The 72,089-nt window shown below is 42.7% G+C and overlaps 2 protein-coding genes across 5 annotated transcripts in view; one reads left to right on the top strand and one right to left on the bottom strand.

The window, feature by feature from the left end:
* Positions 1-1,700, bottom strand: part of LOC110525514 (L-lactate dehydrogenase A chain) — a 14,753-nt gene extending 13,053 nt beyond the window's left edge. Inside the window, exons 1-2 of the mRNA XM_021605689.3 lie at positions 1,600-1,700; positions 467-592 (exon numbers count right to left, since the gene is read on the bottom strand). Coding sequence (XP_021461364.1) covers positions 467-592 — 126 coding nt within the window. The 5' untranslated portion in view covers positions 1,600-1,700. The remainder of the gene's footprint in view (positions 1-466; positions 593-1,599) is intronic.
* Positions 1,701-15,702: 14,002 nt separating this feature from the next.
* On the top strand, positions 15,703-71,865 carry LOC110525505 (filamin-C). Of its 4 annotated transcripts, XM_090235020.1 has the most exons (44): positions 16,102-16,438; positions 23,449-23,697; positions 27,699-27,796; positions 31,360-31,516; positions 32,192-32,388; positions 32,941-33,103; positions 33,293-33,492; positions 33,710-33,845; positions 36,197-36,461; positions 36,708-36,844; positions 37,094-37,287; positions 37,436-37,693; positions 37,958-38,081; positions 38,488-38,648; positions 40,343-40,724; positions 40,967-41,229; positions 41,467-41,745; positions 41,947-42,265; positions 42,620-42,793; positions 44,452-44,614; positions 44,922-45,082; positions 47,896-48,063; positions 48,210-48,330; positions 48,603-48,759; positions 48,835-49,024; positions 49,106-49,374; positions 52,412-52,508; positions 52,799-52,939; positions 54,883-55,011; positions 55,225-55,398; positions 55,741-55,902; positions 56,202-56,405; positions 56,540-56,587; positions 56,687-56,839; positions 57,079-57,201; positions 62,734-62,991; positions 63,319-63,591; positions 63,812-63,949; positions 64,963-65,078; positions 65,634-65,760; positions 65,983-66,159; positions 69,989-70,207; positions 70,742-70,948; positions 71,051-71,865. In XM_090235020.1, exons 1-44 carry the CDS (start codon positions 16,147-16,149, stop codon positions 71,236-71,238), a joined length of 8,211 nt encoding a protein of 2,736 aa, XP_090091146.1. In that variant the 5' UTR covers positions 16,102-16,146; the 3' UTR covers positions 71,239-71,865. The 4 variants fall into 4 exon arrangements, 2 of the variants coding, with proteins under 2 accessions (XP_036836540.2, XP_090091146.1); XR_016496081.1 differs by lacking the exon at positions 33,710-33,845 and having other exon boundaries at positions 15,703-16,438; positions 33,293-33,493; positions 56,491-56,587; XM_036980645.2 differs by lacking the exon at positions 33,710-33,845 and having other exon boundaries at positions 15,703-16,438; positions 33,293-33,493.
* Positions 71,866-72,089: the final 224 nt, after the last annotated feature.

Here is a 72,089-nt window from a genome sequence, read left to right as displayed (position 1 = left end):
ATGGCTACTTTTAGTTTGACACTAGAGTTAGAACAATGGAGCTAATGGCCTGGGTCATGTTCATTAGGGCACGCAACAGATTTGTTTTTTGTATTTACATTTTTCAACAGAAAACAATGTCATATTGGACACGTACATGCAGTCCCTCTCTGTTTAGGTACGTATTCTTCCGTTTGGTGCCAAATGAACACGACCCTGGACATTGTGTCCTAGTCATGTCTGTCTAACTTCTTATGTTCATTCATTTTCATGCACTTTACCTAAACACCCCTTACCTCTGTCCTCTATCTCCCTCATTCCCACTACCCACTGCCGCCACAATTCACACTGTAACACCTAATACTCCTGTCACTCTGGTTAAAAGTCTTACACCCTTTCATTCCACCACTCCCCAAATCTCTTATTCTGACAACAGTTACTGCCGTTTTTTGTAAGGGGGTCCCCCCACCCCCTCCATTCGTCTCACCTTGAGTAGGACGCTGACTGCGGAGGCCATGCCAACCATGCCGACGCCAACAACTGTCACCTTGCTCCTGGAGCCAACAGGCTCACCAGCCAACACATGGGTGATCAGCTTCTCCTTGGTAGTCATCTGAAAGACAGACAGACAGAGACAGACAGAGACAGAGAGAGACAGAGAGAGACAGAGAGAGCCCAGCATAAAATCTTTATCTCCTATTTGACCGACAGCAACACTGGGTCTCCATAGCAATGCCTATCTCTCTCCCGCACCCTTCTGCTCCTGCTTCCAGTTGCCCTGCCTAACTGACCACAAACTATTATGGGGTGGCAATGGTGTCATGACATGGGCCCTATTTATACTTCCTGGTTCGGGGAGAACGATGGTAAAGGGCCTGTTTAGAATATGACATTAAATTGATGACACAGCTACAACAGCATTCAGCTATTTCAGGCTCCAAATTTCCACCCTGTTAGGATCTTGTATTCATTATTGGTTGTTCCACCACGTTTTCTTTTTGCTTAATACCCTGTTGTGCTTCAATTCCATCCTGTTAGATCAGTATCAGGATAATCAACGAGAGGCTATGCGTTCTCTGGAGAATAATGAACCATGACGCTCTAGCGAAGTGGAACTAACCTTCCACGGAGTTGCATTATTTTCCAGAGAACGTATATCCTCTCGTTGAATATCCCTTAATAAAGATTTGCTAGTTTAACTAACCAAACCATCAGTCTTAGCTTTCTATTATGAGCATCTAATTCAACAATGCCAATAATATTTTCAATTCGACTTTTGCTTTCAAAAGCAGTTGAATAGAACATGTAAGAATGAACTATAGCCATTGAATTCTACCATGCTGATATAGCGTGCATTATAGGGAAATAGAATGCCCTTCAAGCCAATCAGAATCAAGTATTCAACAATGCCTGGTATAATTAAGCAATAAGCCCACGGGATGTGGTATATGGCCAATATACCACAGCTAAGGACTGCCTGAGCTTGACCACTAAAAGTGCTAGAATACCCCCCAAAAATTAAACAGGTACATTCCTCCCCTAATGTTTTGAGGTCCAAAAAAGGCACGCAAAGTAGTAATGACCCATCCCATTACTTGATCACAAAATCTGATGTCTCACCTTGAAGGTTTAGTGAAAGTGATGTGGAAACAACACTGAGAAGCGAGTTGGAATGTCTTCGGCTGGCCTCTTCTCCCCTGGCTGGATGCAGCTTTTCTGCAGCAATGGAGCACATGGGGAGGTTCACGGTATTTAAATAGCTTAGGGGTGCCCGGTAGACATTGCGTGATTACATATGAATCATACCAGACCTGTCAGTGTTAAATGTCACGTCGATGCAGAGCAAACGTAATTGCTGTGCTCTTGGATATGGTAGTGCGCGCCACGCTCGGTTAATGTGTCTCTGCATAGACTTTTCTGTGCTATTGCCCAAGTGCATCATCAGAGGAATCCCTCCAGTAGCCCTTCTTTACTCTTGAACAGAAGCCTTTTTATATAGTGTGAGGATATCATTTTGGGTCCGTTCTATTTCATCACACTGAAACCCAGTCACATCACATAAACAGAAAAATGGCACCAAACAAGATATCCCAGGATGCCTCATACACATTATGTAGGCTACACATCTTGTGTTGTCCCTGTTGTCTTTAATGCATTGTGCTCCAGTGTTCTAACATGGCTGTTGCTGCTGTAAACATCTAACACTATAACATGATCAGGGTTGGGGTGTAACTGATTACAAGTAAATAATCAGTTTCATGTAATTGAATTTCACAAAAACTTTAACTGTTATCAGAGGCGTCATTGCCCATACGTACCCACTCAGATTTGTCCAGTTAAATGTATATATTTTTAAATCTTGTTGCTGTTTCTCTGTATTAATAATAGCCACCTAGCAAAATTAATGAAGTTGGTTTTAGCTAGCCCAGATTGGGAACCTATCTCTCAACCTCATTTCAAGATATCAATCAAGTTAGTGTAGCTAGCTTGTCTGACTGGCAAGCCTGCTGGCAAGTTTGGTAGACTTTAGAAACGCAAACAATATCTAAATGTACTGAATAAGATTCCCTTCGATCTTTTACCCAGATTTTAGCAGAGATGCAAAGAAGCATATTTAGTATCTTAAAAAAAAGTCAGAAGGATACAAACAGCTCAAGAGGTATGCTTACATATGCAGAAAAATGTACTTTTTTTTTTACTTAAAATTAAGCATAATGAATATGACTCTAGATTGCAGGATGTTAAAAAAATGCAAAAGTCTCCAACAGGCAGCCATGTAAATCAGTTATGTTACCAGCAAAAATATTGTAATCAGATTACAGATCTTGCAATACTTTTAAATTCATCAAGGATGTTTGCTGGGGAAAAAAACATGATTAATTTCTGTTTTCTCAATGACATTCAATTCAGTATGGATAAAGGCGGAAGTATAAGTTTGCTCCACCTGAGTGAGTCTGACCACAAGTCAGAGAGCACTATGATGACACATACAATGCGTTTGATGGATCGTTTTTGTATTCTTCTACATCCTCTTAAGCAGAAAGTAATAAGAGTACGTTACTGAGTTTGGGTAATCCAAATGTTAGGTTACTGATTCAAATTTAGGGCAGGTAACTAGTAATTGTAAAAGATGACATTTAGAAAGCCTAGTCTCCAACCCACTGCCCCACGTGATAAAATGGATAGAAAAGAGCAATAGCCGTGGCAGACTCCCAATAGTTATAATAACAACACTATACATGGAATGTGTTTTACTTCCTTCTCTCATGATATTGTTTGTATGGGGGCTAATGACATGAGAGGTTTAGGATAACTTACTGTGTGGGGGACACCTCATCTCCCACCTGTGATTCATAGCCTGAATCCTCCTTAAAGGGATGTGACTGAGTATAATCTAACTCAATGTCTCCCCCTTGTGACGTTTGCTTACAATTGTTATTTTATTTTTTATTTCACCTTTATTTAACCAGGTAGGCAAGTTGAGAACAAGTTCTCATTTACAATTGCGACCTGGCCAAGACAAAGCAAAGCAGTTCGACACATACAACGACACAGAGTTACACATGGAGTAAAACAAACATACAGTCAATAATACAGTATAAACAAGTCTATATACGATGTGAGCAAATGAGGTGAGATAAGGGAGGTAAAGGCAAAAAAAGGCCATGGTGGCAAAGTAAATACAATATAGCAAGTAAAACACTGGAATGGTAGATTTGCAGTGAAAGAATGTGCAAAGTAGAAATAAAAATAATGGGGTGCAAAGGAGCAAAATAAATAAAAATACAAAAATAAATACAGTAGGGAAAGAGGTCGTTGTTTGGGCTAAATTATAGGTGGGCTATGTACAGGTGCAGTAATCTGTGAGCTGCTCTGACAGTTGGTGCTTAAAGCTAGTGAGGGAGATAAGTGTTTCCAGTTTCAGAGATTTTTGTAGTTCGTTCCAGTCATTGGCAGCAGAGAACTGGAAGGAGAGGCGGCCAAAGAAATAATTGGTTTTGGGGGTGACCAGAGAGATATACATGCTGGAGCTCGTGCTACAGGTGGGTGATGCTATGGTGACCAGAGAGCTGAGATAAGGGGGAACTTTACCTAGCAGGGTCTTGTAGATGACATGGAGCCAGTGGGTTTGGCGATGAGTATGAAGCGAGGGCCAGCCAACGAGAGCGTACAGGTCGCAATGGTGGGTAGTATATGGGGCTTTGGGGACAAAACGGATTGCACTGTGATAGACTGCATCCAATTTGTTGATTAGGGTATTGGAGGCTATTTTGTAAATGTCATCGCCGAAGTCGAGGATTGGTAGGATGGTCAGTTTTACAAGGGTATGTTTGGCAGCATGAGTGAAGGATGCTTTGTTGCGAAATTGGAAGCCAATTCTAGATTTAACTTTGGATTGGAGATGTTTGATGTGGGTCTGGAAGGAGAGTTTACAGTCTAACCAGACACCTAGGTATTTGTAGTTGTCCACGTATTCTAAGTCAGAGCCGTCCAGAGTAGTGATGTTGGACAGGCGGGCAGGTGCAGGCAGCGATCGGTTGAAGAGCATGCATTTAGTTTTACTTGTATTTAAGAGCAATTGGAGGCCACGGAAGGAGAGTTGTATGGCATTGAAGCTTGCCTCGAGGGTTGTTAACACAGTGTCCAAATAAGGGCCAGAAGTATACAGAATGGCATGGCTGAGGTGCACCCATGACCAGCTCTGAAACCAGATTGCATAGCAGAGAAAGTATGGTGAGATTCGAAATGGTCGGTAATCTGTTTGTTAACTTGGCTTTCGAAGAGCTTAGAAAGGCAGGGTAGGATAGATATAGGTCTGTAGCAGTTTGGGTCAAGAGTGTCCCCCCCTTTGAAGAGGGGGATGACCGCAGCTGCTTTCCAATCTTTGGGAATCTCAGATGACACGAAGAGAGGTTGAACAGGCTAGTAATAGGGGTGGCAACAATTTTGTCAGATATTTTAGAAAGAAAAGGTCCAGATTGTCTAGCCCGGCTGATTTGTAGGGGTCCAGATTTTGCAGCTCTTTCAGAACATCAGCTGGCTGGATTTGGGAGAAGGAGAAATGGGGAAGGCTTGGGCGAGTTGCTGTGGGGGGTGTAGTGCTGTTGACCGGGGTAGGGGTAGCCAGGTGGAAAGCATGGCCAGCCGTAGAAAAATGCTTATTGAAATTCTCAATTATAGTGGATTTATCAGTGGTGACAGTGTTTCCTATCTTCAGTGCAGTGGGCAGCTGGGAGGAGGTGTTCTTATTCTCCATGGACTTTACAATGTCCCAGAACTTTTTTGAGTTATTGTTGCAGGAAGCACATTTCTGATTGAAAAAGCCTTGGCTTTTCTAACTGCCTGTGTATAATGGTTTCTAGCTTCCCTGAACATTTGCATATCACGGGGGCTGTTCGATGCTAATGCAGAATGCCATAGGATGTTTTTGTGTTGGTTAAGGGCAGTCAGGTCTGGGGAGAACCAAGGGCTTTATCTGTTCCTGGTTCTAAATTTATTGAATGGGGCATGCTTATTTAAGATGGTTAGGAAGGCATGAGATCAATATCCTTCCAGGATACCCCAGCCAGGTCGATTAGAAAGGCCTGCTCGCTGAAGTGATTCAGGGAGCGTTAGACAGTGATGAGTGGAGGTCGTTTGACCGCTGACCCATTACGGATGCAGGCAATGAGGCAGTGATCGCTGAGATTTTGGTTGAAGACAGCAGAGGTGTATTTAAAGGGCAAGTTGGTTAGGATGATATCTATGAGGGTGCCCGTGTTTAAGGCTTTGGGGAGGTACCTGCTAGGTTCATTGATAATTTGTGTGAGATTGAGGGCATCAAGCTTAGATTGTAGGATGGCTGGGGTGTTAAGCATGTTCCAGTTTAGGTCGCCTAGCAGCACGAGCTCTGAAGATAGATGGGGGGCAATCAGTTCACATATGGTGTCCAGAGCACAGCTGGGGGCAGAGGGTGGTCTATAGCAGGCGGCAACGGTGAGAGACTTGTTTTTAGAGAGGACGATTTTTAAAAGTAGAAGTTCAAATTGTTTGGGTACAGACCTGGATAGTAGGACAGAACTCTGCAGGCTATCTTTGCAGTAGATTGCAACACCGCCCCCTTTGGCAGTTCTATCTTATCTGAAAATGTTGTAGTTTGGGATGAAAATTTCAGAATTTTTGGTGGTCTTCCTAAGCCAGGATTCAGACACAGCTAGAACATCCGAGTTGGCAGAGTGTGCTAAAGCAGTGAATAAAACAAACTTAGGGAGGTGGCTTCTAATGTTAACATGCATGAAACCAAGGCTATTACGGTTACAGAAGTCATCAAAAGAGAGCGCCTGGGGTATAGGAGTGGAGCTAGGCACTGCAGGGCCTGGATTCACCTCTACATCGCCAGAGGAACAGAGGAGGAGGAGGATAAGGGTACGGCTAAAAGCAATAAGAATTGGTCGTCTAGAACGTCTGGAACAGAGAGTAAAAGGAGGTTTCTGGGGGCGATAAAATAGCTTCAAGGTATAATGTACAGACAAAGGTACAGTAGGATGTGAATACAGTGGAGGTAAACCTAGGTATTGAGTGATGATGAGAGAGATATTGTCTCTAGAATCATCATTGAAACCAGGAGATGCCATCGCATGTGTGAGTGGTGGAACTAATAGGTTGAATAAGGTATTGTGAGCAGGACTTGAGGCTCTACAGTGAAATAAGCCAATAAACACTAACCAGAACAGCAATGGACAAGGCATATTGACATTAAGGAGAGGCATGCTTAGTAGAGTGATCAAAAGAGTCTAGTGAGTAGTGAGGTTGGTTGGGGTCACGGCGATTCAGACAGCTAGCCGGGCCATCAGTAGCAAGCTAGCATAGGATGGAGGTCTGTTTTTAGCCACCTCGTGCGTTTCCGTCGGTAGGTTTAGTGGGGTTCCGTGTGGTAGAGGGGATCAATCCAATTCGCAAAAAAAACAATAGATATAGTTATATATATATATATATATTTTTTTTTAAATGTCCGATAGGTCTATTCAGATAGCAGACGGTAAGACAGCTAATGATTAGCGTTCAGGTAACGTGGGCGTTACGCAGATGGGCGTTCAGGTAACGTCGCAACGGAGGAGCCAGCCAGCCGGATAACTCCCTCGGGTAGATAACGTCGGTAGTCCAGTTGTGAAGGCCTGGTGGGGCTCCGTGTTGGCAGTAAAACCTGTCCGGATAGGTGATTGTAGCCCAGGAGTGACTGATGGAACTCTTCAGCTGGCTAGCTCCGGAATAATTGATGTTTGCTCCGGAATCGACGTAAGCCGATAGTCACACGGATAGCAGCTAGCTAGCTGCGAGATCCAGGTATAAATGTCCAGAGTTAGCGGTTGAAATCCGGGGACATGGAGAGAAAAATAGGTCCGGTATGTTCCGGTCCGAGCCGCGCTGTACAAAACTGCCGATAGATTTTCGAGCTAAAGGACAGCTGATGACCACAAACCGTGGTTAGCTGAATACTAACGATTAGCTAGTAAAGAAGCTAACTAGCTTCTGATTAGTTTCTGGTTAGCTTCAGGCTAGCTTCTGGCTAGCTTCTGGATTAGTTTCTGGCTAGCTTCTGGCTAGCTTCTATGGAGGATTACAGATTTGAGGTAAATATATATATATTTTTTTTAAATAAATTGGTGAGGCGGGCTAAAGGAGAGTGTTTTGAAGATTAGTTAATGGAAAATGAAAAAAAGATATAACAATGTATGCGAGGAAAGTTGTAAATATATATATATATATCCTGGACACGACAAGATGAGGACAAAAGACGTCTGACTGCTATACCATCTTGGAGCAATTGTGATCAAATGCAGTTGACGTCATTGAGTATGGTTACATTGCGCACAATAATATGATTATTGTGAATTGTCAGATAAATATAATAGTTTGATTTAAATGTTTACATGCTTTGCAAAAATAATTATATCTAGTATTCCTATTTACATGGACACATCTGATATCAGGTTACCTGATGATGGGACTGATAAATGCAGAAAACCGGCAATCAAAATAAACGTTCTACCACAGCGACCATGTTATTTTTGGGAAGCATTTTTGATAAAGTTTGTATTTTAACATTATTTCTAAGATGCATTCTTTCAGTTTTTCTGAACTCACTTCACTCGCGTAAAAGAGGGAAGCCCGTGTTGCTGGTGCTAGCACATGCACAGAAATACACAGCTGGAAATGTTTACATGTCCTAATAATTCGATTGCTCAGAAAACCTGGCAGTGGTGGACAAGCACCCAATTGTCATACTTGAGTAAAATGAAAGATACTTAAATAGGAAATTACTCAAGTAAAAGTGAATTTCACCCAGCAAAATACTACTTGAGTGAAAGTACACTCTAAAAATAAAAGATTCCTGGAGTATCCTTTAGAGGATCTTCAAATTGAAACTGTGCGGGAACCCCTATAAGTTATTCGAAGAACCATAACATTAGCTAGCTAGCTTATTTACAAGAAAACGTGATTTGTCTGATGCATGTTGCTAGCTTGCTTTCAATATTATTTAAACTCGAACTGGCTACCCACTGTAAGATCCCTGCTAAATAATCAGGCCAACTAGCTATCTAGTACTTTAGGGCTTCAGCTAACCTCCAAAAAGATGCCAACAAGCAACAACAGTATTGTGTATTTTCTAGGGCAAAAATAATGATCATCAGATAAGGATGCAGTGGCCAGACACCAGTCCCGTTTCAGAGTAACCACCATATATAACCACCATTGATAATGTAATCAGAGCTGTTTGTGTCTTGTATGTTGTAAGGAGGTGCCCCCCATCCATGGTGCCTTAATGGACTACTCTTGGGCCAGGGTGAGTAAATGCCAACCAATCAGTGCCATGCTGCTATATGTCCCTTGTGAATTAGCTGTGAATCATAATCTCTGGTTGGCTATGTTCAACTGTGTATTTTATGTTGGCTTCCATGACTATATGGTGGCAGTCTTTCTCACTCTCTCATCCTCTCTTTCTCTGTGATTGGAGCTGGGTCGGATCTGTAAGTCAGGCTCCTTCATGACCAGTATCTGTGATGAGATGTGCCTTGAGCTGATCTACTGGTGCTGGCAAAGACCTCAGAAGGGACAAAAGGTGATTAATAATAAGACAGGACATCACAAGTGTTTAGCAATATCAGAACCAGAATCACCTTTATTCGCCAAATACATTTGCATGCACAGGAACTTGCCTCAATAAACAGAAATTACAGGCAGGCAAACTGAATTTACGGACAAGATAACACCACCGCATGTGTCATGAATACATGTGTCACTCATCATCTCTACCTCGATTTTCAACAGATGGAAGACAGGAGAGAGGATTTGGTCATAGAGTCGTCTGACTGAAAGACAGGTTGATACCGATGTCTGAATTGGGAAAGACCTCATACTCAGCATTAAAATTAGACAATTAGCCATTTGCACACACTGTATATACCTTCTTTTTTTCTGTTGTGTTATTGACTGTACGCTTGTTTATTCCATGTGCAACGCTGTGTTGTTTGTGTCGCACTGCTTTGCTTTATCTTAGCCAGGTCACAGTTGTAAATGCGAACTTGTTCTCAACTAGCTTACCTGGTTAAATATAGGTGAAATATAAATAAATAAAAACCAAGACACATCTATTACTTTTTATTGTGTTATTTGATCCGAATAAAAACATTCTGTCCAAACGCCAGATTTCAGTAGCAGAGAGGTAGACAAAGCTGTTAAGGATTTAACTTTTTCTCTAAATGGTTGCAGTGGAATTATTAGCTGATTTAGGTAAAAAGTTGTATGATTTCACGTAGCCACTGTCTTCTCTCTCCTCATCATTTTGGCCCTCAGTATCCTAGCAACGGTTCCATTTTGGAATTTCAATAAGGACACAGAGAGCTGTTTTTAGAAGAGAGCAGGCGAGGGGTTACTTAAATTGCTCGCTTCCTAGAGAATAGTAGACCCGATTTTTAAAAACAATTCGGATTTCACAAGCAGAGTAGGGGAAGATTAAAAAATATTTTTGTCTAACTTGTTGTTAGTGGTCAAAACGGTAGTGATTTGGAAAGTAATGAATTTACTTGCTTCTGAAATAATTTACAACAGCTAGAAAGAGACAGGTGATTGGCTATGAAAACAGCTCTAGTTACAGATTGGTAGGCTCGATTTCAAATCCGATTTTTGATTTGTCAAGCAGAGAAGTAGGGAGAGATGTCATAACTTGGAACTTTTTTCTTTAACTTCTTCCATTAATGGTCAAAACGGCAGTTGTTTGGAAAATTTGAATAGCAAGTGGTAATGCAGTTACAAAAACAGCTGTACCGTAAGTCCTGTAGTGAATATAAATGAATAGCAGAATTGTTTTTTTTTATTTAACCAGGCAAGTCAGTTAAGAACACATTCTTATTACAATGACAGCCTACTGGGGAACAGTGGGTTAAATGTCTTGTTCAGTGGAAGAAAGACAGATTTTTACCTTGTCAGCTCAGGGATTCGATCCAGCAACATTTCGGTTACTGGCCCAATGCTCTAACCACTAGGCTACCTGCCGAAAAGTAGATTAATATCTCGTACCTTTTGGAGAAATGTTTTCTGGTCTGAAGAAACTAAAATAGAACTGTTTGGCCATGATGACCATCGGTATGTTTGGAGGAAAAAGTGTGAGGCTTGCAATCCGAGGAACACCATCCCAACCGTGAAGCACAGGGGTGGCAGCATCATGTTGTGGGGGTGCTTTGCTGCAGGAGGGACTGGTGAACTTCACAAAATAGATGGCTTCATGAGGCAGGAAAATTATTTGGTTATATTGAAGCAACATCTCAAGACGTCAGTCAGGAAGTTAAAGCTTGGTTGCAAAATGGGTCTTCCAAATGGACAATGACCCCAAGCATACTTCCAAAGTTGTGGCAAAATGGCTTAAGGACAACAAAGTCAAGGTATTGGAGTGGCCATTACAAAGCCCTGACCTCAATCCTATATAAAATTTGTGGGCAGAACTGAAAAAGCGTATTCTGACAAATCACATTCTTAAAATAAAGTGGTGATCCTAACTGACCTAAGACAGGGAATTTGTACTAGGATTAAATGTCAGGAATTGTGAAAAACTGACTTTAAATGTATTTGGCTAAGGTGTATGTAAACGTCCGACTTCAACTGTATAGTTTTCTTAAAATATGAACAAATACACTACACTGAACAAAACTGAACGCAACATGCAACAATTTCAACAAATTTACTGAGTTACAGTTCATATGGTAATGTCAATTGAAATAAATTCATTGGACTTTAATCTATGGATATTATATGACTGGGAAGGGCCACAGCCATAGACCCACCCACTGGGGAGCCAAGACCTGCCAGAGTTTTCCCCACAAAAGGGATTTATTACTAACAAAAATACTCCTGTTTCATCAGCTGTACGGGTGGCTGATCTCAGACGATCAAGGTGAAGAAGCCGGATGTGGAGGTCCTGGGCTGGCGTGGTTACACGTGGTCTGCGGTTGTGGTTGGACGTACTGCCAAATTCTCTAAAACAACATTGGTGGCTTATGGTAGAGAAATGAACATTCAATTATCTGGTAAACATTCCTGCAGTCAACATGCCAATTGCACGTTCCCCTGACTTGAGATATCTGTGGGGTTGTGTTGTGACAAAACTGCACATTTTAGTGGCCTTTTATTGTCCCGAGCTGTTGTTTCCACCTAGCTGTTCCAGGCCTGAAGTGGCACGCTGGAACTTCCAGAGGCTTGTAGACCTGAAACAGTGTGATATGGTCCAGGTAATTATCAAACACACGTATGCACACTCACTCAATCAATCACTCTGTTTTGTTGTATAATTATTTTAACTTAAGAAAATTGTTCCTCTCTTTTAGATCTGACACCCCTATTACCTCAACCAGTCTTCACGGCTGCAGTTTGCCCCTGTACCTGCTACACCGGTCACAACAGGTGATACAGGTAATCATCACATGCATGTATACACACATGCACACTCTCCCTCGCTTGGGGCTCTATTCAATCACGTCCGCTTTAGCCTCGATTAGGCTGATAGAAATCCTCATTATTTAGCTGAATGATTTTGAATTTGAGCGGCAAGAATTCTATATAACCTATATTTTCTCGCTCTGAACTTGTAACGAGAGTAGGACGGGTGTAGTTTTGTGACAATGATCAAGAGCTGCTGCTTACTGATTTGATAGATCCAACGCAGTTACATCTCATCTCCGGTTAACACTTCATCTGATTTAATCTAGGCCTTACACTCATTCAATTTATTTAGTTGTATGATTATTGTCAGTTAAGAAAATGTTGCCTCTCTCTTTTAGATCTGTCACCCTCAGCAGTTCAGCTGCAGTCACAGCAGTCCTCTGCTGTGGTATTTAATTTACCGGCTGCACCAGTTCCAACTACACTGGCCGTGAAGGGAGAAACTTTTGAGGATTCCCAGATGGATACAGGTAATTCAGAATTATATTACATATGCTCACTCACACCAACATATGTACATACAGACATGTTGAGCGGTATTACCTGTATCCATCTGGGAATCCTCAAAAGTTTCTCCCTTCACGGCCAGTGTAGTAGGAACTAATCAAAGTGTAGATTACATCTCAAATTCCAGTGTTTTAACTTGTAAACAGGGCTGCATGAGATTTCTGTTAATGTGCAGTCAATGGCAATGTCCGCTTTAGGTATAATGCCAGGAACAGCTTGTGAATTTGACAGCTCTAACACAGTTCCACCTGAGACACCGCCAAAACAACCACTGTGGATGTCGGCTAAAGCGGACGGATTGAATAGAGCCCCAAGCGAGGGAGTGTGTGCATGTGTGTATACATACATGCATGTGATAATTACCTGTATCAGCTGTCATGACCGGTGTAGCAGATACAGGGGTAAACTGCAGCTGTGAAGACTGTGGTTGAGCTAATAGGGGTGTCAGAGCTAAAAGAGAGAGGAACAATTTCCCCAAGTCAAAATAATTACACAACAAAACAGAGTGATTGATTGAGTGAGTGTGTTTGATAATTACCTGGACCACATCACACTGCTTCAGGTCTACAAGCCTCTGGAAGTTCCAGCGTGCCATTCCAGGCCTGGAACAGCTTGGTGGAAAGACAGTTACCCGTCACCCACTGAGCAGGTTGGCAGATCTGAAAAATGGGCACAATATAATTTTAATGACAAAGCCTTGACTACACACTAACCTAAACAGAACAGACTAAGGGAGGCGGACAGTAGTATAGAGCCATGACTACATGGAACTCTATTCCACAATAACAAACTCATCCAAGCAGTAAAATTAGATTTAAATGACAGATAAAAATACACCTTATGGGACAGCGGGGACTGTGAAGAGACATGCATACACACAATAACATACGCACTGTACACACACGTACACAAGGATGTTGTTGTTGTAGATATGTGGTAGTAGAGTAGTGGCCTGAGGGCACACACTTAATGTGTTGTGAATGTATTGTAATGTTTTTAAAATTGTATAACTGCACTGTTCATGGAGGAACACATTGTTAATATGTGTTCCTCCATGAACATTGTAATATTGTTTATTGAACATACTGTACATATTTCACCCAGAGGTGACACAATTGTGAATCATATAGTTGAAGTCGGAAGCTTACATACATTTAAACTCAGTTTTTCACAATTCCTGACATTTAATCTTAGGTCAGTTAGGATCACCACTTTATTTTAAGAATGTGAAATGTCAGAATAATAGTAGAGAGAATGATTTATTTCAGCTTTTATTTCTTTCATCACATTCCCAGTGGGTCAGAAGTTTACACACACTCAATTAGTATTTGGTAGCATTGCCTTTAAATTGTTTAACTTGGGTCAAACGTTTCGGGTAGCCTTCCACAAGCTTCCTACAATAAGTTGGGTGAATTTTGGCCCATTCCTCCTGACAGAGCTGGGGTAACTGAGTCAGGTTAGTAGGCCTCCTTGCTCGCACATGCTTTTTCAGTTCTGCCCACAAATTTTCTATGGGATTGAGGTCAGGGCTTTGTGATGGCCACTCCAATACCTTGACTTTGTTATCCTTAAGCCATTTTGCCACAAATTTGGAAGTATGCTTGGGGTCATTGTCCATTTGGAAGACCCATTTGCGACCAAGCACCAACTTCCTGACTAATGTCTTGAGGTATTGCTTCAATATATCCACATAATTTCCCCCCCTTATGATGCCATCTATTTTGTGAAGTGCACCAGTCCCTTCTGCAGCAAAGCACCTCCATGCTGCCAGCCCCGTGCTTCACGGTTGGGATGGTGTTCTTCAGCTTGCAAGCCACCCCCTTTTTTCTCCAAACATAACAATGGTCATGTTATGGCCAAATCTTTGTTTCATCAGACCAGGGGACCTTTCTCCAAAAAGTATGGTCTTTGTCCCCATGTGCATTTGTAAACCGTAGTCTGGCTTTTTTTTGTCGGTTTTGGAGCAGTGGCTTCTTCCTTGCTGAGCGGCCTTTCAGGTTATGTCGATTATAGGACTTGTTTTACTGTGGATATAGATACTTTTGTACCTGTTTCCTCCAGTATCTTCACAAGGTCCTTTGCTGTTGTTCTGGGACTGATTTGCACTTTTTGCACCAAAGTACGTTCATCTCTAGGAGACCGAACACATCTCCTTCCTGAGAGGTATGACGGCTGTGTGGTCTCATGGTGTTAATACTTGCGTACTGTTGTTTAACGTGGTACCTTCAGGCATTTGGAAATTGCTCCCAAGGATAAACCAGACTTGTGGATGTCTAGAATTCTTTTTCTGAGGTCTTGGCTGATTTCTTTTGATTGTCCTATGATTTCTAGCGAAGAGGCACTGAGGCACTGAGTTTGACAGTAGGCCTGAAATACATCCACAGGTACACCTCCAATTGACTCAAATGATGTCAGAAGCTTCTATAGCCATGACATCATTTTCTGGAATTTTCTAAGCTGTTTAAAGGCACAATCAACTTAGTTTATGTCAACTTCTGACCCACTGGAATTGTGATACAGTAAATTATAAGTGAAATAATCTGTCTATAACCCATTGTTGGAAAAATTACTTGTGTCATGCACAAAGTAGATGTCCTAACCGACTTGCCAAACCTATAGTTTGTTAACAAGAAATTTGTGGAGTGGTTGAAAAAACTAGTTTTAATGACTCCAACCTAATAGTATATAAACTTCCAACTTCAACTGTACATAATGCAGTGGCTTTGTAGCTCAATGAACTACTAGCAATAGGCTATGGGACCTCATGTTTTATGAGGCCTTCCTAAATCTCTCTCTTTGCGAAAAGAATATAGCCTATCAATTGAAAGATTAGGCTATTACAAGGATTTAGAAAAGGGGAAAAAGGGTACAAAAGTACAAAATAACCATAAAATACCAAATACATTCTGCAACTAAGCCACATAATGAGGCCCACTTGAGTTTAGGATACATCATTTTCCTCTCTTGGATCAATTGTTTAACCACTCTCAAGAAGTCCTAGGATCCACAACCCAAATCGGAGTGTCTAAAAATAGAGCGCACTGTCACAACTGTTGCTGCATGCACAGGATCTGACCCACAGTGAATGAATCACTGCCATATCATCCCTTACGACCAATTCTGACCCCTCCCGTTATTCACATATAGAAAATAGGCTATGATTGTAGTTATGACATGGTGGTCTACGACGGGTGTGACGTAGTCCGATGGTTCCTTTATATACTCCACTCTTGCACACCTCACACCATTCAAGTTTAACTGACTTTCATACAGACCTCAATGAACTACTGTGCGTGAAACTGCTGCTTTAATACTCACCAGCTATAGAACGAACTGAAGCATCATTTCTCAGAAAGTGACATTATTCTCTAAGCCTATCTATTAAGAAACAGAAACTACATTTGTCAAGCCACTGTCAATTAACAACCAGTGACCGGCTGTAAATCGGACTGTAAATCGGACCATTTAATTCCTCATTGTCCTACCTAACAAGAAGTGACTTCTTCACATCCGAAAAGTCTTTGTGGGAACAGTTTTTAGTTGTAAAAGTCCAAGTTTGTAACTTTTACAACAGCGAATAGTGCACACGCTTGGCATCTACACGCTAAACTTTTTTGCAGATAATTTCACACATCGGTCTATCTTTACCAGGGCACTGACAACTCTGAAGGGGACAAGGAAGACGAGATGCCGGCTACAGAGAAGGACCTTGCCGAGGATGCGCCATGGAAGAAAATACAACAGAACACTTTTACCAGGTGGTGCAATGAGCACCTCAAGTGCATAAACAAGAGCATCACTGACTTGCAGAAGGATGTTGGCGACGGTTTAAAGCTGATCGGGCTCCTGGAAGTTCTGAGTCAGAAGAAGATGTACAGAAAGCATCACAATAGACCCAACCTCAGACAGATGAAACTGGAAAATGTGTCGGTGGCCCTTGAATTCTTGGACGGGGAACACATCAAGTTGGTGTCTATTGGTAAGTGATAATTAAGCTTTTGGGGGCAATTCTTTATTTATTGTTATTCATCTTTGGGAGAGAAAGGGGGAGAGAGAGAGAGAGAGAGAAGGAGAGGGAGTTCAATCAAACTCCGGTGCATAATCGGGACAGAGGGAGTAACAGAACAGGACAATACATCTGCCTTTATTTATTTTAACAAAATATATCAAGATAATAGCTTTTTTACTTATTTATAAATCTATTTTCTTTAGGTTACAATATGGACTCTACAGAAATGAATTCATCAATTATTAATTAATCAATGGTTAAACATTCATTATAGACTGTCAGTGTCATTTCACAAAATATTTGTACTTAATACACAGTAGAGTAATAATGTGTTTACACATTAGTGGATCTTAGATTGTCGACCACATATTATTGAAAGACAAATTTGAATCATTCATCTGAGTGACTAAACATCCATCCACACTGCAGTATTATGGCACCTCTGTAAACCCAGTTTGCAGTAGAGGTGCGTTGGTAAAATCACTGAGGAAGCCAAGCCAGTAAAAAAGCCATAATAGGTTGTGATAATTCTGTTGTTTGCTCTATAACATATTCGTTCATACGCCAACGTGATATACAATAAGGTCTAGACAACAAAAAGACAAGTCACACATTGTCAGAATAAATTCAACAACACATACGTTTGTTTCAGCACAAAATTGGAGAGCAGTTCATGAAGCAAATATTGCACATACCAAACAGTTATATCACCTGCAGTATGGTCAAGCAAAATGTAGAACCACAGAGTTACCGCAAGTCAGCACAAAGACAACAGCAGCACTGCCTCTGCTATTCCAGCACCATTTCAACTTAAACATTTAAACATCATCAAATCAACAAGACTATGCTTAGTTTAAGACACTAAAAACAAACTTAAACTTATAACTGATTTTATAATTGTATTTATACACGCCACTGCCAGTTTGTCAGGTGCTCTACTGATGCATGGCTTTCACAAAGTAGACATGGGTTAGTCAGCTCTCTGGAAACTCTTACAGCAGAGGTGCCGTTGCGATCACTGGGGCTCCTGAGTGGCGCAGCAGTCTAAGGCACTGCATCTCTGTGCTAGTGGCGTATCACAACTGGCTGTGATTGGGAGTACCATAAGGCGGTGCACAATTGGCCCAGTGTTGTCTGGGTTAGGGTTTGGCCGGGGTTAGGCCATCATTGTAAACAAGAATTTGTTCTTAACTGACTTGACTAGTTAAATAAAGTTTTAATAAAAAAATGTCAGGGCCAAAGCTGAAGCCAGCCATCCATCCTAAACTCTCAAATCTACTGAGGTGGGTTTTGGCAGGCCATCACTCTGGCCTCTGAAAATTCAGTAAGACCATGTTAATGAGAATCACACACAACGATGTTGTGCAGGCGTGCACAGACGGGCACACCCACAACACACACCCCTCTCACTCTGCACTCACTCCCGCACCTCATAATCACACTCACTGAAGATCAGATGAGTCAGGCCAAGGGACAGGAAATGAGGGACAGGAAATGGGTTTATGGCGACAGTCACTAACTCTATGGCCTGCTTAACACTAAAATAGCCTGGTGGTCCCAGATCAGTTAGGGCTGCATAGCCAAATCCTATGTTCATTTTTTTGTAGATCAGAGGAATTATGAGAAAGATGATAGGAGTTGGCTGTAATACAAAACTGATCTAGGCCCAGTCTAGTCTAGTCATGGCTAGAATCCTCCTGGGATGGTGTGGTTATGAGGTGAGGTTTAGGCTGGCTGCAAGCATGTGCGATGTGTTAGGGATAATCATAGAGGTATTCTGTTGAAAGAGGTAGCTAAACCCCGGGATGAGTGATTGAGGCATAGATTGCTGAACCTTGGACTCTGTGGACCCTGGACTCCCTTAGCAGCAGCTACTAGCTAGACATAGACACATACAGTACTTCCAGTGGATAGAGCTGGTTGCAATAATGTCATTTTATACTGGTCCAGGTTGTGTACTGGTTGAATAAGCAGGGGGCAAACTTAGCAGTAGCTTTAGATAAACAGTTATCTCGGTAAACCCAGAACTAATGCTCAATAGTCAGTCGACGAGAGACTAGGTAAATAGAGATACTGAACAGTAGCCTAAGTGTATGTATGAGGTAAGAGGGCATCCTGGACATGTTGGCGCCATACCTGCGAACATTCAAAGTTTTAAGTTTAAGCATAAGCCAATTTAAATAATTGACGCAGTTGCACGTGATCAAAAGCTGTTCCCATCATGCAACCTGGTAAATGTAGCCCTATGCTAACGTCACCAGGTAGCTGTGATTATATACGGTTCAAACTCAATATTAACTCTTTAAAATCACTGACTTAGTTGGAAGGGATAGAACACTTTACCATGAGAGCGTCCTTAACAGCGGTCAAACGGCAGCATCTGCTAATGAAAGTTTTTAAAACACACATTGGTTTAGCTGACAGATTAGCTGACAGTGTTGCAAGCCTGGCTTCTGGTAATTTTTGCTATGTTCTGCAAGTTCGAATACCAGCAGAAATATACGTTTTTCTTTTGAAATGTAGAATTACATTTATTGTGTTAGCATGTTGAGAAGAGAAGTGCAGCCAAAATACATGAGAAGCTTCTTGTTGGAATCGCACTTGCAGACCGACATAAATAATCATTGCTACTTTAGTACAGGCTATATTACATAGACGTGTAGGGCTACATTTACATGTACAACCAAGGTTTTATACACATTCTTATAATCGTCTGCTTCGTCGCATATGTGTGGACCAGCAGTGAACAGTGTTTTCCTTAACAAAAATGCTTGAAATTCTTTAGCAGTTTTTCACCATGAAAGCAGTTATGAATACAGTACATGACAGGATGCATGGCTCTCGACCTTCGCCTCCCCCGAGTCCATATGGGAGTTGAAGCATTGGGACAAGACTTTAACTACTAATAAAAAGTACAATATATATATATATATATATATATATATATATATAACATTTAAAAGGCTTCCTTCTGGTTCACAGAGGAACTCTGGAGCTCTGATTGCTCAGTTTGGCCGGGCGGCCAGCTCTAGGAAGAGTCTTGGTGGTTCCAAACTTCTTCCATTTAAGAATGATGGAGGCCACTCTGTTCTTGAGGACCTTAAATGCCTCAGAAATGTTTTGGTACCCTTCCCCAGATCTGTGCCTTGACAAGTCCTTCATGGCTTTGTTTTTGCTCTGACATTCATTAGCAACTTTATATAGCAACCTTATATAGACAAGTGTGTCCCTTTCCAAATCATGTCAAATTAATTTAATTTACCTCTGGTGGACTCCAATCAAGTTGTAGAAACATCTCAAGGATGGTCAATCGGAACAGGAATTACTTGAGATCAATTTAGAGTCTAATAGCAAAGGGTCTGAATACTTATGTAAATAAGGTATTTCTGTTTTTTTTTTATGTATATAAAAATGTTCAACAATTTCCAAAAACCTGTTCTCGCTTTGTCAGAATGGTTTATTGTGTGTAAATTGATGAGGATGTATTTTATATATTTACATTTTAGAATAATGCTGTAACGTAACAAAATGTGGAAAAAGGGAAGGGGTCTGAAAACTTTCCGAATGCACTTAATAGCATTTAGCAAAAAACAATAGAATATAATCTATGAATTATATATCTGAGAACAGCAATATTTTACACACACAAATGTACCCAAAAGTAATCATTTCTGATGAAAACAAATGTGAAAAATTGGTGGATTTAGCGTTTTGGAAAGAAACTCTTCATATTGACATTTTGATTCATTTCAATATTGATGTGTCACAAAGATACAGACAGAGGGTTTTTGTTTAGAAGGAAATATGCCCTTAACTGTAGTTGACTGCCCAAGAAATGAGACATGAAAAGTGCTCTTTAAGCACCTTGGCTAGTTATTTCTTTAATTTTGTCTACTGTACAGTATGTTTACATAACCATCTTATGATATGATAAGGGTTAGGACTATGAGAAGCCTAGCTAGCGTTTTCCAGACTCACATTTCACTAAGTAGATGGGTTATTAAACCCATGACACTGGTGACTGATTTCTCTCCACACACTGCGCGATGAAATTCCTAGTGTGACCGCCGCTTTGAGCGGGTGGTTGTGAAGGGCATGGCGTGTGTGTCGTGATGCCCGGGGGTAGTCTCTATGGAGAGCGATGGACCTCATACCTCTGGAATGTCCCAACGTCCTGCAGTATAGTGTCAGCAAAGAAGTTAGGGGTCATTCACACAATGCCCACCTCAAAGTGTGTTTGTTGGGGAGTGGCAGGCAGAGAAGGTGTTTATACTTGCAACCTTGTCAGTCTGACAGAAACGGGACACGATAACGGCAGCGCTGTCATTCCTCTCCTGACGCCTGCCTCTTGAGACTTGATGCAGCAACACCAAGTGAACAGTGAAAACAAACCATGAAATAACTTTTCTGTGTTGTCACAGCAACTGAGTACGTGATACTGAGTATGTGTCACTGGCACACACTTTTTGATAGGCGGTGATAGGCAGCATTAAAACTACATCAAGCCAAACAACCCTCCTACCTGTTGAGCTTGAAAATCAAGGCAGTGGTGCAGTTCTTGACACAAACCGATGCGCCCTGGAACCAACTACCATACCCCGTTCAAAGGAACATCAATCTTTTGTCTTGCCCATTCCCTCCCTGAATACATTGAGTATACAATACATGGATTACTGTGTATCTTCCTCTATATTTTTTACTACAAATCATAGAAACCTGCCATGTTCACATATGTTGATGTTGGGATGATGAATACAAAGTTGAAAAATGGCCCTTATATATATACAGTTGAAGTCGTAAGTTTACATACACTTAGGTTGGAGTCATTCACACTCGTATTTCAACCACTCCACAAATGTCTTGTTAACAAACTATAGTTTTGGCAAGTCGGTTAGGACATCTACTTTGTGCATGACACAAGTAATTTTTCCAACAATGGTTTACAGACAGATTATTTCACTTATAATTCACTGTGTGACAATTCCAGTGGGTCAGGAGTTGACATACACTAAGTTGACTGTGTCTTTAAACAGCTTGTAAAATTGAAGAAAATTATGTCATGGCTTTAGAAGCTTCTAATAGGCTAATTGACATCATTAGGGTCAATTTAAAGTGTATTAGGGTCAAACTCAGTGCCTCTTCGTTTGACATCATGGGAAAATCAAAAGAAATCAGTGAAGACCTCAAAAAAAATTGTAGACCTCTGCAAGTTTTGTTCATCCTTGGGAGCAATTTCCAAACTCCTGAAGGTACCACATTCATCTGTACAAACAATATCACCCAAGTATAAACACCATTGGACCACGCAGCCGTTATACCGCTCAGGAAGGAGACGTGTTCTGTCTCCTAGAGATGAACGTACTTTGGTGCAAAAAGTGCAAATCAATCCCAGAACAACTGCAAAGGACCTTGTGAAGATACTGGAGGAAACAGATACAAAAGTATCTATATCCACAGCAAAACGAGTCCAATATCGACATAGCCTGAAAGGCTGCTCAGCAAGGAAGAAGCCACTGCTCCAAAACCGCAACTGCACATGGGGACAAAGATTGTACTCTGGTCTGATGAAACAAAAACTGTTTGGCCATAATGACCATCGTTATGTTTGGAGGAAAAAGGGGGAGGCTTGCAAGCCAAAGAATACCATCCCAACCGCGAAGCACGGGGGTGGCAGCATCATGTTGTGGGGATGCAGGAGGGACTGGTGCACTTCACAAAATTGATGTCAGGAAAATGATGTGGATATATTGAAGCAACATCTCAAGACATAGGTCAGGAAGTTGAAGCTTGGTCGCAAATGGGTCTTCCAAATGGACAATGACCCCAAGCATAATTCCAAAGTTGTGGCAAAATGGCTTAAGGACAACAAAGTCAAGGTATTGGAGTGGCCATCACAAAGCCCTGACCTCAATCCTATAGAAAATGTGTGGGCAGAACTGAAAAAGTGTGTGCGAGCAAGGAGGCCTACAAACCTGACTCCGTTACCCCAGCTCTGTCAGGAGGAATGTGCCAAAATTCACTCGTCTTATTGTGGGAAGCTTGTGGAAGGCTACCCGAAACGTTTGACCCAAGTTAAACAATTTAAAGGCAATGCTACCAAATACTAATTGAGTGTATGTAAACTTCTGACCCACTGGGAATGTGATGAAATAAATGAAAGCTGAAATAAATCATTCTCTCTATTATTGTTGTGACATTTCACATTCTTAAAATAAAGTGGTGATCCTAACTGACCTAAAACAGGGAATGTTTACTAGGATTAAATGTCAGGAATTGTGAAAAGCTTAGTTTAAATGTATTTGGCTAAGGACTTCAACTCTGTATGTATTAGCCTATTTGACAATGGTTTTGGGTACACTTTACCCTCTCTAGTTTGTCTACTCTTAATCAAAGTATGAGGCTATTGTTTGGTTTATGTATAGTCTCTGAGTTTGGTTAGTTTTGAAGAGGTACGAAGAGAAATGACTGATCTGAGAATACACTGGTTAAGTTTGTTGGCATGATTACCAGCCTCTTTACTGTCCTACTACTTAGTGCATCTTCCTGGATTTATCTCACACTAAGATAACTTATTTTCCAAAGTACTTTCAAAGCAATTGAAATGCAAGTGCTGTTGATTTAGGGAAGGATTCCATATCAACATACTCTATGTCCTCAGCTGTTGAGCCCAACCATGCCCCATTGTCTGTATGTGGAATACCAGGGATACTCAGTCACTCTTGTGTTGGAGAGGAGTGTCTGGGGTGGGGTGAGAGAGTGGAAGTCAGGTCAGACTTGATAGATGTGATAGTAAGTCGCTCTGAATAAGAGCGTCTGCTAAATGACTAAAATGTAGATGTAATCACAAGGTCATTTTGATTATCTAAAGACTCAGATAGAATCAGATACCAAACAGTCCATTTGGCCTGAGAAAAAGCCTTCTTACCATGATGAATGGGAACTAAAATCTGATTCTAGATCTGTGTTTCTCTCCCCTCCAGACTCCAAGGCCATCGTGGATGGGAACCTGAAGTTGATCCTGGGTCTGATCTGGACTCTGATCTTGCACTACTCCATCTCCATGCCCATGTGGGAGGACGAGGATGATGAGGAGGCCAAGGAACTGACCCCCAAGCAGAGGCTGCTTGGCTGGATCCGGAACAAGGTGCCTGAGCTGCCCATCAACAACTTCCACCGTGACTGGAGGGACGGCAAGGCCCTGGGAGCCCTGGTAGACAACTGTGCCCCTGGTTAGTACATGTGGATTTCATGTTGCCCCTTTATGTCCCCAGGACACACCTCCCTGACAGACACAGCACTCTCCCATGGGAACTTTAGTTCCTGGTAGGATAACATCTCTTCATCAGAACCCAATTACATACAAAACATCACAAACATCAAGATGTCAATTTCTGGTCGAGGCAGAAATCCTAACATCTCGCAATGTTGAAGATAACAATTTCAATTTGAGGCAGAAATGTATATAACATCTTGGTATGGTCAATATACATATTTTCTGTACCAGGAAAATCATTTTTTTAAATTATTCATTTTTACACCTTTTTCATGGTATCCAATTGATAGTCATAGTCTTGCTGCAACTCCCGTACGGACTCGGAGAGGCAAAGGTTGAGAGCCATGCATACTCCAGGACACAACCCAACCAAGCCGCACTGCTTCTTGACACAATGCCTGCTTAACCTGGAAGCCAGCCACATCAATGAGTCGGAGGAAACACCTGGCGACCGTGTCAGCGTGCATGCGCCCGGCCCGCCACAGGAGTTGTGATGTGACAAGGACATCCCTGCCGGCCAACCCCTCACCTAACCCGGACAGCGCTGGACCAATTGTGCACTAATGTGACTAAAGGACAATGGTAGTTTCCTGGTACGAACTGAATTGGGAACAGTTTGGTGCTATTAATGTGACTAATGGAGAATGGTAGATCCCTGGTTAGTGCTGTGCCAGGTCATTTCGTCTTCCATCAGACACATGTGTGGGAAGTTACTGTGGTGAGATGTCAGTGTCAGCTATGAGTCAGTTGTTGTATTCGATATAGTATCACTTACACACCCTGGCAATGGCAGTGGGCCTCGTTGGACCTGTTTAGTCAGTGGTAAAGAGAGAGAGAGAGTGGAGAGAGAGGAATACAGAGTGACAGAGACAAGGACAGAGAGAGAAGGTGGGAGAGAGAAAAGAAAGAGAGTGATTGAAAAATCAACAGAGAGAGGAGAGAAAGAGCTCTAGTACGTCCCTACCAGCTGTCCCAGACTAAGTGAAGTAGCTCTCTTCAGCCTCCCCACACAACACCCCCAAATTTGGGCACGATTCCTCTTTATCTGTCAAAGAAGATGTGCTTATATGCTTGGCATGGTGTTAAAAAGCAGGCCGTTCTGTGCTAGAGATTGATGGCACGAGGATAAGCATTGGATTAGGAGTGGAGATTCACAGAGATGACTCGTTGACTTGAAATGCCTCCAATTTCACCAGAAGTTACTGCACAATCTGACCCTCTGACATAAAGCTTTAAATGTCTCATTTTGAGTTATAGAACAGAGAGAGTAGTCTAGAACACTGTGGTTGAATGTTTACATGACTCAGAAAGCCTGACGTGAAACAGCGACTTTCAAACACCTAACTAGCTACAGCTGAGACCATACAAGGCCCAGGTTCCTTCCTGAATATGTGATATCATTTAGGAAGTTGACAAATCCTGCCCTGCTCAAATCCTTAGAGTTAGTTTGTAATGTACACTACTGTTCATAAATTTGGGGTCACTTAGAAATGTCCTTGTTTTCCATGAAAACATACATGATATGAGTTGCAAAATGAAGAGGAAATATAGTCAAGACATTGACAAGGTTATAAATAATGATTTTTAATTGAAAAAATAATTGTCCTTCAAACTTTGCTTTTGTCAAAGAATCCTCAATTTGCAGCAATTGCAGCCTTGCAGAGACCTTTGGCATTCTAGTTGTCAATTTGTTGAGGTAATCTGAAGAGATTTCACCCCATGCTTCCTGAAGCAACTCCCACAAGTAGGATTGGCTTGATGGGCACTTCTTACGTGCCCTACGGTCAAGCTGTTCCCACAACAGCTCAATAGGGTTGAGATCCGGTGACTGTGCTGGCCACTCCATTATAGACAGAACACCAGCTGACTGCTTTTTCCCTAAATAGTCATTGCATAGTTTGGAGCTGTGTTTTGGGTCATTGTCCTGTTGTTGGAGGAAATTGGCTCCATTTAAGCGCTGTCCACAGGGTATGGCATGGCATTGCAAAATGGAGTGATAGCCTTCCTTCTTCAAGATCCCTTTTACCCTGTACAACTCCCCCACTTTACCACCACCAAAGCACTCCCAGACCATCAAATTGCCTCCACCATGCTTGACAGATGGCGTCAAGTACTCCTCTAGCAATCTTTTAAAAAATGTGCGAATTTTCTTCTTTGTGATCCAAACACCTCAAATTTAGATTTGTCTGTCCATAACACTTTTTTCCAATTTTCCTCTGTCCGGTGTCTGTTTTATTTTAATCTTTTCTTTTTATTGGCCAGTCTGAGATATGGCTTTTTCTTTGCATCTCTGCCTAGAAGGCCAAGTTCCCAGAATCGCCTCTTTAATTTGGATGTTGAGACTGGTGTTTTGCGGGTACTATTCAATGAAGCTGCCAGTTGAGGACATGTGAGGCTAGACACTAGACACTCTAATGTACTTGTCCTCTTGCTAAGTTGTGCACCGGGGCCTCCCAGTCCTCTTTCTATTCTGGTTAGAGACAGTTTGCGCTGTTGTACCAGATCTTCAGTTTCTTGGCAATTTCTCACATGGAATAGCCTTCATTTCTCAGAACAAGAATAGACTGACGGGTTTCAGAACAAAGTTGTTTGTTTCTGGCAATTTTGAGCCTGTAATCAAACCCGCAAATGCTGACGCTCCAGATACTCAACTAGTCTAAGAAGGCCAGTTGTATTGCTTATTTAATCAAAACAACAGTTTTCAGCTATGCTAACATGATTGCAAAATTATCAATTATTATTTTAAAATTATAAACTTAGATGAACTAATACAATGTACCATTGGAACACAGGAGTGATGGTTGCTGATAATGGGCCTCTGTACGCCTATGTAGATATTCCATAAAAAATCTGCTGTTTCCAGCTACAATAGTAAATTACAACATTAACAATGTCTACACTGTATTTCTCATCAATTTGGACAAAAAAAGTGCTTTTCTTTAGAAAACAAGGAAATTTCTAAGTGACTCCAAACTTTTGAACGGTAGTGTATTTATTCTTAACAGACTTATAGTTTTGTTACAGATAGAGAAATCAGGTAGAACAAGAGTCGTCCCCACCTTTGTTTGAGAAAGTATTTCTCGTATATCCCTGCCAATATTCCAGCGCCAGATCAATGGAATGGCTTCAATATGTAAACGTTTAAACGTCACAATAATGTTACAGTAACACAGCAGCACTGCGGTGTCAGTAATAACGACATACTAAACTTGTTGAGCTCTGGGTTCTTTGAGTCAGTGAACTCACTGCATTGATAACAGATAATTAAGCATTAGCAGCACAAGGCACATCATTTATGGCCTCACGAGTGGCGCAGCGGTTTACGGCACTGCATCGCAGTGCTAGAGGCATCACTACAGACCCGGGTTTGGTCCCGGGTTGTATCACAACCGGCCGTGATCGGGAGTCCAATAGGGCGGCACACAATTGGCTAGCGTCGTCCCTGTTAGGGGAGGGTTTGGCCGGGGTAGGTAGTCATTGTACATAAGAATTTGTTCTTAATTAACTGACTTGCCTAGTTAAATAAAGCTACTTTAAAAATAAAAAAAATAAGCACATAGAAATAGAATTACATTGCGGTCCACACATCATAGACCCATTGACTTGAATGGGAATGCTAATTCCAATAAGTCTATTTCTAGTGTTTAGCCTGTTTGCTTTAGCCCTCAGTGTCCGACAGGGAAAGTGAAAGGACGTCTGTTGCTTTAGTCGTTTTGATATTGAAGCCCTTCCATCAAGGACTAGTTAAACATCTATCTATACAAACTTGAGGAGAGCAGCATGGGTAACAACATGGTCTCACAGGGTGGTAGGGTGTTGGTAGTAATTAGTAGGTGTGTAGTACCAGATAAGACACTTATGCAATTGTTAGAGGATGCCATCTTAATCCACTTAGTCACTCCCTCCTTCCTCCCTCTCTACCTCTCTCCCGTCGTTTCCCTCTCTCTTTCCCTCTAGGTCTGTGCCCTGACTGGCAGGCATGGGACCCTAACCAGCCTGTGGAGAATGCCAGAGGGGCTATGCAGCAGGCTGACGACTGGCTGGGCGTTCCCCAGGTAAGACACACTACTCTGGGGACTACTGTCCATGGAAAGCCCCTTGAGGCTTGTTCAAATCACATGTTCAAATCCAAGTTCACATGTGAAAGTAAATCACATGTTCAAATCTAATTTGCAGTTTCACATGTAAGAAAATTCCATATGTGAAAATCTCACTTTCACATGTGTAATTGCAAGTTCAAATGTAGTGATGAAATAGCGTTATTCTCCTCACGTGAAAAGATGGTGTTAACATGTTGCAGTAGCAATGTTACAGTATGTAATGCCATTCTGGAAGAAGGTAACTTAGCCTCCACAAGTATAATAATTAAGGTGCTTTAAAAACAATAATTTCTTATTTCTGAGCCATCCATTCGGAGTGTTACTCAATATTCTTGTAATGCTTTTTGTATAAGAAATCTTAAATTACATCTCAATTTGAGCAAATTATGAATTTGCGATTAATTGTGATTAATCACAGCAGATCCTGCAATAAAGTCAATTACATTGTTTTATAATTTGACACCCCTAGTTGACATAAAAAAATAAAAATGCACATGTGAAAGTGTAGTGGACATGAGTCGGTCATGGTTCTTCATGGTCACATGATGAAGTAGGCCCGCCTGCAACTTCAGAATTTGTGTTGTTCATTTCGTTCGTAAGGTCAAGACATTGGCTTTTCCTGTGGGAGACCCGGGTTCCAATCCCGGCAGTCACAATAGCACACATGAGAAATGTAAAATATCACACGTGAAATGTGAAACCACATGCAGGTGAAGTCGGAAGTTTACATACACTTACAGTGCCTTGCGAAAGTATTCGGCCCCCTTGAACTTTGCGACCTTTTGCCACATTTCAGGCTTCAAACATAAAGATATAAAACTGTATTTTTTTGTGAAGAATCAACAACAAGTGGGACACAATCATGAAGTGGAACGACATTTATTGCATATTTCAAACTTTTTTAACAAATCAAAAACTGAAAAATTGGGCGTGCAAAATTATTCAGCCCCTTTACTTTCAGTGCAGTAAACTCTCTCCAGAAGTTCAGTGAGGATCTCTGAATGATCCAATATTGACCTAAATGACTAATGATGATAAATACAATCCACCCGTGTGTAATCAAGTCTCCGTATAAATGCACCTGCACTGTGATAGTCTCAGAGGTCCGTTAAAAGCGCAGAGAGCATCATGAAGAACAAGGAACACACCAGGCAGGTCCGAGATACTGTTGTGAAGAAGTTTAAAGCGATAATATTGAAATGGAAGGAGTATCAGACCACTGCAAATCTACCAAGACCTGGCCGTCCCTCTAAACTTTCAGCTCATACAAGGAGAAGACTGATCAGAGATGCAGCCAAGAGGCCCATGATCACTCTGGATGAACTGCAGAGATCTACAGCTGAGGTGGGAGACTCTGTCCATAGGACAACAATCAGTCGTATATTGCACAAATCTGGCCTTTATGGAAGAGTGGCAAGAAGAAAGCCATTTCTTAAAGATATCCATAAAAAGTGTCATTTAAAGTTTGCCACAAGCCACCTGGGAGACACACCAAACATGTGGAAGAAGGTGCTCTGGTCAGATGAAACCAAAATTGAACTTTTTGGCAACAATGCAAAACGTTATGTTTGGCGTAAAAGCAACACAGCTGAACACACCATCCCCACTGTCAAACATGGTGGTGGCAGCATCATGGTTTGGGCCTGCTTTTCTTCAGCAGGGACAGGGAAGATGGTTAAAATTGATGGGAAGATGGATGGAGCCAAATACAGGACCATTCTGGAAGAAAACCTGATGGAGTCTGCAAAAGACCTGAGACTGGGACGGAGATTTGTCTTCCAACAAGACAATGATCCAAAACATAAAGCAAAATCTACAATGGAATGGTTCAAAAATAAACATATCCAGGTGTTAGAATGGCCAAGTCAAAGTCCAGACCTGAATCCAATCGAGAATCTGTGGAAAGAACTGAAAACTGCTGTTCACAAATGCTCTCCATCCAACCTCACTGAGCTCGAGCTGTTTTGCAAGGAGGAATGGGAAAAAATGTCAGTCTCTCGATGTGCAAAACTGATAGAGACATACCCCAAGCGACTTACAGCTGTAATCGCAGCAAAAGGTGGCGCTACAAAGTATTAACTTAAGGGGGCTGAATAATTTTGCACGCCCAATTTTTCAGTTTTTGATTTGTTAAAAAAGTTTGAAATATCCAATAAATGTCGTTCCACTTCATGATTGTGTCCCACTTGTTGTTGATTCTTCACAAAAAAATACAGTTTTATATCTTTATGTTTGAAGCCTGAAATGTGGCAAAAGGTCGCGAAGTTCAAGGGGGCCGAATACTTTCGCAAGGCACTGTATGTGTCTTGGATACCCAGGTCCCAGGACTAGGGGGCTGAATTCTCCCCGGGCTGAGGGCTGTCTTGTGAGCTGTGGGAGAGGGCTTGGCTCTGGGCTAAATCATGGCTTACTGAGGCCACAGTGCTTAACCCTGCTGTACTGGGGTCAGGATATTTACACCACACTGTGATATGGCCAAAAACAGGGAGGGAGGGAGGAAGAGAGTGGAGGAGGAGGGAGTCAATGAAATAGAATAGAAATAGAATCTATGCAATGTGGAAATGTGCCTTCACATTGGTGTATTTTATGCCTGTCTGTTATGTCCTTAAACAAAGTTATATCTTTTGCCAAGTAGACAGACTATCTTCCAGGCCTACTAAGTAATTTAGTCCTGTATCGATTTCTTAAAAACTATTTAAAGCAAAGACCAGACAACAATCCTCTTTAAGGGTAAATACAGATGTGCTTTGACCTATGCTTCCCATGGGGCAAAAGTGTTTAAGTCAAGTAAGACAATTGTGGCTATATTGACCCCTAACCCAATGTTTGCCAATCATTTATTTGTATTTTTATGTGGCACACCTAAAATGTCCCTATTAATTAATTTAGTGGTAATGACCTCCTTGGCAGATCCATACTGCAACTCCTCTATTTTCAGTGACAAATATTTACAGATTTACAGATTAAATAGGGTTTATTTGAACTATTGTCATAGTTCTTTACTCATGAAGATTAATTTGTGTGTACCTCTTTAAGAGTGTCCCGTGAATCCCCACTAGGAAGATATTTGTTTAGCTCTGGTAAAAAAGTAATTTAGTTTTGAACATTTTGGGCTACAGACGAGAGGTGTTGTGCATTGGGGTGCAATCACGGACACTCAGCTAAGCCTAATCAGACCTGCCTGTGCTAATGCTTCTCACAGGCTAAGTAAAATGACAGCCTTTGCTCATGATGCGCTCCCCTCAAATGATAATGAAACAACAATGCACCAGACTTGAAACAGTGATACAGAAGTAACCATGTACCATTCAATGTATTGGCACTGTTGCTCCCAAGTCAAAATTCCATATGCATTCCACAGGTCACGTGGTGTGTGTTCCAAAAAATGTACAAAATCAGGAAGACTTTTGCGGCACACCTGAGTTCCTCAAGGCACCGGTTAAAAATCACTTCCCTAACCCATGACTTTCTGCTTGTTGACTAGGTAAGTAATTTTTCACACTCTCCTTGTGGCCTAGGTGATCAACCCTGAGGAGATTGTAGATCCGGAAGTGGATGAACAGTCCATGATGACTTACCTGTCCCAGTTCCCCAAGTCTAAACTGAGGCCTGGCGCTCCCCTCAAACCTAAAGGGGTTCAGCTGTACCCCAAAAAAGCCAAGTCTTACGGACCAGGTGGGTACCACTGGGATAGGGACCATACTTTACCACAGTGGTGAGTTGAATCTAGCTCTGATTTAGTAGATAAAGAAAGTTTTACTTGCGATAGTTGAGAGGTTGTTTTACCTACTGTAGTTGAATGCACTTGGGGATAAAGCATCTGCCCAATGACTAAAGTAATGTAAGTGAATCAGGATCTCTGATAAGCATAATGTATTGTTTCATATACTGCCCATAGACTCAAACACATCTAAATGTCAGGACTTCCGCCGAAGTCAGTTCCTCTCCTTGTTTGGGCTGCATTCGGCGGTTGACGTCACCGGTCTTCTAGCCATTGCCGATCCACCTGTCATTTTCCATTTGTTTTGTCTTGTTTGCCACACACCTGGTTTACATTCCCTCATTACTTGTCTGTGTGTGAAATTGTTTGTTGTCAAGTGTTTGTGCACTCTGACTGGTTCGCAACGGGTTATTTGGTACCCATATTTTGATGTTCTCGGTGCCGTTGGTTTTGCTTATTAAACTGCTCCGGTTTTTACCCAGTTCTGCTCTCCTGCGCCTGACTTCCCTGCAGCCAGTCATGCACTTCTTACACCAACTCTCTATTTTAAACATATTTTTCTAACTATAAATTCTGTTGGAAATTCATGGACATTGTACAATAAAGTAATCTTCCTCTCTCTCCCATAGGTATTGAAGCAAATGGTAACATGATTCTGAAGCCAGCAGTGTTCACAGTGGAAACTCTGGAGGCAGGTCAGGCTGAGGTGCTGGTGTATGTCATTGATCCTGAGGGACACACTGAGGAGGCTAAGGTGGTCTTCAACAACGACAAGAACAGGACCCACACCGTCATTTACATCCCCAAGGTTGAGGGCGCCCACAAGGTAACTGATCACTACCATCAATACCCCATATAGATTTATTTTACTTAACTTTACATTCTTACTTGACTTGACTTGACTATACACACATCTCATCATCACAATGTACTGCTAGCCCATTGAAACTATTTAAAGGAAAATTTAAAGGCCCAATGCAGTCAAAAGTCATTTTCCCCTATTTTGTATCATATTGTACAACAGCTGATGAAACTAACACTGTAAAAGTGTGAAAATATGTGATCAGTGTTATTTCCTGATAGCTGCTGGTTGAAAATACAATCTACACAGGACCTCCTAATCACCAGGTTTGCATGGGCGGGATTTTCAGCTTTCCATGGTAACATCACCATGCAGTAAATTGGTTAATAAACCAATAACAGAGTTCCAAACCTCTGCCAATAACAGCTAATTTTCACACCACTCCCAAATTTTGCCAATGTAAATCTATTACAGTAAGCTATTTAATTGTTACCCAGAAATTATTTGAAATATATATATTTTTTAAAGTCTGCATTGGGCCTTCAAAGGAACATTTTACTGGTTCTTTCCTTATAGGTGAAAGTGCTATTTGCTGGGCAGGATGTTGATAAGAGCCCCTACACAGTGAACGTGGCCAAGGCCATAGGTGATCCCAACAAGGTCCAGGCCAGAGGACCAGGGCTGGATGCTACCGGCAACATGGCCAACAAACCCACCTACTTTGACATCTACACTGCAGGTAAGGAGTGGGGACACACCAGACAAGGAACACATTAGTAGCAGTGATCAGATGAGTTCCTTGCAAAACTGCTAAAACTAGAGAAGGAATTTACTGTGAGGGCCCAAAACAATGTCCCACGTTTCCTTGTTTTGATCACATGGTTGGTTAACAGTGTTTTGATTGATCTCTTCCTGTTATCCTGTCTAGGTGCTGGTAACGGTGATGTGAGCGTTGTCATCGTGGACACTGAGGGGAAGAAAGACACGGTGAAACTGATCTTGGAAAACAAGGGAGACAGTGTTTTCCGTTGCACCTACCGGCCCATGTTGGAAGGCCCCCACACCATCCATATCCTGTTTGCCGGTCAGGAGATCCTTAAGAGCCCCTTCAGGGTTCAAATCAAAGAGGGTAAGTTAGCACTGAGCCAACTGTCACTAACAGTTACCAACTGTCACTACACAAATCACTGTTGTTGGCACTACTGTTGCATTGTGTCATTCTGATGTTGATCTATCACTCTCTAGTTCCACAGTTATTTCAATCACTCGCCGCAGCCAACATGTCGCCACGATGACCAGTCAGTGTTATGTTGAAGTTAAACCAACTTTGTGTCTGTGATGTTTCGCTCCTCCCTCTATCGTGGGTCCTCTTCCAGTTCAGATAAATCCCCAGTCTGCATTCACCTCTCCCGGTGGGAAGAAGGGCCCAGAGGGCAAGAAGGGTGGTGTCCCTACCCTCAGAAGCAAAAAGTGCAGACCAAGTTAGTATGGGTTGTCTAGGTGGAGGCCTGCGCCCATTGGTATGCTAGCCGGGCCCCACCATACCTATGTCCTGTGCCCTATGCCATTTTCCCGATGCCCTGTATGCTTCCTGTGGCAATGCCATGCCCTCTGAGGGCCAAGAAAGAGTGTCTTGCTTGGGCGGTTGCTGCCTTGCCTGTGGCAGCTTGGTGTTGGAGACAGATATCTCATACATTTCTATTATGCAGCCAAGTGAATGTTCTTGACTAGTAGGAAACTTTCCAGGAAAGTGATTTTAGTCTAAGTGAGTCAGTGCTTCCCAGATTGCATTATGAAATGTTGCATTTTTAAATTTTTTGGCCCTTTGTGTTTCCTTGATTTGGGTTAGTATTCATAGGTGTGATTGCTTCAAACTTTTAAGTGTAACCAAGCCTGCAATCAATGTTTCTATTAGACTGACAAATTGTTATTAAGTCAGTTGTTGCCTGGAAGCTCAATTCCTTTCTTCATGCTGCAACCAATACATGGTTGTATTGATATACAGTACTTGTCAAGTTTGGACACACATACTCATTCAAGGGTTTTTCTTTATTTGTACTATTTTCTACATTGTAGAATAATAGTGGAGACATCAACACTCTGAAATAACACATATGGAATCATATAGTAACCCAAAAAGTGTTCAACAAATCTAAATATATTTTACATTTTTTATTCTTCAAAGTAGCCACCCTTTGCCTTGATGACAGCTTTGCACACTCTTGGCATTTTCTCTTGTGATATTCCTATACTGCATTGTGTCAAAGTTCAAAGCTAGTGTCACAGTCTACTAGGAGTGGTGGGTTGGAATCAGGCGCAGAGAGCAGGGTTCGATTTATTCTCCGGCAAAAAACGGTCAAGCCAACATACAGGGCGCATAAAACAGACCAGCCCAAACACAGGACCAAACAGTCCGGAGAATACAAACATGAAACCACAACCAACAGAGTAACAAAAAACAATCCCGCACAAAACAAGGGCGGATCCCGCACAAAACTACCACATATGTGGTAGTTTTGTGCGGGATCCGCCCTTGTTTTGTGGTAATAAGACAAAACCAACAGACAAATGAAAAAGGGATCGGTAGCGGCTATTAGGACTGTGACGACGACCGCCGAGCACCGCCCGAACAGGCAGGGGAGCCAAAGTCGGCGGAAGTCGTGAAATCTAGCACCATATGGAATTGATTGACTGATTATGTTCATTGACCTTAATAATGAAATTCATTATAGCATCTTGCCTGCATCATGTTTGCATACGACATTGTTTCATATCTGAATGCTCCTGCCAGGTTAGTCTGCCAATCTGTCAGTCTGTGTACCACTCTCCTTAATAAATCCTCTACTGACTCCCCATCCCGCATGCGGGAGCGTAATCATCGCCTGAAACTAATTAGCATAACGCAACGGACATAAATATTCCTAGAAAATATTCCTATTCATGAGCCTTTTGTTAATCACCTTGTCATCTCAGATTTTCAAAATATGCTTTACAGCCAAAGCTAGACAAGCATTTGTGTTAGTTTATCGATAGCCTAGCATAGCATTTTGTCCAGCTAGCAGCAGGTAACTTGGTCACGGAAATCAGAAAAGCAATCAAATTAAATCGTTTAACTTTGATGAGCTTCGGATGTTTTCACTCACGAGACTCCCAGTTAGCTAGCCAATGTTCCTTTTTTCCAAAAATATTATTTTTGTAGGCGAAATAGCTCCATTTGTTCTTCACGTTTGGCTGAGAAATCGCCCGGAAATTGCAGTCACGAAAACCGCGAAAAATATTCCAAATTAGCTCCATAATATCGACAGAAACATGGCAAATGTTGTTTATAATCAATCCTCAAGGTGTTTTTCAAATATCTATTCGATAATATATCCAATAGTTTTTCAGTAGGACCGATTGGAGTAATGGCTACCTCTGTATTTTACGCGAGAGTCACCCTGGGAGCCATCAGGTGACCACTTACGCAATGTAGCCGCCTACGGCTATTCTTCAAGATAAATGCGTAAAACTACGTCACAATGGTGTAGACACCTTGGGGAATACGTAGAAAGGTTGATAGCACATTCACAGCTCAATAGGGACTCATTGGAACGCAGCGCTTTCAAAACATGAGGCACTTCCGGATTGGATTTTTCTCAGGCTTTCGCCTGCAACATCAGTTCTGTTATACTCACAGAAAATATCTTTACAGTTTTGGAAACGTTAGAGTGTTTTCTATTCTAGCATCTTGTCCTGACAAAATATCCCGTTTAAAATGGGAACGTTTTTTTTCCAAAAATGAAAATACTGCCCCTAGAGTCGCAACAGGTTCCACCCCTTTCCTTCTCTCCAGCCATCAATGCCGACACGTGTCGTGCCACGGGCAGAGGCCTTCAGCCAAAAGGGGTGCGGGTCAAGGAGGTGGCAGACTTCAAGGTCTTCACCAAGGGAGCTGGCAACGGAGAGCTCAAGGTCTCAGTGACTGGACCATGTGGAGATGAGGAGCCAGTGAAATTAAAAGATATTGGTGATGGTGTCTATGAATGTGAATATCTTCCTAACCAGACTGGTAAATACACCGTCAACATCACCTGGGGAGGACAGCCCATCCCACACAGGTAAGGACTTTCAATAAGCTGTTTTAAATGCTTAGAAATGTGTAGAAATGCTTATTAATTATAATGCTTTTTTAATGTTCTATTAGTGTTTGTTAATTATTCAATCCTAATTAATAATAGCATATAAAGTATTTATAAAGTTATCATAATGTGTTTACTACACTTCCCAATGTCCAGCACCTACATAGTCTACTGCAACATACCCTCCTTTCCTTTTCTTTACCTATTTCTGTGTGTCTCTTTCAGCCCCTTCGATGTGGAGGTGAGTGAGGTGGCAGGCCCTCAGAAGGTGAGAGCCTGGGGTCCTGGTCTGTTGACCGGACGGGTGGGCAAGTCGGCTGACTTCGTGGTGGAGGCCATCGGCACGGAAGTGGGAACTCTGGGTAAGCCAAGACATGAGGGACATGGGGCATTATGGGTAATGTAGTTGAACAAGTAGAGTAATGGATTAGATGACAGTAACAAAATCAAACTTCTTTAGTGGAATTTATCTTTACATTTTCTAAGAAAAGGCACATTACTTCTTCTTTATAGTCACAAGTTCAGTTGGAATTCTAACAGGTGTGCAGAGGAAAATGACCTATATGCCTCTTGAGTGATTGGGAGACTAAAGTCAAACGTTCTCTCTCCAGGCTTCTCTATCGAGGGTCCATCCCAGGCTAAGATAGAGTGTGATGATAAAGGTGACGGCTCCTGCGATGTCCGCTATTGGCCCACTAAGCCAGATTACTACGCTGTCCATGTCATATGTGATGACGAAGACATCAAGGGCAGCCCCTTCATGGCCCACATCCTCTCTGCAACCAATGACTGCTTCCCTGATAAGGTTAGCTCCTCCCACCACACCAGCCTAGCTCCACCCTTACAAGAGTAGTTTTTATGACACACAAAAACACACTGATGTACAAACGAACACACACACATGTAATTGTACCTCTATGCAACTCACATTAATGTTTACCTCTCTGTTGCAGGTGAAAGCTTTCGGTCCAGGCCTGGAGCCCATAGGGGTCATCGTAAACAAACCAGCAGAGTTCACCATCGATGCCCGCGGTGCTGGCAAAGGCCATCTGAAGATCTACGCCAAGGATACAGAGAGCGTCACCATCGACATTAAGATAACTGATAAGGGAGACGGGACCTTCTTGTGTGTGTACGTTCCCATCAAGCCCATCAAACACACCATCATCATCACCTGGGGAGATGTCAAAGTGCCCAACAGCCACTTCAGGGTGAGTAGCACCGACCCACTGGGATTTGAACCCGGGATCTCCTGTGTGTCACTGAGCTAAAGACTAGGCATTAGGTAAGGGACGGGGAGCCAATACAGGTCTTCAGGTCTCATACAAGTTTACATAAGCCCAGCTAGTCTACTCTTATTTAGGGAAAATGATACTCCACTAGAAAGGGATATGAGTACTTTAGGTAGCAACAATAGTGTTGTGTGTCAAGTGTTGCCTATGTCTGAATAACACTGTGTGTTTCTGTGTGTATAGGTGATTGTTGGAGAGGGCTGCCACCCAGACAAGGTCAAGGTGTATGGTCCAGGAGTGGAGAAGACAGGACTCAAGGCAAACGAGCCCAACTTCTTCACTGTGGACTGCGCAGAGGCTGGACAAGGTATGTGTGTTAATAGGAAATACTACTCAAAGTGTTCTTCGGCTTCTTCCTGTAGAAGAACCCTGTAGAGTTCCAGGTATAACATTTTCACCCTGCTAGAAACCTTTTAAAACCATTTCTTCCATTGAGAAGGCAGTTTATTTATTTTTTATTTAACCTTTATTTAACTAGGCAAGTCAGATTCTTATGACGGCCTACCCCGGCCAAACCGTAACCCGGACGACGCTGGGCCTATTGTGCGCCGCCATATGGACGAGCATCGTCTTGCACTTGTTCTGCCAATACCAACCTAACTTTAGTCCCTGCAACTGTAAAAGATCAGAAAGTTATTGATACTGATAGGCACAGTATTATGATATTTCTTCATATGTACTGGTAGATATACTTATATATTGACCTCCCACAGGAGACATCAGTATTGGGATCAAGTGTGCTCCAGGAGTGGTGGGTCCAGCTGAGGCTGACATCAACTTTGACATTATCAAGAACGACAATGACACCTTCACTGTCAAGTACACCCCCCCCGGTGCAGGGAAATACACCATCATGGTGTTGTTCGCTGAACAGGTGAGACTAAAACTACACTACCCAGGGTCCCTCAGTAGAGAGTTACTGTTACAATGGACATCAAATGTGGAGACACTATGGAGGCTCTAATCTAGAGCGCCCAGTTAAATTGTGTTTGAGCGCATTTTTTAACTCTATAAATGGTTAAATGAGCGAGAAATAGATGTCATTGTTGCAATAGTTTGTGAGTGGGCAACATATACTATCATCTTAAATCGACATGTTCAATTATTTTGCAATATTCAATTATTGAATATTTTGTACTCATTTCCCTAATGTGGATATTTGTTTTACTACCTTACACAATCTTGCATTTTCACCATAAAATCGGACTTAGAATGGGGAGTGGCCAGGAAATGGCACAGAAAATTAGTAGGTGGTCTCTCTATAAAAGTTGCTGGCCACACACCAATAGAAGGTTTTGACAGTCAAACTAGCAGTTAAAAAGCAACCAACCGTTGTCACTGTTGATATCCTATGCCGCGTCGTGATATGTTGAAGTTAACTAACAGAAACAGTGGTCTGTTCCCTTTTCCGTGATGGCAGCCTCCCAAAATCAACATCCAAAATTAAAATATAGATATAAGTTCTCATCTAACCAACCATGTATAGGTTATTCCAAGTTTCCATGTGCCCTTTGAATAGTGTTAGTTTAAACAGTGCAACACCCCAAACATTTGTCCCCTGTTCTATAGATTTTGGCATAATATCAATGGAAGTGATTAACAAAAAAAAGTGTTGTGTTACACTTACCCGGTTTGCGAGCCACCTGAAAACAAATGCAACACTTCAAAATGTTGCTAGCTGTCTTTTACAAATTGTCCTCTAACCAGTAATGTACACATTATTTTGAGATTCCGTGTGTTTTTTACGTTTTAACAAGACGTGCAACCTCATCTCCTCCCTCTAGCGCCGTTGAACTCAACATGATATCGACATGAGTGATTGACAAATAGGTGTTGTGTTTCTCTTTCCATTTTGGCGACCCCCAAATCAAAATACATCCCTCCAAAATGTAGCTGACTGTCATCTGCAGGTTGTTCTCTAACCAGCGATGTAAATAATAACTCCAGTTTCCATGTGTTTTTTTAGTTGTGTTAGTTTCAGCAATGCGTACAACCTGATTTTAAACCCTATTCGATAGGGTTTTTGGTGCGTGTGCAGTTTATACAAAAACACATGTAATATGATTACTATTGTTGCACATTTACCTCATGTGTAGATACTACATTTTATATTTAGGTTTTCAATACAGTATATCACAAATTGTTTCTGCGTATTGGTTATTGATTTGGACATGTTAAATCTGTGTTTTAACATTGGGATTCTTATCAACATGTCTTTTCAACAGGAAGCAGCGACAGCATAATTTTCAACTTAAGTTTTAGGAATATAAATTGAACATTCAGAATTAATTTCCAGTGTTATTGTACCTGATTGGGTAAAAACTCCTGAATGAGTCCAAAAATGTGCTATGGTTTATTTATTTTGATGATATACCAGAAATCACCAAAACAGGTTTGCCCTGCCTACTGTTACTATGTGGCTTAGCATTAGAACTATAATAATTATAACTATTCATTCTAAGGTTGAGCCGAATGGTACAAAAGTTGCCGTAGTTGGGATCTCGATTTGTGTTCGAATTTTTATAAAAAATCGTACAGCAGCAAAACCATTCCATATTTATGTTACAGGAAATCCCCATTAGTCCATTTAGAGTGAAGGTGAATAATTTCCATGATGCTGGCAATGTGAGGGCTGAGGGTCCAGGACTCAACAAGACAGGCGTGGAGGCGGGCACTCCGACCCACTTCACCATCTTCACAAAGGGAGCAGGCAAGGCCAAGCCAAAGGTCCAGTTCACAGCAGCAGAACTGAAGGGAGAGGCTGTCAGGGACTTTGAGATCATAGACAACCATGACTACTCCTACACCGTTAAGTACACCGCTGTTCATCAGGGTCAGATGACCATCTCCGTTACCCATGGAGGGGACCCCATTCCCAAGAGCCCCTTCAATATTACTGTGGCTCCTCCTGTAGATCTGGGAAAGGTCAAGGTTACAGGACTGGACACCAGTAAGTTCTCAACATTGTACACAGTAACTTTGCAACGTAAAGCCCAAAATGTAATTAATTTGAAAACTGGGTCTTGTTATCTTATTCATTTTCTTCTTCTTGGGACCATGTACATCTGACATTGCCCTAGATTATAGCTATATACCATAGCTAATTCAATGGTGTTGTCAACAGTTTCAATGAGTAGCTGTTAAAACTGATGAATTTAAGATGTAAGCATGTTTGTTCTTGTTATTTTACAGAGGTGGAAGTTGGCAAGGATCAAGAGTTCTACATCAACACCCAGGGAGCCGGAGGACAGGGCGAGGTGGCTGTCAAGATGACCTCACCCTCTGGCCGACCAATTCCTTACAAGCTGCATTCGGACACAGCCAATGGAGCCCACTCTGTGAAGTACATCCCCCCAGAGGAGGGGACTTACAAGGTGGACGTCAGCTATGATTGCAACCCCGTCCCTGGATCCCCCTTCGCTGTGGAGGGAGTGATGCCTGCTGACCCATCAAAGGTAAAAGTGACTACAACATTTGACCCTATGAGCTTCAGTGGGATCTATTTTAATGCGAGGCTCATGAAAAGACAGTAACTGTCCGCTGACTGATACTCCAAAATGTAATCTGTACTGAAGCTTAGTGAAGCATCATGGATGTTTTTTGTCCTAATGTTTACACTACTGGCATCGACTTCTTCTTTCTTCTTCATGACATTATGAGTCTCTCTAACATCTATTAACTTTATCCTTCAGGTGTGCGCATACAGCCCAGGCCTGAAGGGAGGCATTGTGGGTAAACCAGCCCCCTTTGCCATTGACACCAATGGAGCAGGCCCCGGCGGGCTGGGCCTGACTGTGGAGGGGTCGTGCAAGGCTAAGATCGAGTGCCAGGACAATGGACACAGTACCTGCTCGGTGTCCTACCTGCCTACCGAGGCTGGAGAGTATGCCATCAATATCCTGTTTGGAAAGCAGCACATCCCTGGGTCTCCTTTCAAGGCAGCTGTTAAGCCATGCCTGGACCCCAGCCAGGTGAGATGAGATGATACTTTATTTAATATACTTTATGCCTTCGATATGCCAAGTTATTGATTTATTGACATGCCTATTGGTTGTGTTTTCAGGCTGATTATATCGTTTCTATATTTTCCATGTTTTTTTGGAATGTATGACATAAAATTTGAGATTTTGTGTATGTTTCTGCATCTCTAAAAATATCAACTAAACCTACAGGTAACTGCCAGTGGTCCAGGCCTAGATAAAGCCAAGGCAGGGGAACCAGCCTACTTTACAGTGGACTGCACCAGTGCCGGAGAGGCTGAGCTCACCATCGAGATTGTCTCTGAGTCCGGGGCTGAGTCCGAGGTCCACATCCAGAAGACAGCCGAGGGATCCTTCTCTGTCACCTACATCCCACCTTTCCACGGCACACACACCATCACCATTAAGTACGGGGGTCATGTGGTTCCCAACTTCCCTGCACTCATCCAAGTGGAGCCGGCTGTTGATACCAGCGGAGTGCAGGTCTATGGACCAGGAGTGCAGCCCTTAGGTAAGGTGGAGTAGTTGTGGAGTGTTTAGGGCATATTACCCTTGCTTAGGTAGGCAAAGTAGGCAAAGGCTCCTATAGCTAAAGGCTACTTAAGCTATTTAACTATAATTTGGTAAATGCCTCAATCTAAGCTTAGCTAGCTACTATACACAGTAGTTTACGAGCAAAACGAAGCATAGCTTACTGATTAAGGCCATATAGCTAAGGCTACTATAGCATACTGGCAAAAAGCTACTATAGCTAAAGTATACTTTAGCTTACTGGAAAAGGTTACTAACACTACTGTAGCTAACAATTACATGCTAACAATTACAGTAGCTTGTGATCCTTCCTTGCAATCATCTATGTCTGTAGGTGTCATCAAGGAGGTTACCACTCACTTCATTGTGGATGCCCGCAAAATGCCCAAGACCTTTGGTGACCACTTGAAAGCATGCATCATCAACCCTTCAGGCACCAACACAGACACCTACATCACAAACAAGGGAGACGGAACCTTCAGAGTGGAATACACCGCCTATGAGGACGGTAAGAACATGTAGAAGATGAAAACCTTTCTGAAAGCTTTCTGATAGCTAAAGTTAGGTTGCTTGGTAGGATATGTTTAATAGCTATCTGACTCCAAGGACCATAAAGGGACAACGTAGATGTATACAGGGCAAGCCCATCACATGTTACTTGTTATTTTATTCAGTTTGGTTCAACAAGGAATCCTTGAAAAGAGTGATAGCGAGATATTTTCAAATCAAATCAAAGTTTATTTGTCTATTGCAGCGAATACAACAGGTTGTAGACCTTACAGTGAAATGCTTACTTACAGGCTCTAACCATCAGTGCAAAAAGGGTATTTGGTGAACAATAGGTAAGTAAAGAAATAATAACAACAGTAAAAATACAGTGAAGAATAACAGTAGGGATGCTATATTGTTAGGAGAAATATGTTCTCAAGGTTCATAAGCTGAACTTCAATTAGAATTCTCAGTCTGTGACCCAGAAGTTGTAAGGTTCTGGTTGAAATTAATCAGATACAGACCAGTCCACAATAGTCAGTTACGTTTATTCTCGAGAGCTCTGCCCATCATTTCATGTACACCTCTCATTTCATCATAAATGTCCCTCCTCCTCTCAGACAATGTCAAAGCTGCTTTTCAATTCCATTCCAACACATACATCTTGCTTATCACATGCTACCACATGTTACACAATCTACTGCAAGTCCAATGGTTTCTCCCCTCCCTGGGTGGGGGCAAGACATCTTTCCTGTTGTTAGTTTCACTGTGGTCACAAGTTGTCTGTCACAAGTAGTCTGTTAACACTTCCTCTTTGCCTATGTACAAATATTCTTCATCAGACAGGATAGAATTCTGTTAGTTATAGTTCTACGTTAAATGTATACATCATTTAGTCATTATTCATAAAAATCCCATAACATATATACAGGCACCGGTTAGTCGGGCTGATTGAGGTAGTATGTATGTGTAGATATGGTTAAAGTGACTATGCATATATGATGAACAGAGATTGGCAGTAGCGTAAAAGAGGGGTTAGCGGGTGGTGGGTGGTGGATGGCTGGACACAATGCAGGTGTTTGAGTGGAGGGTTCATTTAGGACTAGATAGATAGAGTAGATAGAACAGTTATAAATACAGAATGAGGCAGAGGAGGTGATCTGAGGGTTTTAGAGAAGAGAGGCAGAGAGGGGAGAGGGCTTTATAAATATAGTTAGTGCTGGAACAGAACAGAAGCTCAGGTATATATGCTCTGCTCTATCCTGCTCTGAGCCTCTTCTCTCAGATACAGGAGTAATGGCTAGCTGGAGGTATTAATAGAGTTCTGTCAAGTTAATGTTATTACGGTACAACAACGGGGGGAAGATGTGTTATTTTTGTGTATTAATGATTAGTCTCACATCTCCATAGTTACCATATGTCTCATTCATTATCTGAACGAATCTTAGGAAGAAAGGTTCACTCGTGATAAAATATCAGAAATGCATTGAAAATTGTCTTAGATAGATATAACTTCATTGCCCTGCATAGTAAAACCAGCTTGGCCATCATACAACATCATGTACAGTATATCTGCCATAAAATCACCTGTAATCTTGTGTATCTGTCCACTGAGAGCACTACACACACACAGCACTGTGAGATATTGAAACCATCTGATTGGTCTGTCTGTTCCAGGTATGCATGTGATTAAGGTACTGTATTGCGAGGTGGCCATCTCTAAGAGTCCCTTCAGGGTGTCAGTGGTGGAGGGATGTGACCCCACCCGGGTCAGGGCCTACGGGCCAGGGCTCGAGGGAGGACTCATCAACACACCAAACTGCTTCACCGTCGAGACCAGGTACAATCACAGCAAAGGAAAAGATTGCATACACATAGCCAATGTTTCTGAGCAGGTGCTGGATATCAAATAATATGTTCAGTAAATGCTCAAAAGAGACAGCACACTGCAATCTATGCTCCCATGTGGTTTATTGATGAAAATAACATTTTAGCTAGTTAAGCACATAAGAACACATGATCACAGGAAAATCAATTACAAATCCAATGTCTTTCAATTCTTCCAAAAATGAGAAAGCCTTTCCTATGAAAGCAATGTAATTGATGTGAAATTACCATTAAAGTTGATCATTGTCTGTGTTCTCTAGGGGTGCTGGTACTGGAGGCCTGGGCCTGACCATAGAGGGAGCGTCAGAGGCAAAAATTACCTGTAAAGATAACAAAGATGGCAGCTGCAGCGTAGAGTACGTTACCTTCACACCTGGAGAGTACGACGTCAATATCAACTTCGGAGGACACCCCATTCCAGGTAATGCCTCATATACATACACATTCTAGTTGTATTAGTCGTATGGACAGGATACACATGGTATACATCAAGGATGGGCAGCTGATGTGGGTGGGGGCCACAAAACATCTGAACTCACCATGAGGGGCCGCAGTGGCTCGTGGGTCTGTGTACCCACATCCATACACCCACATACAGCCATAGCCTGGCTGGCTAAATGACTGCGGAGAGAAAAAAAAAGGTTTCAAGTGAATTTTCTGCAATTCTATACATGTTCCAGAGAGAATATTTATTTGTATTTATTTTTAATTTCATGCAATTTTGCTATGGGGCGGAGAGAATAATTTGCAGTTTAACAGCTAATTTCCTGCAATTCTATTCATTTTGCCATAAGGTGGAGAGACATGTTTGTAGTTTTGATTGTGATATATTAGTGAGAGTGACTAACAAAATCATTGGGGGCCTCCCGGTCAGTATTTTTACCATGATTACCTCAAGTTTTGACAGCAGGCTAGACATGGGCTAAATTGAGTTACTGTCAGTGACTGACATAACAATAGAAAATCTGCTGATACACAACCAAATTTCAAAATTGCATAGAGTTGATCAGGCTGTTGATTGTGTCCTGTGGAATGCTGTCCCACTCTTCTTCAATGGATGTGCGAACTTGCTGGATATTGGTGGGAACTGAAACACACTGTCGTACACGTCGATCCAGAGCATCCCTAACATGCTCAATGGGTGACATGTCTGGTGAGTATGCAGGCGAAGAACTGGGACATTTTCAGCTTCCAAGATTTGTGTACAGATCCTTGCAACATAGGGCCGTGCCTTATCATGCTGAAACATGATGAGGTGATGGAGGCAGATTAAGTTGTCCTTAGTTTATACATGCCCATACCATAACCCCACCACCACCATGGAGAACTCTTTTGACAACGTTGACAGGAGCAAAACGATCGCCCACAGGACGCCATACGTCTGTCATTTGCCCGGTACAGTTGAAAACGAGATTCATCCATGAAGATCACACTCTTCCAGCGTGCCAGTGGCCATGGAAGGTGAGCATTTGCCCACTGAAGTCGGTCATGAGGCCGAGCTGCGGTCAGGAAAAACCCTGGTGAGGACGACGAGCACGTAGATGAACTTCCCTGAGACGGTTTCTGATAGTATGTGCAGAAAGTCTTCGGTTGTGCAATCCCACAGTTTCATCAGCTGTCTCGTGGCTTGGTCTCAGATAATCCCGCAGGCGAAGAAGCCGGATGTGGAGGTCCTGGGCTGGCAGGGTTACATGTGGTCTGCGTTTGTAAGTCTGGATGGACGTACTGCCAAATTCTCTAAAATTACATTGGAGGCGGCTTATGGTAGATAAATTAACATTAAATTCTCTAGCAACAGCTCTGGCAGACATTTTTGCAGTCAGCATGCCAATTGCACACTCCCTCAAAACTTCAGACATCTATGGCATTGTGTTGTGAGACAAAATTGCACATTTTAAAGTGGCCTTTTACCGTCCCCAGCACAAGGTGCACCTTTGTAATGAGCATGCTGTTTATTCAGCTTCTTGATATACCACATCTATCAGGTGGATGGATTATATTGAGTCAAATGCTCCCTAAAAGGACAAATTTGTGCACAAAATTTGGGAAAATAAGCTTTTTGTGAATATGGAACATTTCTGGGACTTTTTTTTTTTAGCTCATGAAACATGGGACCGACACTTTACATGTATACAGTGCATTCGAAAAGTATTCAGAACCCACATTTTGTTACGTTACATAATTATTGTACAATTGATGTAATTGTTTTTTTCCCTCCTCAAACCTTGCCGCAGAAATGTTTTGGTACCCTTCCTCAGATCTGTGCCTCGACACAATCCAGTCTCTGAGCTCTACAGACAATTCCTTTGACCTCATGGCTTGGTTTTTGCTCTGACATGCATTGTCAACTGTGGGACCTTTATATAGGCAGATGTGTGCCTTTCCAAATCATGTCCAATCAATTGAATTTACCACAGGTGGACTCCAATCAAGTTTCAATTTCGAGTCTCATAAGCAAAGCAACTGAATACTTATCTAAATAAGCTATTTCCCTATTTATTTATTTATTTTGACAAATTTGCAAACATTTCTAAAAACCTGTTTTCACTTAATCATTATGGGGTATTGTGCATAGATTGCTGAGGATTTTTTTTATTTAATCAATTTTGGATTAAGGCTGAAACGTAACAAAATGTGGAAAAAGTCAAGGGGTCTGAATACTTTCTGAAGGCACTATATATATATATATATATGTATATATTTTTTTTGTGTGTGTGTGTGTACGTGAAGTTTTTGAAAATTGATCCGCAGACCCACAAAAGAACGGTTCACGGGCTGCCAGTTGCCCATCCTTGGTTTACACCGTCCAAAGAAATGCTTACTTGCAGGTTCCTTCTCGACAATGCAACAACAATAAGATTTAATAACAGATAAGACTCCTAACATAAAGTGAATGGCTCGGTAGAATAGAATAAACATTTTTGCGTGAGTATAATACAGGGAGGAACAATTGATAGTCCAATAATTAATAGTCCCCACATAAACACACACACTTACATACTGCATGGAGAAGAAGCAGCAGAATCATCACCATAATACAAGTTTCAAGTTTATTTGCTATGCACAATGAATAGTGAAAATCTTACCCCAGCTCTCACGATAAAAACACCACAAAAACACAATATCCAATACTTCTCAATATCTCTCTCTTCCACTGGCAGCCTCTGATTGCCTTCTTCCCTATCATCCTAATAAAAAAGCTGACCATAGTGTCTCTCCATGTGTCTTCTGCAGGCAGTCCGTTCCGCGTGCCAGTGAGGGATGTGGTGGATCCCAGTCAGGTGAAATGTTCAGGCCTAGGTTTGGGTGACAGAGTCAGAGCCCACCTACCTCAGACCTTTACTGTGGACACTATACAGGCAGGACAGGCAAATCTGCAGGTCAGTCTCATAGGACCATCAGGTAAGACGAACTCGACATACTTGACTTTACTCACACATGCACACACTCAAACATAAAAAACACCCATAAACACACACACACACACATACATGTTTACATATAGTGACTTATTTGAATGTAGCTAATCTGTCCTTTTTTCCCCATAGGTTCAGAGCCTGTTGCTGTAAAAAATAACAGTGATGGTACACACACAGTCAACTACACTCCAGTTCATGATGGCCCTTACACTGTGTCAGTTAAATATGGAGACCAGGAGGTTCCTCACAGGTGAGACAGACTGGACAAAACTAGATTTACCGGAAACCCTTACTGTAATATCCTCATTTACTTTTCTGTATGCATTTCATACATTTTCAATAGGGTCATGAAATATATATACTGTATTTATATTTTTTTGCTCTCTCTCTCTCTCTCTCTCTCTCTCTCTCTCTCTCACTCTCTCTCTCTCTCTCTCTCTCTCTCTCTCTGTCTCTGTCTCTCTCTCTCTCTCTCTCTCTCTCTCTCTCTCTCTCTCTCTCTCTCTCTCTCTCTCTCTCCAGTCCATTCAAGGTGAGATCTCAGCCTGGTCATGATGCCAGTAAGGTTTGTGCAAGCGGTCCAGGTCTGGACAAGTCAGGTGTGCCCGCCAGCCTGCCAGTGGAGTTCACCATTGATGACCGCGACGCAGGAGAGGGACTGCTCACTGTACAAATACTGGTTGGTAACCCCCCACCCCCACCCCACCCCCACACACACACCCCACACACACATTAACATCCTCTTCCCCTGTAGGACCAAGAATGCAAGCCAAAGAAGGCTACCATCTATGATAACAGAGATGGGACCTACACAGTGTCTTACGTACCAGACTCCACCGGCCTTTACACAATCATGATCAAGTATGGAGGCGATGAGATCCCCTACTCTCCCTACCATATCTTAGCCCTGCCCACTGGAGACGCCAGCAAGTGTCTGCTCACTGGTACACCTCTCATTTTCCCTTCTCTTCTATTTTATTTTCTCTTTTCAATAGTCTGACAAATTTCTCTCTCCTTATTCCCAGTGTCTATCGAAGGACATGCCCTGGCATCAGGTCTGACTAAGATGCAGTTGCACGAGGAGGCCATCATCTCTGTGGACACAAAGGCTGCTGGGAAGGGCAAGGTGACCTGCTCGGTCATGACCCCAGAGGGGGTGGAGCTAGACATGGATGTGCAGGAGAACCGTGATGGAACCTTCGAGATCTACTACACCGCTCCAGAACCAGGAAAATATGTCATCACCATCCGCTTCGGAGGACAGCACATACCCAGGAGCCCCTTCCATGTTACGGTTGAGTACATATTAGTAATATAGATTTGTGTGTTAATTAATATATATACACACTACTATTCAAAAGTTTGGGGTCACTAAGATTTTAAAAGAAAAGCCAATTTTTTGTCCATTAAAATAACATCAAATTGATCAGATATATAGTGTACATATTATTAATGTTGTAATTGACTATTTTATCTGGAAATGGCAGATTTTTATGGAATATCTACCTAATGGGCCTCTGTACATAGGCCCATTATCAGCAACCATCACTCATGTGTTCCAATTTTAAAAGGCTAATTGATCATTAGAAAAACCTTTTTCAATTATGTTAGCACAGCTGAAAAATGTTGTCCTGATTAAAGAAGCAATTAAACTGGCCTTATTTAGACTAGTTGAGTATCTGGAGCATCAGCAGGGTTCGATTACAGGCTCAAAATGGCCAGAAACTTTCTTCTGAAACTTGTCAATATATTCTTGTTCTGAGAAATTAAGGCTTGCTCCGTTGCCTCCCACACCTCTTTTTATTCTGTTTAGAGCCAGTTTGCGCTGTTCTGTGAAGGGAGTAGCACACAGCGTTCATTTCTCAGAACAAGAATAGACTGACAAGTTTCAGAAGAAACGTCTGTGTCTTTTGCAGACGTTTTTACGCAGAACAACTTACAGTTAGTGCATTCATCTTAATAAGATACTGTAGCTAGTTGGGACAACCACATATCACAGTCATAGTAAGCGAGGGTGCTCTGGGATTATTTACGATACTCTTTCAAGAGGTAGGGTTTCAGATGTTTTCAGAATATGGGTAGGGCCTCTGCTGTCCTAGCTACAGGGAGAAGCTGGTTCCACCATTGGTGTGCCAGGACAGAGAAGAGCTTGGACTGGTAAGAGCGGGAGCCAAAAGACCAGAGGTGGCAGAAAGGAGTGCTTGGATTTGGGTGTAGGGTTTGAGCATAGTCTGAAGGGTAGGGAGGAGCAGTTCCTCTTGCTACTCGGTTGGTAAGTACTATGGTCTTGTAGTGGATTCGAGCTTCTGCTGGAAGCCAGTGGAGTGTGCGGAGGAGTGGGGTGACATGGGAGAACTTGGGAAAGTTGAACACCAGGTTGGCTGCAGCATTCTGGAATAGTTGCAGGGGTATGATGGCACAAGCGGGAGCCCAGACCACATCGAGTTGCAGTAGTCCAGATGGGAGATGACAAGTGCCTGGACTAGGACCTGCACCACTTCATGTGAGGTAGGGTCGTACTCTACGGATGTTGTAGAGCATAAACCTGCAGGAGCGAGTAACTGCTTTTATTTTGACAGAGAACGACAGGGTGTTGTCCTGGGTCTTGGCAAAGGATTTCCACTCTGGGAAGGGGACACTGTGGAGTTGTCAACTGTGATGGAGAGGTCTTTGAGTGGGCAGGCCTTCCCCGGAAAAAAGGGCAGCTTCGTCTTGTCGAGGTTGAGCTTGAGGTGGTGGGCCGACATCCAAGCTGATATATCTGCCAGGCACGCAGAGATGCGTGTCGCCACCTGAGTGTCAGAAGGGGGGAAGAAGAAAAGTAGTTGAGTGTCATCTGCATAGCAATGATAGGAGAGACCATGTGAGGATATAAAGGAGCTCAGTGACTTGGTATATAGAGAGAAGGAGCCAAGCCCTGGGGGACACCAGTCGTGAAAGTACGTAGTGCAGACACAGATCCTCTCCACATCACCTGGTAGGATCGGCCTGCCAGGTAGGATGCAACCCAAGAGTGTGCAGAGATGCCAAGCCCTGAGAGGGTCGATTTGATGTTTCAATGTGTCGAAGGCAGTGGATAGATCTAGGAGGATGAGAACAGAGGATAGAGATTTAGCTTTGGCAGTTTAGAGAGCCTCCATGACACAGAGAAGAGCAGTTTCGGTTGAGTGACAAATCTTGAAGCATGACTGGTTAGAGTCAAGAAGGTTGTTCTGAGAGAGATAACGAGAGAGTCAGGCCATTTTGAAGTCAGAGGGGACGCAGTCAGTGGTCAGGGATGAGTTGATGAGGGAAGTGAGGAATGGGTCTCCAGAGATGGTCTGGAAATGGGAGGGGAGGTGGGGTCGAGCGGGTAGGTTGTCGGGCGTTCGGACCACACTAGTTGCAGGATTTAATATATAGATGACAACAATGTTAAGCTTGAGTGGACAAGTGACAGTGACATCATGGAATTCAAATGAGGGGATGGACAGATGAGAGAGGGAGAAAAAAACAAAATATTCACTTAGGAGAAATGAGTAGCCATGTGCCACCACGACGACGACCAGATGCTCTCGGACTATGAAATAAAACATAATCAGATGACGAGAGAGCAGCTAGAGTAGTAGTGTTGTCTGGGGTGATCCATGTCTCCATCAGGGCCAAAAAGTTAAGGGACTGAAGCACAGTATAGACTGAGCTGAACTCGGGCGTTCTTGACTGCAGATCGGCAGTTCCAAACGCTACCAGAGACCAGGAATTCCACATGGGTTATGCGCACAGGGTACACTAAATTAGGGTAGCAGCCAAGGAGTGGGGAGTGTCTGTCTGTATAGCCTACAGGGAGAGGAGCGAACTGGGGTAGAAAACAGACACATAGTTGCCAAAGCTACAAAATAGCAAAAATTTGATTACCTGAAAATTACATTTTTGTCATTTAGCAGACACTCTTATCCAAAGTGACTTACAGTTAGTGTATTGATCTTAAGGTGGGTATCACAGGAATAGAAATACATTTCTCCTGAATCAGAGACACAAATTGGGGGGAAGGGAGAGTGGTGTGGAGCATTCTGGGGGACAATACTAACATTGGGTAATACTTCACTTAATGCTTTATAACTTGTCTGTTGAGAGAGTGGTGTGGAGCATTCTGGGGGACAATACTAACATTGGGTAATACTTCACTTAATGCTTTATAACTTGTTGTTATCATGTATGAATCTTTATAATGTCTTATAAGGGTTTAACAACATTTTTAACTGAGTCAAAAAGGCTGCATTAAAGTTACATTTTTACTTTGTATAGACATAGCTTGCTATAGTTACTCGTACATGTATCATATGCCCTTTTAGGCAACAAAGGAGCCCATTGTCCTTAGTGACGGCATGGATCAGTTCCGCCCTCTCAACCTGGTCATCCCGTTCACTGTACAGCAGGGACCGATCACAGGTACAGGGACTTTTCCGGAAACTTTCCCAAATTTCCCAGGTTTTCCCCCAAAACCCCAGTTAAAGGATTCCCTCTCTGCTTATGCAAGGATGCAAAGATTATCCTATCAGGATTTGGGGAAAACTTGGAAATTTGGGAAACTTTACAGAATGTTGTAATCCTAACAGATACTCATTAACACATAAAACAGTACACAAAGTAAGTTGTTGTTTAGCTTTGATTTGTTTGAGAGATACTCTCACTGTTTCTGACACAATGACACACTCACTTTCCTTTCCTGGAATTTCCAGGTGAGGTGCGTATGCCCTACGGTAAGACTGCCCATCCCTACATAATAAATGACAATGATGGGACCATCACAGTTAAATTCAACCCTACTGAAAAGGGTCTGCACGAGATGGACATCAAGTATGAAGGAAATCACATCCCAGGTAATCACATCCCAGGTACTATCACGTCCTGACCGTAGTTCCTTTTGTATGTTTCTACTTTAGGTTGGTCAGGGCGAGAGTTGGGGTGGGCATTCTAATGTTTTGTTCTTGTGTTTATATTTCTATGTGTTTGGCCTGGTATAGTTCCCAATCAGAGGCAGCTGTCAATCGTTGTCTCTGATTGAGAACCATACTTAGGTAGCCTGTTTTCCCACTCTTGGGTGTGGGAGGTTATTTTCCGTTTCAGTGTTTTTCACCATTCTGGACTGTTTCGTTTTTTCTTTATTCGCTTGTTCGTTTGTTTCCTGTGTTCAGTGTAATAAATATGATGAACACTTACTACGCTGCATATTGGTCCGATATTTCCTACTCCTCCTCAGAAGAGGAAGACCAAAACCGTTACAGGTACAGTGTCTGTCAAAACCAGAGGAGAAAACACCTTGTGTTAGCCTGTCTTCAAACTAAACGCAGACTCAATTTAAGTAGTTATGCTCAATTAAGATTCTTATGTTTATATTTCAACAACAAAAAATCCAGCTCATGCAACGATGTGCGCTGAGAGCTGGAAAGCAAGTTCAGGGAGTGAGTGTCTTAATAAATAACGCCTGGGGAATGAACAGCCTGGTGACCTAGAGGCCAGAGAGGGAGCACAGTATCCCCTCCCTGACTCGTGGCTCCAGCCGCAGGACGCTGACCAAAATGATGAACCCGCGGATCAGGAGCAGACCGGTCACTTCTGCTGAGGCGCAGGAAACCTGTCAGTCCGGCTGAGAAGCGGGAACATTGCGACCTAGAGCGCCGGAGAGAGAGCATACGTGACGGTACCCCCTCCCCAGAGAGTTCTGCTCCTGCCGCAGGAGCCAACCAAAGGGACGTTCCCGGGGATCAGGAGCCGACCGGTCACCCATGCTGATGCGCCGGAACCTGTCGCCGGCAGGGGCGCTGGAACCTGACAGACCCGCTGAGGCAGGGGAGCCTGGCGGATCAGGAGCAGACCGGTCACTTCTGCTGAGGCGCAGGAAACCTGTCAGTCCGGCTGAGAAGCGGGAGCATTGCGACCTAGAGCGCCGGAGAGAGAGCATACGTGACGGTACCCCCTCCCCAGAGAGTTCTGCTCCTGCCACAGGAGCCAACCAAAGGGACGTTCCCGGGGATCAGGAGCCGACCGGTCACCCCTGCTGATGCGCCGGAACCTGTCGCCGGCAGGGGCGCTGGAACCTGACAGACCCGCTGAGGCAGGGGAGCCTGGCAATCCGGCTGAGGCATGAGAGCCTGACGAGCCGGTAGAAGCAGGGGAGCCGGGCTCTCCGGCAAAACCATGAAAGCCAGACGAGCCGGCTGTGGCAGCGGAGCCTGGTGTTCCGGCTGAGGCATGAGAGCCTGACGAACCGACGGAGGCAGGGTAGCCTTCAGATCTGTCTGAGGCATGAGAGCCTGTAGCGGCTCCCAGACCCGACCAAATTCCCACCAAAACAAAAAAAACAAAAGAATGATGCTTCCCTTAGGTAAGGCGTTATTTTGTAACAATGTGCGCTGAGAGTCGGGAAGCAAGTTCAGGGAGTGAATGTTTTAATAAATAAACCCAACATAATACAAAAATAAGAAACACGAACAACAACGCACAGAACTGACACAGGAACAGAAACAATAACACCTGGGGAAGGTACGAAAGGGAGTGACATATACTTGTATAGGGAAGGTAATCAGGGAAGTGATAATCATAATCAGGTGAGTCTGATTATGCCCAGGTGCGCGTAACGATGATGACAGGTGTGCGCAATAACGAGCAGCCTGGTCTAGAGGCCAGAAAGGGAGCACACGTGACAGCTCAGGTGTTTAAACAGGCGTATTTATGTAAATTAATGTTAAATAAACATTGATGAATATTGAACAAACTTTTTTCTGATGGTCCATTCCCTCCATTAAATCTCTCCCCCTCACAGGAAGCCCCCTCCAGTTCTATGTGGATGCTATGAACAGTGGTCTGGTGACAGCATACGGCCCTGGTCTCTGTCAAGGGTCCATCAACAAACCTGTCACTTTCATTGTGGTCACCAAGAACGCTGGAGAAGGTACTTCTTCTGACTATTTTATTATTATCTTATTTAAACCAATACTTTTGGAACACAGTTTAATTGACTTGTATCCCCCCCCCCCCCCCCCACCCTCTGTCCACAATGATGGGAAAACATTTCTCCATCTAATCCTATGTAGACAGTTGAGTAAAACCCCATCTCTCTCTATCTCTCTCCCCCCCCCCTTCCCCTCTCCTACCCCCCCTACAGGTGGTCTGTCCCTAGCGGTGGAGGGTCCTTCTAAGGCAAAGATCACCTGTAAAGACAATAAGGATGGAACCTGTACTGTATCCTACCTGCCCACCTCACCAGGAGACTACAAGATCATTGTCAAGTTTGACAACAAACACATAGCCGGCAGCCCCTTCACTGCTAAAATCACTGGTGAGTGGGTCTGGACCAGAACACTCAGGGGTGCACCCACATACAGTCACAATGCCACTCATACTTTTGCCTTGAAATCACTGGTATATTGATCAATCATATGTGTTGTAGGGCTCTACGTAAAATGGTATTCGGGATGGTTAGTAAAGGGTTAGCAAACGATTTGTAAGTGTAAGTAAATGGTCAGTCATTGTGAGTGAATGTTCATAATCGTTTGTACATGTTAGTAACTGTTAGTTAATGGTAAGTAAATGGTTTGTAAATGGTTAATACATGTTATTATGTAGTTAGTAAATATTAATAAATGGTTTGTCAATCTATTTTCCATTTCTCTCTATCAAGGTGATGACTCTATCAGGACATCCCAGCTCAACGTGGGGACAGCAGCAGACTTGCCACTGAAGATCACAGAGTCTGACCTGAGTCTGCTGACGGGTAATATCAGAGCTCCATTAGGCAACGAAGAGCCGTGTTTGCTCAAGAGACTGCCCAGCAGACACATAGGTGAGATACTACCCACTAGTCTGGCCTGAGCTAGAGACTTTCAATAACATGGCGCTGGTGGGTAGAATAAATGGTTTAGTTTCCTTACTCTGAAGAAAAGTAACCTTTTTCTCCATGTGAACCATCAGTCTTGGGACTCACGACAGACAGACAGACAGACAGCACTGAGTTCAACTTTCTTGAAGCATAAAATGATGACAGCACTGTCAGAATTTGTGAATCCTTTAACTAATCCCTGTTTAAATATTCTGTTCAAATATCTACTTACACACTCCTCTCCTCCATCTCTCTATCTGCAGGTATCTCCTTCACCCCTAAGGAGGTGGGAGAGCACAAGGTGAGCGTGAAGAAGAACGGTAAGCACGTGACCAACAGCCCTTTCAAGATCCAGGTTGGCCAGTCAGATATTGGCGAGGCCAGTAGGGTCAAGGCCTTTGGTAAAGGACTGGTGGAGGCACACACCTTCAAAATGGCTGAGTTCTTTGTGGACACTAGGGATGCAGGTAAGGCATGTTAGACATATTAAAAGGAATGTTTGAATGTTTATAGTTTTTGTGCATCTCTGAGTGATGTTCTATCGATTCCCAGAGTCATTTCAAGTGTTCATGTGTGTCTGAGCTATTCACCGTTCAAGCAGGCAGAAATACAGCCGGTATGACGAGTTTCGCATCAACATTCAAAATGGGTATATCTTTCTTTTAAGCTAATCTAACCCATATCTGCTAAAGTTCATTGACAGATACAATGCTCTCTCCATTGCCTTACATATTTCTATTTTTCTCAGGTTATGGTGGTCTGGGGTTGTCGATCGAGGGTCCGAGTAAAGTGGATATTAACTGTGAGGTTGTGGAGGATGGGACGTGCAGAGTCAGTTACTGCCCCACAGAGCCAGGCAACCACATCATCAACATCAAGTTTTCTGACAAGCACATCCCAGGTTAGTGTTTCTTTGTCTTACTTCAGTTTTGTAAATGTTATCAAAAATGTGTAAAATCCGTAAATTAACTTGGTTTTAGGTGAGATTACATTTCATTATCGAACAACATTGTCAGTCACTGTTACCTGTGATTTTTTTTCTGCACCAATTACGGTTTCGGACCTCTCCTTGGCTAATACACTTCTCCCTGACCTCACTAATTGGCTGTTGCTGGTACTCTCTGATTGGCTGATCCTCAGGAAGTCCTTTCACAGTGAAGGTGACAGGAGAAGGAAGGATGAAGGAGAGCATCACCAGGAAGAGAACTGCCCCCGCCATCGCTTCTGTCGGCAGCGCCTGTGGCCTCAACCTCAAAATCCCTGGTGAGCACAGCCTAACAACAGCTGGTGCGCGATATCTAATGTTAAGGGGGTCTCAGGTCTTTGCTTGCCTGAATTACAATACATCATGATAAGCTACAGACCATACTATTTACCAAGAGTTTTCATCTATATGTTTTGTAGCTGTCTATTTACCACCACAAACTGATGCTGCCACTAAGACCACACTCAACAACCTGTATAGGGCCATAAGCAAACAAGAAAATGCACATTCAGAGGCAGTGTTTGTCATGGCCAGTGATTTTAATGCAGGAAAACTTAAATCCGTTTTACCTCATTTTTACCTGCATGTCACCCGTGCAACTAGAGGTGACAACACTCTAGATCACCTTTATTCCACACACAAAAACCATCACCAGACCATAACTCTATTCTCCTGCTTCCTGCTTACAAGCAAAAACTCAAACAGGAAGTACAAGTGACTCGCTCAATACAGAATTGGTCCAATGAATCGGATGCTAAACTACTGTTTTGCTAGCACAGATTTTAATATCTTCCAGGATTCATCCGATAACATTGAGGAGTTTACCACATCAGTAACTGGCTTCATTAATAAGTGCATTGACGACATCGCCCCCAGAGTTACTGTACAGTACTTACATACCCGATCCAGAAGCCATGGGTTACAGGTAACATCCGCACTGAGCTAAAGGCTTGAGCTGCCGCTTTCAAGGAGCGGGACACTAATACGGACGCTTATGAGTAATCCTGCAATGACCTGTGATGAGCCATCAAATAGGAAAAGCGTCAATATAAGACTAAGATCGAATCCCACTACGCCGGCTCTGATGCTCGACGGATGTGGCAGGGCTTGCAAACTATCACGGATTTCAAAAGGAAACTGAGCTGTGAGTTGCCCAGTGACACAAGCCTACCAGATGAGCTAAATGCCTTCTATGCTCGCTTCGAGGCAAACAACACTGAGCCATGCATGAGAGCACCAACTGTTCCAGACAACGGTGTGATCTCTCTCTCCGTATGTGAGTAACACCTTTAAACAGGTTGGCATTCGCAAGGCTGCGGAGACAGATGGAATACCAGGCCACATACTTAGAGCATGCACTGACCAGCTTGAAAGTGTCTTCACTGAAATTTTCAACTTATCCCTGACCGGGTCTGTAATACCAATACCATGTTTCAAGCTGAACACCATAGTCCCAGTGCCATAGTCCCCACCCCCAGTGCCCAAGGACACCAAGGTAACCTGCCTAAATGAATATCACCCTGTAACCCTCACATCTATTGCCATGAAATATACAGTGCCTTGCGAAAGTATTCGGCCCCCATGAACTTTGCGAACTTTTGCTACATTTCAGGCTTCAAACATAAAGATATAAAACTGTATTTTTTTGTGAAGAATCAACAACAAGTGGGACACAATCATGAAGTGGAACGACATTTATTGGATATTTCAAACTTTTTTTTTTAATCAAAAACTGAAAAATTGGGCGTGCAAAATTATTCAGCCCCTTTACTTTCAGTGCAGCAAACTCTCTCCAGAAGTTCAGTGAGGATCTCTGAATGATCCAATGTTGACCTAAATGACTAATGATGATAAATACAATCCACCTGTGTGTAAACAAGTGTCCGTATAAATGCACCTGCACTGTGATAGTCTCAGAGGTCCGTTAAAAGCGCAGAGAGCATCATGAAGAACAAGGAACACACCAGGCAGGTCCGAGATACTGTTGTGAAGAAGTTTAAAGCCGGATTTGGATACAAAAATATTACCCAAGCTTTAAACATCCCAAGGAGCACTGTGCAAGCGATAATATTGAAATGGAAGGAGTATCAGACCACTGCAAATCTACCAAGAACTGGCCGTCCCTCTAAACTTTCAGCTCATACAAGGAGAAGACTGATCAGAGATGCAGCCAAGAGGCCCATGATCACTCTGGATGAACTGCAGAGATCTACAGCTGAGGTGGGAGACTCTGTCCATAGGACAACAATCAGTCTTATATTGCACAAATCTGGCCTTTATGGAAGAGTGGCAAGAAGAAAGCCATTTCTTAAAGACATCCATAAAAAGTGTTGTTTAAAGTTTGCCACAAGCCACCTGGGAGACACCAAACATGTGGAAGAAGGTGCTCTGGTCAGATGAAACCAAAATTGAACTTTTTGGCAACAATGCAAAACGTTATGTTTGGCGTAAAAGCAACACAGCTGAACACACCATCCCCACTGTCAAACATGGTGGTGGCAGCATCATGGTTTGGGCCTGCTTTTCTTCAGCAGGGACAGGGAAGATGGTTAAAATTGATGGGAAGATGGATGGAGCCAAATACAGGACCATTCTGGAAGAAAACCTGATGGAGTCTGCAAAAGACTTGAGACTGGGACGGAGATTTGTCTTCCAACAAGACAATGATCCAAAACATAAAGCAAAATCTACAATGGAATGGTTCAAAAGTAAACATATCCAGGTGTTAGAATGGCCAAGTCAAAGTCCAGACCTGAATCCAATCGAGAATCTGTGGAAAGAACTGAAAACTGCTGTTCACAAATGCTCTCCATCCAACCTCACTGAGCTCGAGCTGTTTTGCAAGGAGGAATGGGAAAAAATGTCAGTCTCTCGATGTGCAAAACTGATAGAGACATACCCCAAGCGACTTACAGCTGTAATCGCAGCAAAAGGTGGCGCTACAAAGTATTAACTTAAGGGGGCTGAATAATTTTGTACGCCCAATTTTTCAGTTTTTGATTTGTTAAAAAAGTTTGAAATATCCAATAAATGTCGTTCCACTTCATGATTGTGTCCCACTTGTTGTTGATTCTTCACAAAAAAATACAGTTTTATATCTTTATGTTTGAAGCCTGAAATGTGGCAAAAGGTCGCGAAGTTCAAGGGGGCCGAATACTTTCGCAAGGCACTGTAAGAATGCTGTTCATTGACTTCAGCTCAGCATTAAGCACGATAGTCCCCTCCAACTTCATTACCAAGCTCAGGACCCTAGGACTGAACATCTCCCTCTGCAACTGGATCCTGGACTTCCTGATGGGCCGCCCCCTAGGCGGTGAGGGTAGGCAACAACACATCCACTACGCTGATCATCAACACGGGGGTCTCTCAGGGATGTGTGCTTAGTCCCTCCTGTACTCCCTGTTCACCAACGACTGCATCACCATGCACGACTCCAATACCATCATCATGTTTGCTGATGATACGCCGGTGGTAGGACTGATCATCGACTACGATGAGGCAGCCTATAAGGGGAGGTCAGAGACCTGGTGCCAGAACAACAAGTTCTCACTCAACGTTTGCAAGACAAAGGAGCTGATCATGGACTACAGGAAACGGAGGAGCAAGCACGCCCCCATCCACATCGATGGGGCTGTAGTGGAGTGGGTCGAGAGCCTCAAGTTTCTTGGTGTCCAAATCACTAAGGAATTAACATGATCCACAAACACCCACACAGTCGTGAAGAGGGCACGACAGCGCCTCTTCCCCCTCAGCAGGCTGAAAATATTTGGCATGGGCCCTCAGATTCTCAAAAACTTCTACAGCTGCACCATTGAGAGCATCTTGACTGGCTGCATCACTACTTGGTATGGCAACTGCTACAGAGGGTGGTGAGTATTGCCATTGCATCACTGGGGCCAAGCTCCCTGGCTTCTAGGACCTCCATACCAGATGGTGTTGTTTTCCTCATCACTCTACACTTTGACACTCTACAATGTCAAAGGAAAAACCATTTTTTTTTCCATTTTTGCAAATGTTTAAAAAATAGCAATTTACTTAAGTATTCAGACCCTTTACTCAGTACTTTGTTGAAGCACCTTTGTCAGTGATTACAGCTTGGCACACCTGTATTTTGGGAGTTTCTCCCATTCTTCTCTGCAGATCCTCTCAAGCTCTGTCAGTTTGGATGCGGAGCGTCGCTGCACAGCCATTTTCAGGTCTCTCCAGAGATGTTCGATCAGGTTCAAGTCAGGGCTCTGGCTGGGCCACTCAAGGACATTGTCCCAAAGCACTCTGGAGCAGGTTTTCATCAAGGATCTCTCTGTACTTTTCTCCATTCATCTTTCCCTCAATCCTGACTAGGACTCTCTCCCCCTTATAATTTGGGATCAAATATGCTCTGAAAGCAAACATGTTGACATGAGTACCCTGATATCGGGGAATTTGTGCCATTCTGAGTCCCTGCTCCTGAAAAACATTCCCACAGCATGATGCTGCCACCACCATGCATCCCGTAGGGATGGTGCCAAGTTTCCTCCAGATGTGACGCTTGGCATTCAGGCCAAAGAGTTCAATCTTGGTTTCATCAGACCAGAGAATCTTGTTTCTCATGCCCTGAGAGTCCTTTCAGTGACTTTTGGCAAACTCCAAGCGGGCTGTCGTGTGCCTTTTACTGAGGAGAGGCTTCCGTCTGGCCACTCTACCAAAAAGGCCTGATTGGTGGAGTGCTGCAGAGATGGTTGTCGTTCTGGAAGCTTCCACAGAAGAACTCTAGAGTTCTGTCAGAGTGACCATCGGGTTCTTTGTCACCTCCCTGACCAAGGCCCTTCTCCCATGATTGCTCAGGTTGGCCTGGCTGCCAGCTCTAGAGTCTTGGTGGACATGCAGACATTTTTTGGTATCCTTCCCTAGATCTGTGCCTCGACAGAATAATGTCTCGGAGCTCTACAGACGATTCCTTCGACAACATGGCTTGGTTTTTGATTTGACATGCACTGTCAACTGTGGGACCTTACCAAATCATTTCATGTCCAATCCATTGAATTTACCACAAGTGGGCTCCAATCAAGTTGTAGAAACATCCCAAGGATGATCAATGGAAACAGGATTCACCTGAGCTCAATTTCGAGTCTCTTAGCAAAGGGTCTGAGTACTTATGTAAATAATATTTCTTTTATTTTCATAAATTTGCCAAAAATTCTAAAAATCAATTTTCAGTTTGTCATTTTAGGGTATTGTGTTTAGATTTATGAGGATTTTTTTGTTTTTTAATCAATTTTAGAATAAGGCTGTAACGTAACAAAATGTGGAAAAAGACAAAGGGTCTGAATACTTTCCCAATGCACTGTATTGTACATAGCTAATTCAATAACATCCTACACCTGAACATTGACGTGCTACTGGTACTCCCTGTATATAACCATGTTAGTTTTACTCGTCATTGTTATTCAGTATTCTCTGTATTTATTCCTCTTGTCACTATTTCAATTCTTTTGTTAACATTTTTGCTTTAAATCTGCATTTTTGAAAAGTACCAGTAAATAAGCATTGTTTACGAAGCATGTGACAAACCCATTTAAATTTTTATTTCATTTTAAACATGGTCACAATGTGGTCAAGTATTACTCTCATGGTGCTGAAGTGTGTTAATATCATCTATAGAATGAACACAACGGTGGTTGTTACCCCTATCACTCGACTCTCAATCAACTTTCATACAGCTTTTGCTCGCTGGCTTTAAAGCTAAGCTAGAGCTAGCACAAGTCTTCAAGTATAGCTTGCATCTAAGACTAACCAAACACTAACCATCCCTGCTCTCTCTCCACCAATAGGAAACTGGTTCCAGATGGTGTCAGCCCAGGAGAGGATGACGCGCACATTCACACGCAGCAGCCACACGTACACACGCAAGGAGCGCACGGAGATCAGCAAGATGCGGGGCGGCCAGACGAAGAGGGAGGTGAGGGTCGAAGAGAGCACCCAGACGGGAGGAACAGGAGGAGCCAGTCCATTCACAGATGTTTTTGGAGAGTTCCTGGGCAGAAAGAGTCTGGCTAGCTTCGCTGGGATACCCGCTACAGTCACACCAGGTGAGAATGAATGAAGAAAAAATACAAATTTACTAACACTCAACGGTTGTACTTGTTTTTCTTTTACTGATTTTACAGATAGCGACAACATTGAGCAAGGTTTTACTTGTAATGATCATAATCGATATATGGTTGTTTCAACTACACTCGTAAAAGAAAACTGATAAAAGGTTTCTTCAGCTGTCCCCAGATGAGAACTATTTTGGGTTCCTTTCTCTGTGAAAAGGGTTTTACATGGATCCCAAAAGTGTTGTATCAGTTCTTCAAAGAACCCTTTTTCTCCCAGCCAGTCTGACACCCCCTATCCTTCGCTCCTCCCTCCCCTAGGTGAAACCGCTACCATGGGTAGTATGATGGCCCAGGTTACCAGCCCTGGGGGTAAAACAGAACAGGCAGAGATCATAGATGGAGGGGACAGCACCTACAGTGTCCGCTTCGTGCCCCAGGAGATGGGGGCCCACACGGTCAATGTGAAGTACAGCGGGCAGCACGTCCCAGGTAGTCCCTTCCAGTTTACAGTGGGACCCCTGGGAGAAGGAGGGTCCCACAAGGTTCGGGCCGGAGGCACTGGGCTGGAGAGAGGAGTGGCAGGAGCACCAAGTAAGTAGTCTGACCTGACCCTCTCTGTTTTTGAAAAAAAACCCACAACTGTTGTATTTGTCCTTTCCTTTACACTAACTAGCACTGATTTTGCATACAGCACATATATTTTTGAAGAATGTTTTACTTTCAATACGTGATTTTTTTGCCTACTTTAGTTGAACCAGGTTAATCCCGTCTCTCTCTCTCTCTCTCTCTCTCCCTCCCTCCCTCCCCGTAGCTGAGTTTAGTATCTGGACGCGGGAGGCCGGTGCAGGCGGTCTGTCCATCGCAGTAGAGGGGCCCAGTAAGGCTGAGATCTCCTTTGAAGACAGGAAGGATGGATCCTGTAGGGTGGTCTACATTGTACAGGATCCAGGTGAGATAGGGTAGAAAACCCCCATCCAGCTCCAAGGACCAAAGTATTTGGACAGTGAAACTTTTTTTGGGGGGGGGGGGCTCTGTACACCAGCACTTTCATTTATACTATGAGAGTGAGGTTAAAGTGCAGACTGTCAGCTTTAATTTGAGGGTATTTTCATCTATATCTGGGGAACTGTTTAGAAATTACAACACTTTTGTTGATAGTCCCCTCATTTTTGGAAACCTAAAGTATTTGAACAAATTCACTTATACAGTATGTGTATTCAGGATTATCCGTAATCATGGTAGCATCCACATTAATGTAGAAGTGTTCCGAAACATAGTCTATTCTTATTTACAATTAAAATGACTCCAAAATGACACAATACATTATTTACCATTTATTTCTCTTGGGAACAAAATAATCTGAAATGCAACCAAAACGAACTGCCAATGCATCCAACAAATGTGTAGAGTCACAAGCTTGATGGAGTCATTGTGTGCTAGGAATTTGTGATCAAATACTAAGCTTTTGACTACACACATAAGTAAACTTGTCTAAATAATTTTGGTTCTCTAAAATGGGGGGAACATGTACAAAAAGTGCTGTAATTTCTAAATGGTTCATCCACATTGTATCATTTAATATCCAAAGAAGCTACATACACTAAGAAGCTACATACACTAAGAAGCTACATATCACTAAGAAGCTACATAGCACTAAGAAGCTACATAGCACTAAGAAGCTATTTAGCAGTAGGCTGGGCAGTAGTTGGTCTAAAAAGCTACATAGCAGTTGTCCCCAGTTAGAGGGATGAGGACACAGTAAGAAACAAACACACTGACTACAAAGAAACAGATAAGCTCTCATATTCAGCAGAGACAATGACAGCTATTGATCTGATCATACTAAACTGAGATATTTTTATGTAATTTACGCCATGTTTTTCTCCTTTCCTACTACTAGATTTCAATCAACTGATCACTGTTATTTGTCTCTAACTCCCTGGTTCCGCTGTGTGTCCTCAGGTGACTATGAAGTGTCAATCAAGTTCAACAACGAGCACATCCCCGACAGCCCCTTTGTTGTTCCCATAGCAACGCTGTCTGATGAGGCTTGCCGACTCACTGTCACCAGCCTGCAGGTAGGAACACACACACACACACACACACACACACACACACACACACACACACACACACACACACACACACACACACACACACACACACACACACACACACACACACACACACACACACACACACACACACACACACACACACACACACACACACACACAATTGTGTTAGAACACTCCTCACAAGACCATAATTTAGCATAACAATAGTCGCTTGTTGGTCAGGCTTTGTTTGTCCTTGGAAGTGTAACTGGAGGCGTGGGCTATAGCAGTAACCAAGGCTTTTTGAATGTGTTGTTGTTTAATGGTGAGTGAGAGGGATGTGGGGTCTACTCATGGCTATCAGTACTGCTCATCACCCCCCACTAGGAAACACATTAACACCTTCTCCCTCTTACACACACTCAGCCCGGGAATCTCTCGACTTACCTCCTTATTGTAGTTTCATATACAAGATGAGTCACAGTTAAAAACACACATTCTACACACACAAGGCAAGCTTACAGAGCTTTACCAGGCCCTGACCCTGTTTTTCCTTCCTCCTCCCCTCTGGAGAAGGACCTAAAGGTGAACCAGGAAGCGTTGTTCGCTGTACAGTGTAACGGGGCAAGGGGCGTGGTTGATGCTAAGGTCCATACCCCCTCCGGCTCAGCAGAGGAGTGCTACATCACAGACCTGGACAGTGGTAAGATATAAGGATAGGTTTGGTGTTAGACCTCACAGTTATATGGTTCCTTACTCCATGGGCCTGGAGAGACTGTAATTCGAGGTTCGGATTTCTGTACACACTATTCCTAACTTCAGCCAAATTAAATGGGAGAGATGGGGACAAATGTGTTACTTAATGTTGAACAAAACATTAACTTTATAACATATTTATTTATATCTAATCACTCATATTCCCCAGACAAGAACACCATCCGCTTCATTCCCCGTGAGAATGGCGTGCACTCCATCGACGTCAAGTTCAATGGCAGCCACATCCCTGGAAGTCCGTTCAACGTGAGGGTGGGGGAGGCCGGACAGGCTGGAGACCCAGGCATGGTGACAGTTTATGGGCCTGGACTAGATGGAGGATCCACAGGTACATACACTACTCTATATCTTCTTCTTATCTTCTTACTCCCGCTGTACACAGACCCTATGCTACTGACAACACATGTAGGAGAGGTTTGTCATCAATGATTAATATACATACAGTATATTAATCATTGGTTGTAATCTGGTTGCAGTGATCATTTCAACCATCATTTCAACCAGTTTTGCCTATTGTGATTAGGGCTGTTGCGGTGACCGTATTACTGCCACACAGGCTTTCACGAGTCATGAAGGCAGTCAAATTCCACATGACCGTTTAGTCACAGTAATTAGGCTTCTCCTGGTCATTAGTAGCCTACCAAACGTGCTAACTGCCTGGTACTCTATTGTCCCTCTAATCACTCTGACATCAATTCAAATGTATTCAAAAATTTAATCAAACACTTCATGAAAGCCCATGAGCTCATGTTGCGCAACATTTCTATAGGCTATGCAATTGTGCAAGAAAAATAGTATGATGTTCTTTGGATGCTACTCAGCATTCTTTGTCCTCCAAACACAACGAGTAGAGTTTTTACCAAAAAGTTATATTTTGGTTTCATCTGACCATATGACATTCTCCCAATCTTCTTCTGGATCATCCAAATGCTCTCTAGCAAACTTCAGACGGGCCTGGGCATGTACTGGCTTAAGCAGGGGGACACGTCTGGAACTGCAGGATTTGAGTCCCTGGCGGCGTAGTGTGTTAGTGATGGTAGGCTTTGTTACTTTGGTCCCAGCTCTCTGCAGGTCATTCACTAGGTCCCCCCGTGTGGTTCTGGGATTTTTGCTCACCGTTCTTGTGATCATTTTGACCCCACGGGGTGAGATCTTGCGTGGAGCCCCAGATCGAGGGAGATTATCAGTGGTCTTGTATGTCTTCCATTTCCTAATAATTGCTCCCACAGTTGATTTCTTCAAACCAAGCTGCTTACCTATTGCAGATTCAGTCTTCCCAGCATGGTGCAGATCTACAATTTTGTTTCTGGTGTCCTTTGACAGCTCTTTGGTCTTGGCCATAGTGGAGTTTGGAGTGTGACTGTTTTAGGTTGTGGACAGGTGTCTTTTATATTGATAACAAGTTCAAACAGGTGCCATTAAAACAGGTAACGAGTGGAGGACAGAGGAGCCTCTTAAAGAAGAAGTTACAGGTCTGTGAGAGCCAGAAATCTTGCTTGTTTGTAGGTGACCAAATACATATTTTCCACCATAATTTGCAAAGAAATTCATAAAAAAATCCTACAATGTGATTTTCTGGATTTTTTTTCTCATTTTGTCTGTCATAGTTGAAGTGTACCTATGATGAAACAGGCCTCTCTCATCTTTTTAAGTGGGAGAACTTGCACAATATGTGGCTGACTAAATACTGTGTGTGTATGTATATACAGTGCCTTGCGAAAGTATTCGGCCCCCTTGAACTTTGCGACCTTTTGCCACATTTCAGGCTTCAAACATAAAGATATAAAACTTTATTTTTTTGTGAAGAATCAACAACAAGTGGGACACAATCATGAAGTGGAACGACATTTATTGGATATTTCAAACTTTTTAAAAATCAAAAACTGAAAAATTGGGCGTGCAAAATTATTCAGCCCCTTTACTTTCAGTGCAGCAAACTCTCTCCAGAAGTTCAGTGAGGATCTCTGAATGATCCAATGTTGACCTAAATGACTAATGATGATAAATACAATCCACCTGTGTGTAATCAAGTCTCCGTATAAATGCACCTGCACTGTGATAGTCTCAGAGGTCCGTTAAAAGCGCAGAGAGCATCATGAAGAACAAGGAACACACCAGGCAGGTCCGAGATACTGTTGTGAAGAAGTTTAAAGCCGGATTTGGATACAAAAAGATTTCCCAAGCTTTAAACATCCCAAGGAGCACTGTGCAAGCGATAATATTGAAATGGAAGGAGTATCAGACCACTGCAAATCTACCAAGACCTGGCCGTCCCTCTAAACTTTCAGCTCATACAAGGAGAAGACTGATCAGAGATGCAGCCAAGAGGCCCATGATCACTCTGGATGAACTGCAGAGATCTACAGCTGAGGTGGGAGACTCTGTCCATAGGACAACAATCAGTCGTATATTGCACAAATCTGGCCTTTATGGAAGAGTGGCAAGAAGAAAGCCATTTCTTAAAGATATCCATAAAAAGTGTCGTTTAAAGTTTGCCACAAGCCACCTGGGAGACACACCAAACATGTGGAAGAAGGTGCTCTGGTCAGATGAAACCAAAATTGAACTTTTTGGCAACAATGCAAAACGTTATGTTTGGCGTAAAAGCAACACAGCTGAACACACCATCCCCACTGTCAAACATGGTGGTGGCAGCATCATGGTTTGGGCCTGCTTTTCTTCAGCAGGGACAGGGAAGATGGTTAAAATTGATGGGAAGATGGATGGAGCCAAATACAGGACCATTCTGGAAGAAAACCTGATGGAGTCTGCAAAAGACCTGAGACTGGGACGGAGATTTGTCTTCCAACAAGACAATGTCCAAAACATAAAGCAAAATCTACAATGGAATGGTTCAAAAATAAACATATCCAGGTGTTAGAATGGCCAAGTCAAAGTCCAGACCTGAATCCAATCGAGAATCTGTGGAAAGAACTGAAAACTGCTGTTCACAAATGCTCTCCATCCAACCTCACTGAGCTCGAGCTGTTTTGCAAGGAGGAATGGGAAAAAATGTCAGTCTCTCGATGTGCAAAACTGATAGAGACATACCCCAAGCGACTTACAGCTGTAATCGCAGCAAAAGGTGGCGCTACAAAGTATTAACTTAAGGGGGCTGAATAATTTTGCACTCCCAATTTTTCAGTTTTTGATTTGTTAAAAAAGTTTGAAATATCCAATAAATGTCGTTCCACTTCATGATTGTGTCCCACTTGTTGTTGATTCTTCACAAAAAAATACAGTTTTATATCTTTATGTTTGAAGCCTGAAATGTGGCAAAAGGTCGCAAAGTTCAAGGGGGCCGAATACTTTCGCAAGGCACTGTATATATATATCACACACACACACGAACATTGAGAGATTAGATATTTTTCAGGTAATTTGCACCTTCCCACATGCCACAGCAGACACTGCCAGTACTCAATTAAAGTAACTACCGTGGGTCTCTCTACTCTGGAACACTCTCTACTCTGGAACACATACATCTAGAGTGTATTGTCAAAAACCTCTCAAACATCACGCCTGCTCCCGCTCACCCTCTCGCGCCAGGCTGCCCATCATTATGCACACCTGTCACCATCATTACACGTCAGTGGAGTCACCTGGACTCCTTCAAATCTCATTTGGAGAAAATATCATTTCTATTTTATTTAGCTTTGTTCAATTGTATTCTTCATTCTTCATAAAATAATGCCATGGAATTCTAAGTAAATCTTGTCTTCTAAATGAACTAGTGTAGTCCACAGCCATTTGGCATAATCAGGACCTAACTTAAGGACAACTCAGAGTATGCTATTCTGTTCTTCTGAAATAGACTACATTTTCTTCATATCATGCTTCTTTAGACCTGTCTAAAATAAATCATGGATTTATTGAGAAGGTGTAGGCTATATTACATCGATTTATTATACTTTTCTAAATGTATATGTTCCAAAGGTCTGCATCAGTGGCTTGTAGGGTATGTGTGGAAGCCAGGAGATGCTAAATGTGTTCACGTTAATTAACGGTCAATTACCATTAGACCGACACTTATTTGCTTGACAATCACCGGCTGACAAAATTTGTGACCGCCACAGCCCTAGTTGTGATGCTGTCTTAAAATGATGTATTATGAATGCTAGGTCTCCTCACCATGTAGTCTTTCTCTCTCCCTCTAGGTGTAGCCTCAGAGTTTGTAGTGAACACCTGTAACGCGGGGTCGGGTGCCCTGTCCGTGACCATCGACGGTCCCTCTAAGGTGAAGATGGACTGTTCCGATTGCCTTGATGGCTACAAGGTCATCTACACACCTATGGCCCCCGGCAACTATCTCATCACCATCAAATATGGAGGACCCAACCATATAGTGGGCAGCCCATTCAAAGCCAAAGTCACAGGTGTGTGTTCGGTGTGTGACGTGTGTGTGCAGCTTGACTGACAGATCTTGATGAAAAGGATGTTCGAGGTTTTCGGTATAAAACGAGACAAGTTCAAAAGTTCAAAGTTCCTAGACATGTAATGTAATATAAATAACAAATTACGTAAATGTTACTCAGGGGGATTCTTTGTAACTTCACAACAACATACGTCGGGATTGTAAATTGAATAGTCACTGACGTCAGTGCTGAAGACTGAGTGCATCCTCTGAAGCACCGGCAAAATGTAGAAAATAAGGCTAGATACTGTATGTTGTTGTGAAGTTACAAAGAATCCCTCTGAGTATGAGGAATCTATGTTGTATGAATATGTTGAGATGGGGAAAACAGTAGCCTACAGGTTAACAGTGTTGTTCTAAGTAGCCACCGACCCTCTCATAAGAAACCCCCATTCATGGTGCTCTTGTCTGTTCTGAGGAGGGGAGGTGTTAGATTATGTAATGTCTGGTATTAGTTGTTACTGCAGCTCTTTTGTAACATTGTAACCTCCCTCAGGTACCCGTCTGTCTGGTGGTCACAGCCTTCACGAGACGTCCTCGGTCCTGGTACAGACGATTACTAAGACGTCCAAGGTAGCAGGAGCGTACAGTACCTCGTCAAAACTGACCTCTGACGCCAGCAAGGTGGTGTGTCGAGGCGGCGGGCTCACCAAGGCTCTGGTCGGACAGAAGAATGTATTCAATGTGGACTGCAGCAAAGCAGGTGAGAAGAACAGACTCGAGGAATATGTAACACACACACCAATATGTAACACACACATACACACACTCCTCTAGTACCATTCCTAACCCTCCCCTCTTCCAGGTACTAACATGTTGCTTGTGGGAGTGCACGGTCCCAGGACGCCCTGTGAAAAGGTGTACGTTAAACACATGGGCAACCGCCTGTACAACGTCACCTACACTGTCAAAGACAAGGACAACTACACCATTATCGCCAAGTGGGGGGATGACAGTGTTCCTGGCAGCCCCTTCAAAGTAGCTGTGCCCTGAAAGAACTCTGTTCTCCAAACCCTTGAAATCTCACCCCTAACCCCCATTTCACCGCCACCCTGCTCCGCTGCACGACTGTAGAGCGAACCTCCTCTCCCAATGTGCACAAAAAACATGCAAAGAAGTTTCTCTCCCTATAAGTAAAAAATAAGATTTCAACCTTTATTTAAAAATGATTAACTCTAACTGTTACTGTTTAGAGAAAGTTGTCTGTGACTAGTAACTATCATTGTGAAGCAGAATTCACGAAGCGTTGGATTGTTCACCCACTAATAGGGAAACGTGAGCTGGGTTTAGACCGTCGTGAGACACGTTAGTTTTACCCTACTGATGGTGTGTTGTTGCAATAGTAATTATTTCCAGAGTTGGAAAGAGGGCACTCCTATATTTTGCCATTAATTGTTTCTGTAACTGCATGGGCAGTGCGCCATCTATCGATCTCTATGTGTACTGTAGACGTGTTCCAAGTCATGTTGTTCAAAGTATTTTGATTGGTCCAAAGACCCTGTTCGACCAATAGAAAGGGATTGTTGTGTAGCAAAGGATGGCTTAATGTGTGAATGTTATAAACTGAAGATAATTTGCTATCAAACAGTATTAAATATCGTATGCTTAAATAAAAATAAACATGTCTTTTTGTTATATTAACCTATATTTTTTGGTAAACTTTGCAGATATATATGCCTTGACAAAACACAAGTGGGTTTATTTAGTGATTTTGACTGAATGTGAGTGTCATTATGAACATGCATAATGGGCTTTTCTAGGATTTCTAAACATTTTGGGCTTAGTAGGGGGATCCGTGGGCATCCTTCCCTGGCAAAAAAATAAGGATTTTCAACAGTTAACTT

This window comes from Oncorhynchus mykiss, chromosome 1 (genome assembly GCF_057628025.1).
Source record: "Oncorhynchus mykiss isolate SJ-2025 chromosome 1, ASM5762802v1, whole genome shotgun sequence".
Classification (NCBI taxonomy): domain Eukaryota; kingdom Metazoa; phylum Chordata; class Actinopteri; order Salmoniformes; family Salmonidae; genus Oncorhynchus; species Oncorhynchus mykiss.
The sequence above is the reverse complement of the archived record's forward strand: the minus strand, read 5'-3'. Positions and strand labels throughout refer to the sequence as shown.

Coding starts and splice junctions, on each gene's coding strand:
- LOC110525505 (XM_090235020.1), top strand. CDS start 16,147: ATGCCGGCTACAGAGAAGGACCTTGCCGAGGATGCGCCATGGAAGAAA. Junction 41,230..41,466: donor TGCCTGCTGACCCATCAAAG/GTAAAAGTGACT, acceptor TTTATCCTTCAG/GTGTGCGCATACAGCCCAGG. Junction 49,025..49,105: donor CAGCAAGTGTCTGCTCACTG/GTACACCTCTCA, acceptor CCTTATTCCCAG/TGTCTATCGAAGGACATGCC.